Source organism: Zingiber officinale, chromosome 11A, assembly GCF_018446385.1.
Source record: "Zingiber officinale cultivar Zhangliang chromosome 11A, Zo_v1.1, whole genome shotgun sequence".
Lineage (NCBI taxonomy): Eukaryota > Viridiplantae > Streptophyta > Magnoliopsida > Zingiberales > Zingiberaceae > Zingiber > Zingiber officinale.
The window spans coordinates 6986461-7058549 of record NC_056006.1 but is presented as its reverse complement, the minus strand read 5'-3'; the positions used below and the strand labels follow the sequence as shown (position 1 = coordinate 7058549).

General features: G+C 40.4%; 2 protein-coding genes across 6 annotated transcripts; both read right to left on the bottom strand.

Moving 5' to 3' along the window:
- Window positions 1-37107: 37107 nt before the first annotated feature.
- LOC122031197 lies at window positions 37108-48187 on the bottom strand. The gene is made up of 4 exons (XM_042590343.1): window positions 48055-48187; window positions 47904-47972; window positions 37450-37586; window positions 37108-37347 (listed from the first exon to the last, which is right to left on the bottom strand). The coding sequence occupies exons 1-4, from the start codon at window positions 48185-48187 to the stop codon at window positions 37108-37110; spliced, it is 579 nt and encodes a 192-aa protein (XP_042446277.1).
- Window positions 47653-52064, bottom strand: LOC122032033 (DNA polymerase I A, chloroplastic/mitochondrial-like). Of its 5 annotated transcripts, none has more exons than XM_042591278.1 (6): window positions 51119-52064; window positions 49580-50568; window positions 48615-48996; window positions 48290-48516; window positions 48055-48217; window positions 47653-47972 (listed from the first exon to the last, which is right to left on the bottom strand). In XM_042591278.1, the coding sequence occupies exons 2-4, from the start codon at window positions 50176-50178 to the stop codon at window positions 48499-48501; spliced, it is 999 nt and encodes a 332-aa protein (XP_042447212.1). In that variant the 5' UTR covers window positions 50179-50568; window positions 51119-52064; the 3' UTR covers window positions 47653-47972; window positions 48055-48217; window positions 48290-48498. The 5 variants fall into 5 exon arrangements, with proteins under 5 accessions (XP_042447212.1, XP_042447213.1, XP_042447214.1 ...); XM_042591279.1 differs by having other exon boundaries at window positions 48290-48796; window positions 48860-48996; XM_042591280.1 differs by having other exon boundaries at window positions 48290-48786; window positions 48860-48996.
- Between the last annotated feature and the right edge of the window lie 20025 nt (window positions 52065-72089).

Here is a 72089-nt window from a genome sequence, read left to right as displayed (position 1 = left end):
CTTCTCGCGGAGGGGAGCATCCTAGTATCGGAGACGTCGCCGGAAGGTGCTCCTACGACCCTAGAGATAGAACTCCAGGATTCCTTGGTCTTGTGCGCCGAGAGCGTGAAGGAGAGAAAGGGGTTCAACGGTGAGGGTTTGAGGGTGAGGAGGAGTTGTCATTCAAGAATAATAATTCCCCACTTAAATTCTCTATTTATATTAAGTGATTAATACACCCCAACTAAACCTTAAATATAATTGCTCTCCTCTTCTTTCAGCACACCCCTGCTGGGGCCCCCTGGTTACTAAGTCACCCTATATGTCATAGAGTACATAGGTCGCGGGTTCAATTCCCGCTTAAGCTGTTTTACGTTTTTATTTTATTTTTGCTACTTCGGCTATCTAAAAATTCAATAAAAATATCCTAAAATTCTAGAAAAATAATAGAATATTTCTAAAATTAATTTGAGAACTTTCGGGCATTACATTAAAACTCTCTAAACACTCAAAACATACAATTAACTGGCAGCGAAAGACTAAATGACTCATCTATACATACTACTCAGACTTATGTTCACAACTAAAACTATTGTAACGACCCGCCTTCTACTACTAGGCTGTCAGGCGAATCGCTACGGTTTTGCTGAGCTATACTGTGCAGAAAACTGATCTAATTTAAATTTTTGCTAACTAGGAGTTGTACACCTGCTAGGGGAGGTATTTACCGCTGATATCACACTCCGGATCAATCCACAGACCGATCTACTGGTACTGGTACGGTTACAAGGCCCTGGATCGGTCGGCTGTCCGACCCCGAAGCTACTTCGCTTCTGTTCCCAGCTGGATCGGTCTAGCGACCGATCCAGGTGTGGCTGGATCGGTCGGCAGACCGATCCAGATAGGTCTGGATCGGTCGGTAGACCGATCCAGGAACCTAAAACTTCCTGGAACGCTACTGTATTGAGCTGGATCGGTCGGCTGACCGATCCAGGAGGATACAGTAGCATACTGTACCTGTCTGGATCGGTCGGCAGACCGATCCAGCGGCACTGTCCAGGCTCTGATCGGTCTGGAGACCGATCAGAGTTCTGATTTCACCCGGGAACTCTGATTTCAGCACTCTGGCGTGCCAAAATCCCTCATACAACTATCTAATATCTGATAAACTATTTTAATAACATGTAGCAACATTCTAATGACATAAACCAGTACCTAACTTAACATAGAGCATAGTTTAGGAATTCATGGCAACACACAACTACAAGTGCATAGAACATGAAAATCAAAACCAATAAATAAATGCTAAAGTAAATGCTAAAGAGTCTGAGGTTCAATTTGCTAAGTCCCCTAAGACCTTTTATTCCAGTTCCACACACACACACCATCTTCGCATTGTCCTCCAGCCTCCACTGCTAGTCCATTTTCCTTTTACCTGAATCTGCAGTATAAGGAAAATAGTATCTGTAAGCTAAAAAGCTTAGTAAGAAACCATCTACCTCACAAAATCATGCAACGATGCGGATATGATTTTAAAACATGTTATTTGAAAATATGAACAGGTTAAGCTAAACATGGCATACTACACAGCAATCAAAACTAATCATGGCATGCTACATAGCAATCGAAAACTAGTCATGGCATACGGTGATCTGAGCATGAAGACATAAACTGAACATAGAGCTAACATGGAAAACTGAACTGAAGCATAATGCTGAGCTAAGCTAGCTAAACTGAAGCTGCAATCAAACTCAACTAGTATAACAGATTTTGAGTTTTGAAAACTAATACATAATAAGTGAAAATACTAAACATGCTGTTGGGCCCGGCAACTGTACTTACTGTGCGCGCATCCCTACTAGACCCAGGGTTGCAAGTCCCGAATTTAGCAGGGTTGTCTAGGCTATCTGAACCTAGGGACGACTGTGGGAGTCCAACCCAATGGATATCTAATCCAGTACAGTGCCACTGAAAATAAAATACTAATATCTATAGCTAACTGATATAACATGTTGTTTCTAGGTTATCTGAACCTAGAGCTAGGTTGTCTGAACCTAGAGGCGACTGTGGGGGCCCACCCATTGGACCGTAGTCCCATACAGCTAAAATAAACTGATTTACTGTTTTAAACGCTTCTAATGCATTTAACTGCAGTATTAAAATGCCTAAGTTGCATTTTTACGGATCTAGTTATTTTATCGAACACTTAGTGTGCCCCAACTCTCCTCTTTATTAGGGAGACCACCTTTAGGCACCCGACAACGTCCACAACCCCAACTAAAGAGGGTAGGCGTGTCCGGCCCATCTAAAGGTGCTCAACTAGATCCCTAAATCTGAGAGGAGGGTTAAAACACCCTACATGTCAACAAAACCTGCATATTACTAATCTAATGCATAGAAAATCCAAACGGAGCTATTATACTGCAGGTGAGGGGTTTCGTACCTCTTGATCGTAATTTCTTACGATTCTATTTGCTAGAGTTCCGGTGGAGATGATCCTCTCGACGATCCGATCACGTCTTCGCGTTCCTCTCGCGGAGAAGAACCTCTTTCGTGTTGGAGTCGTCGCCGGAAGATGAACCTATGGACCCTTGCCTTGGTGTGCTGTGCGTGAGGAAGAGAAGAAGGAGGGAGAGGCGGCGGTGAGGTTTTGGAAGGGAAAAGTGGCGTGAGGTGAGGAGGTGCCGAACCAATCCTAAAATAAACCAACCCAACTTAAGTTCTTCTATTTATATTGAGTGGGTAACTAGGCCCAATTCTAATATAAATATAACTGATTCCTCTTTCTTTCAGCACGGCCCTGCTGGGTTCACCGGTTACTAAACTTATCCGTAAACCATAGGTCTCGGGTTCGATTCCCGCCTAAGTTATTTTACGGTTCTAATTATTTTTGCTACTTCCGCTACTCGGAAAATTCCGGAATAATATCTAAAAATCCCAGAAAAATCATACTATATTTCTAAAACAGTTTTGAGAATTTTCGGACTTTACAATCCCCCATACCTTATAAAAAGTTCGTCCCCGAACTTAAAACAATTCTGGGTACTTCTGTCTCATACTGGCCTTTGTCTCCCAAGTCGCCTCTGCTGCTGTGTGATTTTGCCAGCTGACTTTGACTAATGGTACTTCCTTGTTCCGTAATTTTTTCACTGCTCGGTCTATTATCTGAATAGGCCGACTGTCATAGCTGAGATCATCACGGACCTGTACCAACTGGGGCTCAATCACCTGGGTGGCGTCTGGAATATGCTTCTTCAGCATGGAGACATGAAATACGTTGTGGACGGCTGACATCTCCTGAGGTAGCTCTAGCTCATATGCTACCTTGCCCACTCTCTTCGTGATAAGGTATGGTCCCACATATCTGGGAGCTAGCTTGCCCTTCTTCCCAAAACGCATGACTCCCTTCATGGGAGCTACTCTGAGGAAAACTGTATCCCCAACTGAAAACTCTAGGGGTCTGCGTCGTGTATCAGCATAGCTTTTCTGGCGGCTCTGTGCTGTCTCTATCCTCTGGCGAATCTGCTGTATGGCTGCTGTGGTATCTGCCACTAGATCTGTCTGAAGCTCTAGCTCCTTCTGTTCACCACTCTCATACCAACAGATTGGTGATCTGCACCTCCGCCCATAGAGTGCCTCATAAGGTGTCATGCCGACAGATTGGTCGGAGGCCTTGGCTTCGATCCCTCAGCCGCGCAATTTTTTCCAATCTATTTTAAATGTTCCAACTATAGCTTAAATAAATTCGCTTCCCTTCTTAATTACAAAACAACCACAGACCAATTGGTTGGCTGGGTTCGGCTGAGGTTAGGCTCGGGTCGAGGTTGTGGGTTCGAACCTTAGCTTGGACAATTGTTGAGCTAAACTTCTTTCGTTTTGTAAAAATACCAAACGACCTTCAAAAATTACGTAAAAATACTCCAAAAATTTCAAAAAATCTATAGAACATTTTTAAAAGCATTTCCAGATATTTTTGAGGACATTTAAACTCAAAATAGGGAAAATTTAGTTGTTATAATCCCCCATACCTTATAAAAAGTTCATCCTCGAACTTAGAATAGTTCTGGATACTTCTGTCTCATACTGTCCTCACGCTCCCAAGTGACTTCCTCGTGCTTCCGGCTCTGCCAGATGACCTTCACTAGTCATACTTCTTTATTTCTTAGTCTCTTGACTACTCTGTCCACTATCTGTGTAGGTCTGCTCTCATAGGTAAGATCCTCCTGAGTCTGCACTGACTGATTCTCGATCACTTGGCTAGGGTCGTGGAGACCCTTCTTTAGCATGGAGACATGAAATACATTATGTATTGCTGACATGTCTTGTGGTAAGTCCAGCTTGTAAGCTACTTTTCCAACCCTCTCTATGATCAGGTAAGGTTCTACATAGCGGGGACTTAGTTTGCCCTTCTTGCCAAATATCATCATTCTCTTCATAGGAGCGACCTTGAGAAAGACTGAATCCCCTATTTGGAATTCAAGTGGCCTACGGCGTGTGTCGGCATAACTCTTCTGTCTACTCTGGGCAGTCCCAATCCTCTACATGATTTTCTGGTTAGCCTGAGTAGTCTCATCTATCAGCTCTGCCTGAATGCCCAGCTCTACTTCCATTTCTTTTCTCTCACCTGCTTCTTGCCAGCAAATGGGTGATCTGCACTTCCTGCCATACAGTGCCTCATATGGTGCCATCTTGATGGTCGCCTGATAACTATTGTTGTAGGCAAACTCAGCTAAGCATAGATACTTGCACCAACTTCCCTTGAAATCTAGTGTACAAGCCCTGAGCATATCTTCTAAGATCTGATTTACTCGCTCTGTCTGTCCATCAGTCTAAGGATGGAAGGCTGTGATGAACTTGAGTTTGGTGCCTAGTGCAGTCTGAACACACTCCCAAAAGTGTGAGGTGAAGCGCCCATCTCTATCAGAAACGATAGATTTAGGAACTCCATGAAGTCTGATCACCTCCTTAACGTATAGTTGTGCTAACTACTCTATGGAATGGGACACCTTGATGGCTAGGAAATGGGCAGACTTAGTCTATCTGTCCACTACTACCCATATTGCGTCATATCCATTTGTAGTTCTTGGAAGACCTGTTATGAAGTCCATGGATATGTCTTCCCACTTCCGCTCTGGTATTGGGAGAGGTTGTAACATTCCTCCTGGTCTCTGGTGTTCTGCTTTGACTTTCTGGCACGTCAGGCTGGTACTGACATATTTGGCGACGTCTCTTTTGAGTCCGGACCACCAGAACCTTTGTTTCACGTCTTGGTACATCTTGGTGGAACCAGGATGCATGGAGTAAGGGGTACTATGAGCTTCCTCTAGGATTTTCTTTCTCAGTTCTTCATCCTTGGGGACACAAAGGCGGTTCCCCTGGTAAAGGATTCCACTATCTGATACTCGAAACTCTGAATTTCCTTCTTCTCGTATCCCTTGCTTGATCTTTCGGATATCTGGGTCTTCCCTTTGCTTTCTCTTTATATCCTCAAGCAGGTTGACTCTGAGGTCAATGCAGAAAGTTGTCCATAGTTAATTTCAAGTCTGAAATCTGACTCCTTCTGCAGTGGTAGGGCTAATGATGATAGAGACATCAGGGATACACTGGACTTTCTGCTTAGTGCATCTGCCACTTTGTTAGCTTTGCCTGGGTGGTAGAGGATTTCACAGTCATAATCTTTGTCCAACTCTAGCCACCTACGCTGTCTCATGTTTAAGTCCTTCTGAGTGAAGAAGTACTTAAGACTCTGATGGTCTATGAAGATTCTGCACTGGACGCCATACAAGTAATGTCGCCAGAGTTTTAGTGCAAAGACCATAGATGCCAGCTCAAGATCATGAGTGGGGTAGTTCTTTTCATAATCTTTGAGTTGTCTGGAAGCATAAGCTATCACTTTTCCTTCATGCATGAGTACAGCTCCTAAGCCCATCTTGGAAGCATCACTGTAGATGTCAAAACTCCTGTCACTTTCTGGAACTGTCAGGATAGGAGCACTGGTCAGTCTCTTCTTGAGCTCTTGGAAACTTTGCTCACATTTATCTGACCATTCAAACTTCTTATTCTTCCTGGTGAGGGTTGTTAGTGGAGAGGCTATCCTGGAAAAGTCCTCCACGAATTTCCTGTAGTACCCAGCTAAACCAAGGAAGCTTCTGATCTCCCTGGCGTTCTTGGGTCTCCTCCAGTTGCTGACCGCTTCTATTTTGGCTGGATCAACTTGGATACCTTCTTTAGAAATTATGTGACCTAGAACCACCACCTGATCTAACCAGAACTCGCACTTGGAGAATTTAGCATACAACTGCTTCTGCTGTAGGGTCTGCAATACTATCCTCAAGTGCGTGTCATGCTCCTCTGGATTCCTTGAATAGACCAGAATGTCGTCGATAAATACGATGACAAATTTGCCAAGGTATTCTCTGAACACTCTGTTCATTAAGTCCATGAAGACCGCTGGTGCATTAGTCACACCAAAAGGCATGACTACAAACTCGTAGTGTCCGTATCTGGTTCTGAAAGCTGTTCTGGGTATGTCTCTTTCTTTCACCTTCAGCTGATGGTACCCAGAGCGCAGGTCTATCTTCGAGAATACTGTTGCCCCTCTCAGCTGATCAAATAAGTCATCGATCCTGGGGAGGGGTGTAAAGCCCGAAAAATTCCCAAATTTATTTTAGAATTATTCTATGATTTTTCTGGAATTATTAGATATTTTTCCGGAATTTTTCCGAGTAGCGGGAGTAGCAAAAACAAATAGGTCGCAAAATAGCTTAGGCGGGAATCGAACCCGAGACCTATGGTGTAAGGGATAATGTTAGTAACCAGTTGAACCCAGCAGGGCCGTGCTGAAAGGAAGGAGAACCAAATATATTTATATTAGAGTTGGGTTCATTAAACCACTTAATATAAATAATAAACTTAAGTGGGGTTTGGTTTATTTTGGTTCGGCACCTCTTCACCTCACGACACTTTCTCTTCCAAAACCTCACCGCCGCCTCTCCCTTCTTCTCCTCTTCCTCACGCACGGCACACCAAGGCAAGGGTCCATAGGATCATCTTCCGGCGACGACTCCAACACGAAAGGGGCTCTTCTCCGCGAGAGGAACGCGAAGACGTAAGCGGTTCGTCGAGCGGACAGTTTTCCGGAAACCCCTAGCGAATAGAATCGTAAGAAAACCTTACGATTGAGGTAAGAAACCCTCACCTGCAGTATAATTGCTCTCGCTTGTTAGTTTTGGCGTTAGTTCAGTAATTTTATAGTTTTCAGTTTTAGGGCATGCTTTTAGTGCACGCCAAGCATTCGGTAGAATGCCCAGTTCAGAAGGATGTACCAATAGGCGTCCTAACAGCATATAAAATGTAATAGAAACATTTTATTCAGTTTATTATTAGTTATTACAGCTATATGGATCAGATATCCATTGGGTGGGCTCCCACAGTAGCCTCTAGGTTCAGATAACCTAGCTCTAGGTTCAGATAACCTAGAACAGCAAAGTAAAATTAAACAGTATTCAGTATTTTACTTTTATTCAGTTGGCATCGTGCTTGGATCAGATATCCATGGGCTGGACTCCCACAGTCGTCCCTAGGTTCAGATAACCTAGTAACCCTGCTGGATTCGGAACTTGCAATCCCGGGTCTCGTAGGGATGCGCGCACAGTAAGCACAGTTGCCAGGGCCCCAGCAGCATGTTTAGTATTTTCATCTATTATATGTATAGTTTTCAAATTTGAAACCAGTGATGAAAACACTAATTTAGCTTCCAGTTCAGTTTAGGTTCAGTTTACATGATTTGAGTTCATGTACAGATTTAGACATATGCATGACTAGTTCAGTTTCATGCTCAGTTATATGTTATGCCATGTTGCAGTTCCAGTTTATGCTTTGTTTGATATGCCATGCCATGCTTGCATGTTCAGTATGTTTTTCAAACAACATGATTTAAAATCATATTTGCATCGTATGCATGATTTAGTGAGGTAGATGGTTTCTTACTAAGCTTTAAGCTTACAGGTACTACTTTTCTTATACTGCAGATACAGGTAAAAGAAAAGTGGACTAGCGGAGGCTGGAGGGCGATGCTACAATGATGTGTGTGTGCAAGGGGTCTGGAATAAAGATCCTTGGGATCTACACGCTTTTAATTCAGTTTTAGTACTTAACATGTCTAGTTTCATATTTAGTCTTGTTACTAATTGTTCTAGCTTAGTAACTATGTTTGGTATAGCTTATCACGTTTAGAACATTGGTACTTATGTGCTTATATGTGTTTCCATTGTTTTAGAACTATTGTGTGATGTTTTGGCACGCCAAAGTGCTGAAATCAGAACTCTCGAGTGAAATCAGCTACTGATCGGTCCCCAGACCGATCAGGGTCTGAGCTGTGCCACTGGATCGGTCAGCCGACCGATCCAGAGAGATACAGTATGCTACTGTATCCTCCTGGATCGGTCAGCCGACCGATCCAGCTCGATACAGTAGCCTCGGAGGAGATTTCCAGGTTCCTGGATCGGTCTGCAGACCGATCCAGACACACCTGGATCGGTCTACCGACCGATCCAGCCTTTGTTGGTTCGGTCCGCAGACCGATCCAGCAAGGCACAGAATTGTAGTAAGTTTGATCGATCCGTGGATCGATCAGCAGCTAGCTGGGAAGTAAATTCTGAGTTCCTAGCTCAGATGGGAGATCAAGTATTCTCCTTAGCACGTGTACACCAACAGGAAAGGGTCTTGAATCCTTCCTTATAACAGCATGGGTGTATCAGTTGTCAGACTAACCGAGTCAGTTAGTGAAATTTTATTTTACCCAGTTTTCCGTACAGTATTTTCAGTAGTTAATGTAGCGATCCGGCTCACAGCCTAGTACCCAGGAGTTGGGTCGTTACAAGGGGGTACTTGTTCTTGATGGTCACTTGATTCAGAGATCTGTAATCTATGCACATTCGCATAGATCTATCCTTCTTCTTCACAAACAACACGGGAGCTCCCCAAGGTGAGTGACTAGGGCGGATGAAGTCTTTGTCAAGCAGCTCCTGAAGTTGCTCTTGTAACTCTTTCAGCTCTGCTAGAGACATGCAATACGGAGCTTTTGAAATTGGACCGGTACCAGGTACCAACTCAATTTCAAACTCCACTTCTCTGTCGGGAGGCAGTCCAGGTAGCTCTTCTGAAAATACTTCTGGATACTCGCATACTACCCGGATGTCCTCCTACTTGAGTCCTTTCTATTCTTCTGCATTCACTATGTATGCAAGAAAACCAGCACACCCTTTAGCTAACATTTGGTGAGCTGCTAGGGAGGAGAGAAGTTTCTGGGTCTTCTTCCTTAGCACACCCGTGAATTCAAAAGGTGGTTCACCCTCTAGACTAAAGATTACTCTCCTTCTGCGGCAGTCTACCGAAGAACTGTACTTGCTGAGGAAATCCATACCCAAAATGATATCGAAATCCTGCATGGCGAGGACTACCAGGTTGACATATAGCTCTCGGTCTGCAACTCAAACTGGTGTGGCCCGAAGCCACAGATTGAATTCCATGACTTCCCCAGAAGGTAGGGTCGTCAGGAACTTGGAGTTCATACTTTCTGTAGGCACCTGCAATCTGCTGGCAAAGGGTACTGATACGAAAGAATGGGTCGCCCCAGTATCAAATAGTACAGTAGCTAAATGTTGAAAAATAACTACTTGACCTGTTACAACCGTGGAGGCACTAGCAGCTTCTTCTTTGGTGAGGGAGAACACTCTGGCGCTATCAAAGGCTGGAACTGGTAGAGCTTCCAACCTTCCCTGACAGATATGGGGTCCCTCTAATGCTGCTCCCATGTAGTGCAACTGTGCAGGCTGGCCTCCATATTGCACTGGCTGTGGCTGAGGTGCTTTGAGCTTGTTAGGACATTCTTTAGCCATGTGTCCTTCCTGACCGCAGGAATAACACCCAGTCTTTCCCAAAAGACAGGCTCCTGGATGCATTCTCCCACATTTGGTACAGGGAGGAAACTTGGTTTGCTTGTTTGCTGGTCCTCCCTTCTGATTACCTCCTGAGTTCCACTGCTTTCTTTTATTACCCTTGCCTTTCCAGTTCTGTTTACTTGATTGGGATTTCTGGTTCCCCACTGACTTGTCCTCTATCTTCACTGGCTTGTGCTGCGCTCGTTGTGCTTTGATGTTGTTCAAGTAGTTCTCAACAACTAATGCCCTACTGATCAGCTCTTCACCAGTCTGGGGTCGGTGAGCTCCACTGCTCACATTCAGTGCTATCTGTGGTCTCAGCATTCTGAGCATCAGTCTGACTCGCTCCTTCTCTATACTTACTAGCTCTGGGTAGAGACGAGCTAGTCTGTTGAACTTCTTGGCTGTTTTTTCCATTGACAGGTCACCCTGTTTGAACTCTATAAATTCCTCATAGTGCTTGTTGGTGATCTATAGGTGGAAGAACTCTTCATAAAACTCTGACTGAAAATCATCCCAGCTCATCTGATCGGCTGCTCTCTTGGTCTTTATCCTCTCCCACCACATACGAGCATCTCCTGACAGGCAGAAAGAGGCGCACTTGACCTTCTCGACCTCTGGCCAGTCAAGAAGATCCATTGTGCTCTCCAGTGTCTTGAACCAAGCCTGGGCATCCTAGGGCTTAATCGTGCCTGAGAAGCTCTCTGGTTTCAATTTCAGCCACTATATGAGGTAAGCTTCTTGCCTCTGAGGTGCTGTGGCGACTCCCTGGGCAGCAGGTGGAACCTCAGTTACCGCTGAAGTCTCCGTAGTGACTGCTAGGGGAGGGGGAGGAACTGATTACTGATTTGCCATCAGATTGGCAATTACTTGCTGCTGCTCCGCTACTTGTTTCTGGAGTTGAGCCACAACTTCAGAAAGATTGGGCTCAGTTGCTCTGGGAACTTCGTTCTCTTGAGCTTGGTCCTCAGCACGAACGGTACGGGGATGTCCTCTTCTTGCCATCTAGTTATGCAAGGAAAAAGACTTGATATTTTCTCTATCCTTTCTAACATACACATTTGTACAGGAATAAAGAAAACAGCAAAAACTCTTATCTGACTTAAGCACTTATAAGCAATTACTTTATACTACAAATAGTAATAAAGGAAAGCAATAAAGAAAGAAATTAAATACTTTCTTACTTGAAGACAGCAAGGATGATGCTGATGTGTGTGTGATGCTAAAGAATGGGAACCGCTCTGATACCAACTGTAACGACCACCCTTCTTACTACTACTACACTCTAAGGGTAACCGTTACCTAACTACTACTCAACTCACTAGTGTCACTTATGTTATTATTAGCGACACTTAGATTTATCACAGCCCTAGAGGAATTCCTACCGAAAAATTTCGGCAGAGTCTCCCCTGTACCGGTGACCAAATCAACAATACAAACACTATATACACAGCCACAGGGGGTTCGAACATATTTTTCCACACCCACGCAGTAATAATAACACAGTAAGTAAAAGAAAACTATTCTAGCAATAGTAAACAAATATCTAACTCCAACAATAGGACATATCAAGCTACAAGTACGGAATAAACTCAATTACAATCCCAACTTCATAATAGTATTTAAACTAAAAGAAACATAAACTAAAACTCTAAATAGGTAGGTCCTGAAAATTCGCTAGCAAACTCTGGATCTTTCCATAGTTCAGTCATCACACACCTCCATCATCACCACCTTGTCGCCTTCCTTTCATATTTTAGCTTTTCCTTTATCTACAGTAGGAGGAAAAGTAAATCTATAAGCGAAACGCTTAGTAAGTATTAATCTATCTCACAAAAACTTGAAGTGCATAAAAAAAATGCAAACGATACTAAAACTGGAATGCTAAAAGAAAAGCTACATGTACTCATCTAATAGCAAGGTACTCAAATATACAGCATACTAAGGATATACAAGAAAAACACTGGATATTGAAAATAAAACTATACATGCTCACTAAACTGATAAGAAAAGTAATGAAACTAATGTTGTATGCTCAGAGTTAAAGAAACTAAACTTCTGATGATTCTAAACATAAGTGATACTTGTTTCATTTACTTATAGCTTTATACTTGAAATTAATCTTTTAATTTCACTTTTACTTTCTTCTTTTTTTTTTCCTCTTTCTTTCTTTTTCTTTTTCTTTTTCTTTGGGCCCAGGCTTAGTACCATTTTGTGCGCGCTCTCTAATAGTGACTGGGGTAGCGAGCCTCCAGTTCTATGAGGATAAAGACCTTTGTCTTACCAGGGCCAAGACCTCGGAATTGATCACTTGGATTTGTTTAACGACAACCTCGGAAGTCGGGTACTAGCCTCTTACTTTAAATTACTAGTTATCTTTTCTAACTAGACCTTGGTCTTTTCCTTACTTTGAACTTCTAATAAATTCCTAAAAGGATTTAAAAGAATACATAAAATTCTGCACTAAAATTCTGCTCATGATAATCTCAAAGTAAAGAGGACTAGTCATGCTCAACTAATAAATAAAAGTTGTACATGCTCATTTAATAAAAATGAATGCTACAAGTGCTCAACTAATCGCAACAAGAGCTATCCAAATCCCCAACTAAATTCCTACTGTAATGAGCTACAAATTTCAATAATAGAAATGAATGATAAGGCTAGCATGACATAGCAGATGGTGATATAAGGTATTTCCTACAACAGAGAATTAAATTTCAATTGTGGAAGCTAGCTGAACGTTTTGGTTGGCAACAAAGAAATAAAAGAGTAACATGTAACGACCCACCTTCTACACTACTACTACTACTCTAAAGGTGGACGTTACCTAACTACTAACTCTACTTAACCGGTACGCTACTTGACTACGAGGAATCCCTACCGAAAAATTTCGACAGAGTCTCCCCTGTACCGGTGACCAAATCAACAATACAAATAATACATACTCAGCCACAGGCGGCTGGAACACATTTTTTTTCACAACCACGCAGTAATATTAACACAATAACTCAAAAGAAACTATTCTATCAATGGTAAACAAGTATATAACTCCAACAATAAGACATATCAGCCTACAAGTACAGAATAAACCCAATTACAGTCCCAACCTCATAATAACGTTTTAAGGAAAACCAAAAAGAACTCTAAACAGAAAGGTCTTGACAATTCCTTAGCAAACTCTTCATCTCCCCATAGTCCAGCCATCACACACCTTCTTCACCACCACCTTGTCACCTTCCTTTCATACTTTAGCTTTTCCTTTATCTGCAGTAGGAGGAAATGCAAACTATAAGCATACAGCTTAGTGAGCGCTATCTAACTCACAAAAAACTCGATATGCATGTATATAAATAAAAACATGCTAAAACTGAATACTAACATGTAAAGCTACTCATACTCATACATAGCAAAGGAATCATACTAACTGAAATACTAAACATGTATAGCTAATCATGCTCATAAATAGTGAATAACAGTAAGATAACACATGCTCTTCTATTAGTAAAGAAACACTGAAAGACTAAACATGTAAGGCAAGTCTATACTATCATGCTAGCGTAATGAACTTACTGAATTATAAACACCTTCTGTATCTTATTTCACTTGCTTAATACGTATACTTTAATACTTTTATACTTCAAAATAATAATAAACTTCTCTTGGGCCCAGCATTATACCAATTTGCGCGCATCCTTAATAAGAGTCGAGGTAGCTAATCTCGAAACTACTAAGGTACTTCTAGGCGATCTTGTGCGTAGGGGCGATCTAGGAGCCCACCCAATGGACCTTGTGTCCGGTACATGCCATTTAAAAGTAAAATACTTATTTTCTTTTTAACTATAACTTCCTTATATTTGTTATTCTTTTAGCTCTTCTAATATAAAATGCCTTGGCATTTCTTCAAGCACCTTGCGTGCTGCTAATCCTCAAATGCTGGAATTTAGGAGCAGGTTTAAGACCTTGGTCTTTTCTTACTTATTACTTCTCATAATCTTCTAGAAGAGTTTAACATGCTTGTGTAGTAGCAAGAAAAATTTAATTCTGCCTGCTTAAAACTAAATGGCTAAAAATAAGATCTTAAAACTGAATACTAGCATGGTAACAAAAGATTTAACTTGCTGGAACTTAAAGAAGCCTAAACTGCTTACTTTCATACAAATTGTCTAGTTCATGCTTAGTAAACCAGCAAGAAAACCAAACTTGTAATGTACAATATTGTTGTTCGTGCTAGTTAATTGCAAAGGAACATCTAACTAAATTGCTATTCATACTAACATAATAAGAATCTATTCATGCTTGTTAATACTAACAAACTTCTTAAACTATCTACTAAAAATAAGGGGTTGTTCATGTATGGTAATTAGCAAGGAGGAATCAAAACTAAGATGCTGCACATTCTCAACTGATAGCAATGAAAACTTTTGTACACGTACACATGATAAAAAACATAGGCTATTGTTAAGGAACTAAATGAAACATGGAAAACTACACAAGGAGGAGGGATGTTCTATGCTCCAAATGAAGCTGCCCGTATCTGCAGAAATACACCAAGGAAGGCTATTCTATACTCCAATTGGAGTTGTCCATATCTACTGCAAATACCACAGAAAATAAGACTGTTCGAGCCCCTTTCACAGCACAAACCGAAACCTCACAGCAAGCTCCAACTCAAGCTAAAACCTACTGGGATCTTCAAACTTATGTAAAACTTGTTCCATTTGTTCATAGCTTATACCTTAATTGACAATTTGAATGCTATAGGCTTACAAAACCCAAGTCGAAGGTAAACATGAACTTAAAATTCATTTAAGTTAATCACAACCTATTTTGAAGTATGTCCGCATCTCAATCTGAGAATGAAGCTACAAGATGGCATTTAAACATTTGCAAATTCATTTCCATAAGATACAGAACTATATATAACTACATATATATGTAACTATTTCTTGTTATTTAATTCAATCTAGATGCTCAATGAAACTAAACCATTTCTTGATCCTTCTTTGAAACCCACGACAGCAACACCAAAATCGCAAGAACCAAAAGGAAACCAGCCGAACAATAGGAAGGCGCAGAAATACCAAATCAGAGCTCATTCGCAAATCAAGACTCGCGGAACTACTCCTACTGCAGGTGAGTAGCAACTCACCTTGCTTCTTTAACTTACAACCGAAGAAGATGAAGGATTCTAGGGTTCGGATAACTTGAGTTTTCGGCTTCTTCTTGCGCCCACAGATCCTCCTCGACGATGGTGGTCGCACACGGTTGAGGACCCGCCGGAAAAGCCCTTCGCCAACGCCGGAGAGAGAGCCCTAAGAGGTGCTGCGTTTTCGCCCGAGCAGGAGTCAGCGCCATCGCGTGAGAAGAGAAGAGAAGAAAGTTAGGTCACGGGAGAAAATAAAACTCCCTTTATAACTAGGATATTCGACTACTAACTATACCTTAAATATAATCCGTTCTTTCCTTAATTAACAACAGCCGCTGGCACATTTGGTTGGCTACGTTTTGCTTAAGGCGCAGCTCACGGGTTTGAGTCTCGGCTGCAACCATTTTTCGTCCTATTTATTTCCTAATCATTAACTACTGCTTAACTATAATACTTCTCCTTCTTTAATAAGAAACGCCCGCTAGCACAGTTGGTTGGCTGGGTTTTAACCGAGTCCAGGGACTCGGCTTCAATCCCTCAGCCACGCCCTTTTTATTTCGATTTATTTTAAATGTTCCAACTACTGCATATATATACATTTCATTCCATATATATTCACAAAAGACCCGTGGCTCACTTGGTTGCCTCGCTTTGCTTAAGGCTTATGATTTGTCTGAGGTCTACGGGTTGAATCTCGGCTTACACAATTTTTGTCTAAACTTCTTCGTTTTGTAAAAATACCAAACGACCTCCAAAAATTGTGTAAAAATACTCTAAAAATTTATAAAAATATCTAGAACATTTTAAAAGCATTTCCAGATATTTTTGAGAACATTTAGAACTCGAAATAGGAAAAATTGGGTTGTTACAATTCCTCATACCTTATAAAAAGTTCATCCTCGAACTTAGAATAGTTCCGGGTATTTCTGTCTCATACTGTCCTGACGCTCCCAAGTGACTTCCTCGTGGTTCTGGTTCTGCCAGATGACCTTCACTAGTGGCACTTCTTTGTTTCTTAGTCTCTTGACTGCTTTGTCCACTATCTGTGTAGGTCTGCTCACGTAGCTAAGATCCTCTTGGATCTGCACTGTCTGAGGCTGAATCACTTGGCTAGGATCGTGAATGCACTTCTTTAGCATAGAGACATGAAATACATTGTGTATGGCTGACATGTCTTGTGGTAAGTCCAGCTCGTAAGCTACTTTCCCAATCCTTTCTGTGATTAGGTAAGGTCCTACATAACGAGGATTTAATTTACCCTTCTTGCCAAATCTCATCACTCCCTTCATAGGAGCGACTTTGAGAAAAACTGAATCCCCTACTTGGAACTCAAGTGGACTACAGCGTATGTCAGCATAACTCTTCTGTCTACTCTAGGCAGTCTCAATTCTCTATCTGATCTTCTGGATAGCCTGAGTGGTCTCATCTATCAGCTCTGTCTGAATGTCCAACTCTACTTCCATTTCTTTCCTTTCACCTACTTCTTGCCAGCAAATGGGTGATCTGCACTTCCTGCCATACAATGCCTCATAAGGAGCCATCTTAATGGTGGCCTGATAACCATTGTTGTAGGCAAACTCAGCTAAGCATAGATACTTGCACCAACTTCCTTTGAAATCTAGTACACAAGCTCTGAGCATATCTTCTAGAATCTGATTTACTCGCTCTGTCTGTCCATCTGTCTGAGGATGGAAGGTTGTACTGAACTTGAGTTTGGTGCCTAGTGCAGTCTGAACACATTCCCAGAAGTGAGAGGTGAAGCGCCCATCTCTATCAGAAACAATAGATTTAGGAACTCCGTGAAGTCTGATCACCTCTTTAACATACAGCTATGCCAACTGCTCTATAGAGTGGGACACCTTGATGTCTAGAAAATGAGCAGACTTGGTCAATCTGTCCACTATTACCCATATCGCATCATATCCATTTGTGGTTCTTAGAAGACCTGTTATGAAGTCCATGGATATGTCTTCCCACTTCCACTCTGGTATAGGGATAGGCTGTAGAACTCCTCCTGGTCTCTGATGTTCTGCTTTGACCCTCTGACATGTCAGGTAGGTACTGACATATTTAGCTACATCTCTTTTGAGTCCAGACCACCAGAATCTCTGTTTCACATCTTGATACATCTTGGTAGAATCAGGATGCATGGAATAAGGTGTACTATGAGCTTCTTCTAAAATTTTCTTTCTCAGCTCTTCATCATTGGGGACACAAAGGAGGCTCCCCTGATAAAGAATTCCACTGTCTGATACTCGAAACTCTGAATTTCTTCTTCTTGTATCCCTTGCTTGATCTTTTGGATATCTAGATCTTCACTTTACTTTCTCTATATATCCTCAAGCAGGGTTGACTCTAAGGTCAATGCAGAGAGTTTCCCATAAATAATTTCCATTCCAAATTCTGACAACTCCTTCTGCAGTGGTAAGGCTAATGATGACAAAGACATCAGGGATACATTGGATTTTCTGCTTAGTGCATCTGCCACTTTATTAGCTTTGCCTGGGTGATAGAGGATTTCACAGTCATAATCTTTGACCAACTCTAGCCACCTACACTGTCTCATGTTTAAGTCCTTCTGAGTGAAAAAGTACTTAAGACTCTGATGGTCTGTGAAAATTCTGCACTGAACGCCATACAAATAATGTCGCCAGAGTTTTAGTGCAAAGACCACAGCTGCCAGCTCAAGATCATGAGTGGGGTAGTTCTTTTCATAATCTTTGAGTTGTCTGGAAGCATAAGCTATCACTTTTCCTTCCTGCATGAGCACAACTCCTAAGCCCATCTTGGAAGCGTCACTGTAGACGTCAAAACTCCTGTCACTTTCTGGAACTATCAGGATAGGAGCACTGGTCAGTCTCTTCTTGAGCTCTTGGAAACTCTGCTCACATTTATCTGACCATTCAAACTTCTTGTTCTTCCTGGTGAGGGCTGTTAGTGGAGAGGCTATTCTGGAAAAGTCCTCCACAAATTTCCTATAGTACCCAGCTAAACCAAGGAAGCTTCTGATCTCCCTGGCGTTCTTGGGTCTACTCCAGTTGTTGACCGCTTCTATTTTGGCTGGATCCATTTGGATGCCTTCTTTAGAAATTATGTGACCTAAAAATGCCACCTGATCTAACCAGAACTCGCACTTTGAGAATTTAGCATACAGCTGCTTCTGTCGTAGGGTCTGTAGTACTATTTTCAAGTGTGTGTCATGCTCCTCTGGGTCCTTGAATAGACTAGAATGTCGTCGATCAACACAATGATAAATTTGTCAAGGTATTCTCTGAACACACTGTTCATCAAGTCTATGAAGACCGCTGGTGCATTAGTCACACCAAAATGCATGACTACAAACTCGTAGTGTCCGTATCTGGTCTTAAACGTCGTTCTGGGTATATCCCTTTCTTTCACCTTCAGCCGATGGTACCCAGAGCGTAAGTCTATCTTTGAGAACATTATTGCCCCTCTTAACTGATTAAATAAGTCGTCGATCCTGAGAAGGGGGTACTTGTTCTTGATCGTCACTTGATTCAGAGCTCTGTAATCTATGCACATTTGCATAGATCCATCTTTCTTCTTGACAAACAACACAGGAGCTCCCCAAGGTGAGTGACTAGGGCGAATAAAGCCTTTGTCAAGTAACTCCTGTAGTTGTGCTTGTAACTCTTTCAACTCTGCTGGAGACATGCGGTACGGAGCTTTTGAAATTGGACTGGTACCAGGAACCAATTCAATCTCAACTCCACTTCTCTATTGGGAGGCAATCCAGGTAGCCCTTCTGGAAATACCTTTGGATACTCACAGACTACCCGAACACCTTCCTGCTTGGGTCTTTCTTGTTATCTTTGTCCTTCCAGTTCTGATTACTTGAATGTGGTCTCTGTTCCCCCACTGTCTTGACTTCTATCTTGACTGGCTTGTGTTGCGTTTGTTGTGCCTTGATGTCGTTCAGATAGTGCTTACTAATGCCCTGTTGACCAGCTCTTCACCATTCTATGGTCGATGAGTTTCACTACTCACATTAGGTGTTATTTCTGGTCTCAGCATTAGGAGCATCAGTCTGACTCGTTCTTTCACTATACTTACTAACTCTAGGCAAAGGTGAGCTAGCCTGTTAAATCTTTTAACCGCTTCTTCTACTGGTAGGTCACCTTGTCTGAATTCCCTAAGCTCCTCATACTGTTTATTGGTGATCTGTTGACGGAAGAATTCTTCGTAAAACTCTATCTCGAAGTCAACCCAGCACATCTGGTGGACTGCTCTCTTACTCTTAACTCGCTCCCATTACATACGAGCACCTCCAGATAGGCAGAAAGAGGCACACTTACCCTTCTCAACTTCTGGTCAGTCAAGAAATTCCATTGTGCTCTCAAGTGTCTTGAACCAAGCTTGGGCATCCCAGGGCTCGACTTTCTGGTTTCAGTTTCAACCACTGGATGAGGTATGCTTCTTGTCTTCTAGGTGTTGTGGCGAATTCCAAGGCAACTGATGGGACTTCAGTCACCACTGGGGTCTCCACATTAATGGTTGGGGGAGTGGGAGGAGCTAGCTTCTGATTGGCCATTAGATTGGCAATCACTTGCTGCTGCTCGCTACTTGTCTCAGAAGTTGAGCATCAACTTCAGAGAGAATAGGCCCAAAGGTTCTGGGCTCTTCGTTCTCCTGAACTCGATCCTCAATATGAACGGTACGGGGATATCCTCTTCTTGACATCTAATTATGCAGATGAAAAGGCATGATAGCTTCTCTAACCCTCCTAATCATACTTATATATGAATATAGAAAAGGGAAACAAAATCTTCTATCTTACTTAAGCATTCAAAAACAAATACTCTATACTGCAGTTAATAATAAGGAAAGCAGAATAAAGAAAGGATTTAAATACTTTCTTACTTGGAGACGGCAAGGATGATGCTGATGTGTGTGTGATGCTGGAGAATGGGAACTGCTCTGATACCAACTGTAACGACCCACCTTCTACACTACTACTACTACTCTAAAGGTGGATGTTACCTAACTACTAACTCTACTTAACCGGTACGCTACTTGACTACGAGGAATCCCTACCGAAAATTTTCGACAGAGTCTCCCCTGAACCGGTGACCAAATCAACAATACAAATAATACATACTCAGCCACAGGCGGCTGGAATACATTTTTTTTCACAACCACGCAGTAATATTAACACAATAACTCAAAAGAAACTATTCTAGCAATGGTAAACAAGTATATAATTCCAACAATAGGACATATCAGCCTACAAGTACAGAATAAACCCAATTACAGTCCCAACCTCATAATAGCGTTTAAGGAAAACCAAAAAGAACTCTAAACAGAAAGGTCTTGACAATTCCTTAGCACACTCTTGATCTCCCCATAGTCCAGCCATCACACACCTTCTTCACCAACACCTTGTCGCCTTCCTTTCATACTTTAACTTTTCCTTTATCTGCAGTAGGAGGAAATGAAAACTATAAACATAAAGCTTAGTGAGCGCTATCTAACTCACAAAAAATTCGATATGCATGCATATAAATAAAAACATGCTAAAACTGAAAGCTAACATGTAAAGCTACTAATACTCGTACATAGCAAAGGAATCATACTAACTGAAATACTAAACATGTATAGCTAATCATGCTCATAAACCAATAAAAGAATTATACTAACTGAAATACTAAACATGTATTGCTAATCATGCTCATAAATAGTGAATAACAGTAAGCTAACTCATGCTCTTCTAATAGTAAAGAAACATACTGAAAGACTAAACATGTAAGGCAAGTCTATACTATCATGCTAGCATAAAGAACTTAACTTACTGAATTCTAAACACCTTCTGTATCTTATTTCACTTGCTTAATACTTATACTTTAATACTTTATACTTCAAAATAATAATAAACTTCTCTTGGGCCCGGTATTGTACCAATTTGCGCGCATCCTTAATAAGAGTCGAGGTAGCTAATCCCGAAACTACTAAGGTACTTCTAGGCGATCTTGTGCCTAGGGGCGATCTAGGAGCCCACCCAATGGACCTTGTGTCCGGTACATGCCATTTAAAAGTAAAATACTTATTTTCTTTTTAACTATAACTTCCTTATACTTGTTATTCTTTTAGCTTTTCTAATATAAAATGCCTTGGCATTTCTTCAAGCACCTTGCGTGCTACAAATACTCAAATGCTGGAATTTAGGATCAGGTTTAAGACCTTGGTCTTTTCTTACTTATTACTTCTCATAATCTTCTAGAAGAGTTTAACATGCTTGTGTAGTAGCAAGAAAAATCTAATTCTGCCTGCTTAAAATTAAATGGCTAAAAATAAGATCTTAAAATTGAATACTAGCATGGTAACAAAAGATTTAACTTGCTGGAACATAAAGAAGACTAAACTGCTTACTTTCATACAAATTGTCTAGTTCATGCTTAGTAAACCAGCAAGAAAACCAAACTTGTAATGTACAATATTGCTGTTCGTGCTAGTTAATTGCAAAGGAACATCTAACTAAAATGCTATTCATACTAGCATAATAAGAATCTATTCTTGCTTGTTAATACTAACAAACTTCTTAAACTATCTACTCAAAATAAGGGGTTGTTTATGTATGGTAATTAGCAAGGAGGAATCAAAACTAAGATGCTGCACATTCTCAACTGATAGCAATGAAAACTTCTGTACACGTACACATGATAACAAACATAGGCTATTGTTAAGGAACTAAATGAAACATGGAAAACTTCACAAGGAGGAGAGCTGTTCTATCCTCCAAATGAAGCTGCCCGTATCTGCAGAAATACACCAAGGAAGGCTATTCTATACTCCAATTGGAGTTGTCCATATCTACTGCAAATACCACAGAAAATAAGACTGTTCGTGCCCCTTTCACAGCGCAAACCGAAACCTCACAGCAAGCTCCAACTCAAGCTAAAACCTACTGGGATCTTCAAACTTATGTAAAACTTGTTCCATTTGTTCATAGCTTATACCTTAATTGACAATTTGAATGCTATAGGCTTACAAAACCCAAGTCGAAGGTAAACATGAACTTAAAATTCATTTAAGTTAATCACAACCTATTTTGAAGTATGTCCACATCTCAATCTGAGAATGAAGCTACAAGATGGCATTTAAACATTTGCAGATTCATTTCCATAAGATAGAGAACTATATATAACTACATATATATGTAACTATTTCTTGTTATTTAATTCAATCTAGATGCTCAATTAAACTAAACCATTTCTTGATCCTTCTTTGAAACCCACGCCAGCAACACCAAAATCGCAAGAACCAAAAGGAAACCAGCCGAACAACAGGAAGGCGCAGAAATACCAAATCAGAGCTCATTTGCAAATCAAGACTCGCGGAACTACTCCTACTGCAGGTGAGTAGCAACTCACCTTGCATCTTTAACTTACAACCGAAGAAGATGAAGGATTCTAGGGTTCGGATAACTTGAGTTTTCAGCTTCTTCTTGCGCCCACAGATCCTCCTCGACGATGGTGGTCGCACACGGTTGAGGACCCTCCGGAAAAGCCCTTCGCCGGCGCCGGAGAGAGAGCCCTAGGAGGTGCTGCGTTTTCGCCCGAGCAGGAGTCGGCGCCGTCGTGTGAGAAGAGAAGAGAAGAAAGTTAGGTCACGGGAGAAAATAAAACTCCCTTCATAACTAGGATATTCGACTACTAACTATACCGTAAATATAATCCGTTCTTTCCTTAATTAACAACAGTCACTGGCACAGTTGGTTGGTTGCATTTTGCTTAAGGCGTAGCTCACGGGTTCGAGTCTCGGCTGCAACCATTTTTATTCCTATTTATTCCCTAATCATTAACTACTGCTTTACTAGAATATTTCTCCTTCTTTAATAAGAAATGCCTGCTAGCACAATTGGTTGGCTGGGTTTTAACTGTGTCCAGTGTCTCGGCTTCAATCCCTCAGTTACGCCCTATTTATTTTGATTTATTTTAAATGTTCCAACTACTACATATATATACATTTCGTTCCATATATATTCACAAAAGACTCGCGGCTCACTTGGTTGCCTTGCTTTGCTTAAGGCTTATGACTTGTTCGAGGTCTACGGGTCGAATCTCGGCTTACACAATTTTTGTCTAAACTTCTTCGTTTTGTAAAAATACCAAACGACCTCCAAAAATTATGTAAAAATATTCTAAAAATTTCTAAAAATCTCTAGAACATTTTATAAGCATTTCCAGATATTTTTGAGTACATTTAGAACTTGAAATAGGGAAATTGGGTTGTTACATAACAAATATTTCTAACTGTACTAGATATCATGCATCAATAATAAGGATTAACCTCCACTAGTTTTCAATGGTATTATAGAAGAAACATTTACTTCCTTCAATATCAGAAGCTACTTAACCAATATAAGGAACCACTCATCAAGAATGGAATTTTTTCTTTTTTTTATATCATTCCAACAGAAATAGAAACCAATTAATCTAATGTAGAATCTACCCAAGAAACTTACATGGATCACATTTAATGCCGAAACATGCAAACATGAAAGTAACCTATACTTTCATTTACCATATGGTTCACGAATCAACTTTTCGAATAGACAACTAAGAGATTGTACACATTAAACAAACTAGATTAAAATCTATGTATAATACTATTAAGCTCTTCCAAACTAAACCCCTTCTATCTCCCTTATGTGATCCACGGCAGCAAACACAACCAACCAGCTGTACAATATGATCCGAAAATAGAGAATGCAAGGAACTCATGCAAACTTCGGGAACAAGAAGGGGAACGAGGAATAAGCCTTGGAGCTATCCTACTACAGGTGAGTAGTACTTACTCCTTGTTCTTGCACTTACAACCGGGAAGGAGGAAGGAGGCTTCTAGGGTTCGGAGAAAACCCGAGCTCGCGGTGCTTCTTCTGTGCCCGCGTGCTCCCTGTTAGGATCCTTCGTACTCGGCTAGAGAGGGGGGTGTGAATAGCCGCCCCAAATCGCTCGTTTCTTCCTACAATTCGTTAGCGCAGCGGAAAAATAAACTAGAAACGAAAGGAAGAATATCAAACCTTAACACAGCGATGTACGAGGTTCGGAGATGATGCTCCTACTCCTCGGCGTGTCCGTAAGGTGGACGAACCCAATCAATCCGTCGGTGGATGAGTCCCCGGAAAACCGGCTAATAAAAACTCCTTCTGGGTGGAGAAACCTCGCCACACTTGTTTGCAACAGCAAACAGGAGTACAAGTATAAAGAATAAGCAAGAAATACAATAAGAATACACAAGCACTCTACCAAACTTGCTTTCTCGTCGACTGGAGTCCGGATGAAGCTGCAGCTTCAAAAACCCTAACAGCAGCAGCTGTTCCAGTCGGGGAAGCTCACGCGAAGCTTTCGGAAGGAACTCAACAGAGCTCTTATCGCAGCCCACAAATCTTCAGCAGAAGAGAAGGAAAAAGGAAGGAAGAAGAAGCACCAAAGCCTTGATCTCCTTTTATAACCTGCGAACCTGCACAGTGAAGACAGAAGCCAGCGGAGAAGACGGAGCCACCCGTTGTGACTCAACGGTCGAATCGTGGACCGATCAGGCTCCACCCTGATCGGTCCAGGCCCCTTCTGATCGGTCTGGGGACCGATCAGGCCCTGGGCTGATCGGTCCCTAGACCGATCAGATTGCTCCACAGAAAGTTTCCCAACTTTCTGTTCGTTTCCTGATCGGTCTGTGGACCGATCAGGCCACAGCTGGATCGGTCTACAGACCGATCCCACCTCTCTCGGCTGCGTCTCTGATCGGTCGTGGAGATCGATCAGGCTTCATGCTGATCGGTCCCCAGACCGATCAGTAAGCTCACAGAACTGCGCTTTGCCTTCTGTTTGTTATCTGATCGGTCACCAGATCGATCAGATACACAAACGTATCGCTGGATCGGTCTGCAGACCGATCCAGAGCTTGGTTTTTGCCCAAACCAAGTCCCAAACCTTCCAAACCAATATCCGGTCAACCTTGACCTATTGGTACATCATGCTTAGCATCCGGTCACTCCCTTGACCTGCTAAGACTCCTCACCAAGTGTCCGGTCAATCCCTTTGACCCACTTGGACTTTTCTCTTCGTGTCAAGTATCCGGTCACTCCCTTGACCTACTTGACCTTCTCAACACCAGATGTCCGATCATCCTTGATCCATCTGGATTTTCCCTTGCCCGGCTTCACTCACCAGGACTTTCACCTAGCTTCACTCACTAGGGTTTTCACACTGCCTAACATCCCAGTTAGGACTTTCTCACTGCCTGGCTTTACTCACCAGGACTTTCCAACTGCCTAACATCCCAGTTAGGACTTTCCCACTGCCTGGCTTCACTCACCAGGACTTTCCACACTGCCTAACATCCCAGTTAGGACTTTCTCACTGCCTGGCTTCACTCACCAGGACTTTCCAACTGCCTAACATCCCAGTTAGGACTTTCCCACTGCCTGGCTTCACTCACCAGGACTTTCCTAACTGCCTAACATCCCAGTTAGGACTTTCCCCGTGCCAAGTCTCCATACTTGGACTTTCCGCGTGCCAAGCTACCTGCTTGGACTTTTCCCCGTGCCAAGTCTCCGTACTTGGACTTTTCCAGTGCCAAGTCTCCATACTTGGACTTTTCACGAATCAGGTCAACCAGGTCAACCTTGACCTAAGGTTGCACCTACAATCTCCCAAACACCTATTCTTCTCAAACATCAAGAATACAACTCTCTTCTCGTCAAACATCGACATGCAACTCAACTAGGTCAACCTTGACCTAAGGTTGCACCGACAATCTTCCCAAGTCAAACATCAAAATACAACTCGAGTCAAGTCACCTCGAGTCGGGTCAACCAGGTCAACCTTGACCTAAGGTTGCACCAACAATCTCCCCCTTTTTGATGTTTGACAAAACCCATAATCAAGTTAGGTTAAACCGATAACCTAACTTAGGTTTTCCAACCATCTTCCAATGTCCAATGTTCTTTCCTTGAACATTCTCTGGACATTCTCCCCTTAGGTTAACCTGATAACCTAACTTAGGTTTTCCAACCATCTTCCAATGTCCAATGTTCTTTCCTTGAACATTCTCTGGACATTCTCCCCTTAGGTTAACCCTGTAACCTAATTTGGGTTCTCCAATAATTCTCCCCCTTTTTGACACACATCAAAAAGAATTCCAATGTTCTTCCTCGAACATTCCTTGACATTCTTCCCCTAGCTTAGGTTAACCCGATAACCTAACTTGGGTTCTCCAATAATTCTCCAATGAACACTCTCCCCTTTTTGACACACATCAAAAAGAAAAAGGAGAGTATCAAGGTCAAGAGTTTCTTCCTAATGAAAGTCCCATACCTTTCATTGAAACTCTTAATTTCCCCCTTGATACTAAACTCAACAATCAACTTAGTGATAATCCCATATCACTAATCCTCAAAAGTCTTAAGGAGTAAAAACTCCCCCTAAGAGTCAACTCCCCTTGACAATTAGGTAAAACTCCCCCTAAAGGTCAACTCCCCCTTGACCATTGCACCAACAATGTCTTGGAGAGTTTCAAACCTTTAGAAACCCGAAACTCAACTCCCACAGCTGAAATTTCAGACCACAGTCGAAATTCAGCAAATTCAGCATTTGGCACGCCCTGATCGGTTACCGGACCGATCAGGCCTTCCCTGGATCGGTTACAGTGACCGATCCACACAGACCTGGACCGATCAGACTCCCTTCTGATCGGTCCACAACTCTGATATCAGAAGTTTCTGATTTTTCTCCCTCCGAAATTCAGAAACCTCTAGAAAATCACAGAAAATTCAAAAAATTATGAAAATTTGAGGATACATTCCTCATACCACATACTATCATGGAAAAATGGTATTATCTGAAAATAACTTCCATTTTCAAATCTTGATACAAAGTTCAAAAACTTTGAAATAGTTCAAGTTTACCTCAACTTTGTATCAATTCGCTCAATGATGAATGTTATCACTAGAAAAGCTTCATCAAGGTTTTTCAAATCAATTTTGAAATGATTTTAAACCCTTTAATTTGGGACCACAATCTTTGGGCTATATGTACATGACTTGTACATAAGCTTTCCCTATGATCCCCAATTTCTTGAATTAGGCTCATCTAGGTACAAGAGCTATGCACCTTGATCCTAACTCATGATCCTAATATCTCACACACATCTAAAGTGTATCAAACACATCCAAGTCAATTTTGATGTGAGATATGGGTTTAGGTCATCTTAGGCTAAGTTCTCATGCATTTTCTAAACACCAATTTGATCTCAATATCAAATTGTGTTTGTCCTCAAATCAATTTCATTGATTATAATGCAAGAGATGATGACATGGCATAAAATGATATCATAAGTAAGAACATGTGTCAATGTCATGATGTCATGGCATAAAGTTTGAAAACTTAAATAAAGCATGACATATAAATAACCTAATCATTATCATGACATTTCAAATGATCATAAATTAAATATGATGTCATGACATGGCATATGGCAAACAATCATGGTAAGTTAGCACAAATGAAATACCTAGATTACCTATCTAAGTATCCTTAATCACTTAGCTAATTTAGCATCTAATCCTAGATTGCCCTTATATCCCTAAGAGAAACCAAAATCCAAATTATGGTATTTCTCTAGGTTTTCCTCAAAATGTGCCACTTAAGTTTAAAAATGATATTTCCACCATTAGGCACATTTAGCTCTTCAAGGAGTAACTAGTAATTCTATTTCATTTTCAAAGGTTAACAAAACCTTGAAAATGCTCCTTGAGTGTCAATTTCCTCAAAGTTGGGCTAACTACCCTTCTAAGCGGAGTTGACACTCTCTAACCCATCTATGAGGTAGAGAGGATGCTCCTAGGAACCCAATATCTATGTGAGCTCATTGGGTTCACTAAATATTCACTAGGGATGACTTCCCTAGCAACCCTCCTAATGACCCTCTTAGGCTTTGAAGCCTTGGTCATTTGGGACTCATCAAGATCAACTCTAGGGGTGACTCCCCTTGTGACCTTGGTGGTGGTCTTCCTAGCCCTAGGCTTTGTTCCATAATCGAATGGAACACTATGATAAGTGGGCTTGACCACTTGGGACTTAGGTTTGTGACCCAAACCTTTCTTGTCCTTGGACTTGGGTTTTTGACTCTTAAACCCTAGAGATGACTTCTCCATGTTTTTAAGAGCCTTTTCTAAATTATCAAGTCTTGACCTCAAGACTTGATTTTCCCTCTCTAATACCTCAAGTGTTAATTTGTCATTTTCTCTTGAGATATTCCTAGGCATGTGTCTAGTCTTCTTGGGATTTCTACCTAGGTTTTCCTTAGCCTTAGATGAGTTAATCCTAGAGTTGGCCTTCCTAGTATTATCCTTATCTAAGTTAACATGTTTAGCACCTAAACACATGTATTGATTCCTAAGGTTAACATGCTTATCATTCTTGACAATTGCAATAAGACTACTAGCATGTATCTTATTAAAAGTGCAAGAATGAACCTTAGAGGATACCTTAGGGTTTGCCTTCGCTCCCCCTTTACACGTGCTTGGTCTTTTGTCCTTGTGAGATTGCCTCCCCCTTGGACATTGACTCCTATAGTGTCCTCGTTGCTTGCATTGGAAGCACACCACGTGCTCCTTGCCCTTGCGTTTTGGGACTCCGACTTCCTTGATCTTTGGCGCCGGTGGAGTCTTCTTAGTCTTCTTTGGACATTTACTCTTGTAATGTCCAAATTCCCTACACTCAAAACACATTATATGCATTTTACTTGAACTTAAAGTGTTTGAGTTACCTAGGGTCGAGGATGGATGGATGCTCTCTTCTTCATCCCTCCCGAAGGTAAAAGCTTCTTCTTCGTGCTCCGATCTTGAAGAAGAACTCACCTCCTCTTCTTCTTTAGATGTTGGGTAGCCCTCAACTTCTAATTCCTCACCTCCACATGTGAGCTACTTGGCTCACTAGGCTCCTCTTCATGGCTTGAAGTGGGGCTCTCCTCATGGAGTTTGGCCAAGTTGTTCCACAACTCCTTGGCATTATTGTATTCACCTATCCTACACAACACATCATTAGGTAAAGAGAATTCAATGATTTTCGTTACCTCATCATTGATGGTTGATTGGTGGATTTGCTCCTTCGTCCACTTCTTCTTCTCCAAAAGTTCTCCTTCTTTATCCAATGGAGGAGTAAAACCTAATTGCACACACCTCCAATTCTCAAGATTAGTCATAAGAAAATATTTCATTCTTACCTTCCAAAACGCGAAGTCGTCGCGATCGTAGAAGGGTGGAATCGTGATGTCCTCTCCGAGTTGATCCATCTCTAGCTTGTGCTCCCTCGGGTGTTAATCCGGCGAAGAGCGACCTCGCTCTGATACCACTTGTTGGGATCCTTCGTACTCGGCTAGAGAGGGGGGTGTGAATAGCCGCCCCCAAATCGCTCGTTTCTTCCTACAATTCGTTAGTGCAGCGGAAAAATAAACTAGAAACGAAAGGAAGAATATCAAACCTTAACACAGCGATGTACGAGGTTCGGAGATGATGCTCCTACTCCTCGGCGTGTCCGTAAGGTGGACGAACCCAATCAATCCGTCGGTGGATGAGTCCCCGGAAAACCGGCTAATAAAAACTCCTTCTGGGTGGAGAAACCTCGCCACACTTGTTTGCAACAGCAAACAGGAGTACAAGTACAAAGAATAAGCAAGAAATACAATAAGAATACACAAGCACTCTACCAAACTTGCTTTCTCGTCGACTGGAGTCCGGATGAAGCAGCAGCTTCAAAAACCCTAACAGCAGCAGCTGTTCCAGTCGGGGAAGCTCACGCGAAGCTTTCGGAAGGAACTCAACAGAGCTCTTATCGCAGCCCACAAATCTTCAGCAGAAGAGAAGGAAAAAGGAAGGAAGAAGAAGCACCAAAGCCTTGATCTCCTTTTATAACCTGCGAACCTGCACAGTGAAGACAGAAGCCAGCGGAGAAGACGGAGCGACCCGTCAGACTCAACGGTCGATCGTGGACCGATCGCTCCACCGATCGGTCCAGTCCTTCCGATCGGTCCGGGACCGATCAGTTCGCTGATCGGTCCCTAAACCGATCAGATTGCTCCACGTAAAGTTTCCCAACTTTTGCTTTCTGATCGGCGTGGACCGATCAGCCACAATGATCGGTCCACGCACCGATCCCACCTCTCGGCAGATCTCTGATCGGTCGTGAGACCGATCGATTATGCCGATCGGTCCCCGGATCGATCGAAGCTCCTGAATCGCGCTTTGCCTTACATTTGTTATCCGATCGGTCACCGATCGATCATACACTACGTATCCGGATCGGTCTGTAGACCGATCCAGAGCTTGGTTTTTGCCCAAACCAAGTCCCAAACCTTCCAAACCAATATCCGGTCAACCTTGACCTATTGGTACATCATGCTTAGCATCCGGTCACTCCCTTGACCTGCTAAGACTCCTCACCAAGTGTCCGGTCAATCCCTTTGACCCACTTGGACTTTTCTCTTCGTGTCAAGTATCCGGTCACTCCCTTGACCTACTTGACCTTCTCAACACCAGATGTCCGATCATCCTTGATCCATCTGGATTTTCCCTTGCCCGGCTTCACTCACCAGGACTTTCACCTAGCTTCACTCACTAGGGTTTTCACACTGCCTAACATCCCAGTTAGGACTTTCTCACTGCCTGGCTTTACTCACCAGGACTTTCCAACTGCCTAACATCCCAGTTAGGACTTTCCCACTGCCTGGCTTCACTCACCAGGACTTTCCACACTGCCTAACATCCCAGTTAGGACTTTCTCACTGCCTGGCTTCACTCACCAGGACTTTCCAACTGCCTAACATCCCAGTTAGGACTTTCTCACTGCCTGGCTTCACTCACCAGGACTTTCCACACTGCCTAACATCCCAGTTAGGACTTTCCCCGTGCCAAGTCTCCATACTTGGACTTTCCGCGTGCCAAGCTACCTGCTTGGACTTTTCCCCGTGCCAAGTCTCCGTACTTGGACTTTTCCAGTGCCAAGTCTCCATACTTGGACTTTTCACGAATCAGGTCAACCAGGTCAACCTTGACCTAAGGTTGCACCTACAATCTCCCAAACACCTATTCTTCTCAAACATCAAGAATACAACTCTCTTCTCGTCAAACATCGACATGCAACTCAACTAGGTCAACCTTGACCTAAGGTTGCACCGACAATCTTCCCAAGTCAAACAACAAAATACAACTCGAGTCAAGTCACCTCGAGTCGGGTCAACCAGGTCAACCTTGACCTAAGGTTGCACCAACACTCCCCTCGACAAGGCAACCTCAAGGAGGTGAAGAGAACCCCTCGGAAAGCTTTGGCCGGCCGCCGGAAAACAATCCCTAGCTCCCTTTTTGCCTTCCGCCCGAGCCCGCCGTCGCACACGCAGAAGAGGAAGAAGGAAACGGGATTTTAGGTTACGGGATCAAACTTAGGTTCTCTTCTTATAACTAGGGTTTTTTTATTAATTACTATAGCTTATATATTTTTCTCTCCTTCTTAGGTTAGCATCGCCCGCTGGCACAGCTGGTCAGTCGGGTTTTGCTCGAGTCGGAGGCCTCGGCTTCGATCCCTCAACCGCGCAATTTTTTCCAATCTATTTTAAATGTTCCAACTATAGCTTAAATAAATTCGCTTCCCTTCTTAATTACAAAACAATCGCAGACCAGTTGGTTAGCTGGGTTCGGCTGAGGTTCGGCTCGGGTCGAGGTTGTGGGTTTGAACCTTGGCTTGGACAATTTTTGTGCTAAACTTCTTTCGTTTTGTAAAAATACCAAACGACCTCCAAAAATTACGTAAAAATACTCCAAAAATTTCTAAAAATCTCTAGAATATTTTTAAAAGCATTTCCAGATATTTTTGAGGACATTTAGAACTCAAAATAGGGAAAATTGGGTTGTTACAACTACAAACTTAACAAATATTCTAAAATCAAGCTTAACATAAATCTGTATTTAAACTTAACCAAAAGAAATCTACAGAAGATTAAACTACACACTTTAAGAACTAAACTAAAACCAAAGTAACCCAAGACATATTCACCAACAATGTGGCATTATACACACCTTGCAACTAATCAAGGATTTGCTACTGAAAACCTAAAAACATAGTTGTTCATCATGTTCTGTAACAAAGAAAGCCATTCTGCAGTAAGCTACATAACAAACCTACATGTTTTAGAAGAAAGCCAAACTTTTTTTCGACTTTATGCAACAATAAGCTACACAAAATCCCCAAATCTTTACATCATGTTTCAAAACTAAAGGATACCACGAATCCAAAATCGAAAGGCCACATATATACCAAGACTAAAAAAAATGTCTAATCTGATATACTAATTGTAGAGGTGGAAGGATTCGATTTACATGCCCAAACCAAACAATTCACCCCCTTTCTTCCTTTGAGATTCATGATAGAAATTCTAAAAGAATCCTCCTTATAAACATGCTTCGAGAATCAAGAAGAAGAAGCTAACACGAATCCGAAACTAATCTACTGCAGGTGAGGAAGCGCTTACCTTGGTGTTCTTGGACTTACAACCGAAGAAAGCAGCTAGGGCATCGGATAGCTCAAGATTTCGGCTCTCCCTCGTGCCCACGAGCTCTCCTCAACGAAGAGGTCGTGATGGTGGAGAGAACCCCTCGAAGAACACCTTATGTAAAATACCAAAAATAAGTGAATATTAATAAGGGAATTTTTCAGAATTTTTGGGAATTTTTCGGGACTCGTACGAACGAGTTAACGGGGATAAAAGCGGGGGTTGGGAATGCCTGTTTTGGCTACCTCATTTAAGTGAGGAATTGTTTTATATTTTCTTATTTTCCTAATCTATTTCTTATTCTTGCTGCTTCCTCCTTCTTCACTCCTGCAAGCCTGACTTCTCCTCGTGCCCTAACCGCTGTGTGGTTCTTTCCTTCTTCTCTTCCCATCGCGCCGCACCATTTCTTCACTTTTCCTTCATTTTCTTCCTTCCCGAGCCACACCACCGATTCCTCTACTCCCTAACTCTCTGCGTGCCGGCACCAACCCAGCACCACCTTTGCTCCACCATCTCGCCGAGTGACGGTGCCACCACGGCCGCTCGCCGAGCCCTAGCTAGCCATCGGCGCCCCTCGCTGTGGAGTTTCCAGCGCCGGCCACCAGATCTAGGCCCTAGCGCCACTGTCACCACCACTGACCGAGCCGTCGCTGGTGCCCTAGATCATCGGCCAACTTCCTCCTCTGCCTTAGGTTCTGCCGAGCCTCCTCTTTGTTTCTGGCTTCATCGCACAGACGCACAGAATCTCTTTACGGTGCCCTAGCACTGCCACCGACCTTCTCTTCCTCTGATTTCCGATGATCAAGAAGGTAAGGATTACTTAGTTGAAGTTTGGAATCTAACTATGTACTATGGTCGTATTCCTGATCTTCTCCCGTTCTGTTCAGTAGGGTTCAGGGAGTGAGGAGGGTTGCCAGCATTTACTTCTTCCGGCCAGCAGCATAAACTAGTAACAACAGCATAGATAAGCAACAACAGCATAAGTAAATAACCAGCAGATATAATAACAACAGCGTATGTACGGATGGTCACCCCATCACCTCTCTGCACCACGACCCCTGTATGGTCGAGAGGCCGGATCGATGACAACTGTACCACCCAAAGGCCGCCACTACTCTCGAGTGACCAGATGGACAGGAGCATAGTAGCTGAATAGCTACATCTGCGACGAGGGTACCTACTGCCCGCAACTCCAGCTATCACTACCCATGAGTGTGCGAGTGGGGGCACGACAGAACAAGCAGCACGCTCCAGCTACCACTACCCATGAGTAGCCGAGCGTGCGGCCCTGGCCAACAACCGCCTCAACCACAAGGGAGACAGGATCGTCGGCAATGCATGCAATGACATGATGCGAACAATGCAACAGTCATCATATATATATAAACAAAAACAGGTATGCTACATGAAGCCAGCATGCTATGTAAGGAGTGTAAATAAACAACAACCAAAACATGTAAACATGGTATCAGGTGTCTATATATCCAATACCTAATATCTAATGTCTGGCATCTGGTATCTGATACCTAGTAGTATAGTATCTGCTAAATATCATCGATAACAATAAGAGACTGTATAGAAACAGACATGAGTAGCTCAAAGATTGAGTGGAAGTATCAAGCGTAGGAAAAATAAGAGTGGAGTCAAGATAAACATAGTAGTCATCTAAACATATAGCTCATGCACTGAGATCAATGTGCTAAAGAGATAAAGCAAGAAGTACCCACCTGTAAATGTAGGATGAATTCGACGTCAATCTCGTCACGACAACCGCCTTGATCAAAGTCCTGCGTCAGCGTATCGATTTTAACCATATACGTATAGAACCAAATAGTTAAGCCAATACTCAAAATAGGCATGCTAATCTGGGTTCCTTCCTTATCTAAATAAACCCTACACTGATCTACCCCAAAACAATTCCAACCTCTAACTCAAACCATCTCAATTAGGATTACCCATCATGATTTAACCCCCAATTACTAACAACCGAATACAATTTAAGCTATAATTAATATCTAAATTCCAAAATCTTACCTTAGCACCAAAATTATTTCTGTTTGCTCTCTGCCATCAAATGAAACCCCTGGCACTAGCACAGTGAAGCTGCCCGATGACACGAATCCACAACCGCAACCTCTACAGAGCTAGAACATTAGAAACTCCTCTAATCAATACATCAACCAACTGAAGCAATGCCCAGATTCACAACCTGAGCTACCACGGAGCTGCAACTATACCTAATTACTTCATTCAATACAAACTCAGTATCACATTCAATCTGAAACCAATCTTTAGTTCTGCAAACCTAACAATTGAAGTGATAGAAACCTTACCTATTAATCCCCGAATGAAGCACAACAGTTGGGAATTGTGGCCAGAACCCCTACCGTGAATCACTGCCAGAACAATACCTAAATCAACATATGCTTGCATACTGGCTTCAAATCACAACCTCCATAGCTAAAAGTAAACCCTAATCGAAACCGTACCTGACCTACCTCACTGCCAGGAGCCACCACAAGAGATGGGGAGAAACCCGATGGGATCGGCTTGGCTCCAAGGCTCAGGAAAATGAGGCAGCTGCCGGGAGTACAAGTCCTCGCCACTATCAAGCTCTGGAATAGGCGTTACCACCCTCGCAGACACCGGAGCTCAGATTTGCTCCTCTCGACTGAAGATTCCCCGTGTGCAGCTGAAATCCGAGGAGAGGAAGAAGCTCTGGTGACGCTGTCGTCGAGGGTTAGAGGCCTAGGAGGTTTCGGCGACCGACGGATTCATCGTCGCCATGAGCTCGGGTGTGGAGGCGCCGTCGCGAGGTGGGGTTGGCGGAGATCGGGTGAATGGGGGAAAAAGGAGAAGAGACGGCGATAACTTAGGGCTACTGTAGCTTCCGTATAAATATAATAGGGTTTAATTTCTCCACTTAGCATAAATTCCCTTTTAAGCCTCTTTCAAATGATAACTTCCATTACCTTATTAGACTTAAACATTTTATCCCCTTAAACTCCTCCATACCACCTCCAAATAATTCTAGAAAAATACCTAAAAATTCCCATAAATCATTATAGGTTATTTTATATTCTCATATCTCACATTCTCCCCCTCTAATAAAAATTTGGTCCCAAAATTTACAACCTAAATGTGTTAAACAGGAATGACACGCTTCCCGGCCATCCATTCAAGGCCAAAGGAAAGGTCAAGTCCCATCACTTCCAACACTTATAGATCCACCAGCAGTGTCTAACCATCGAAATGCACATAACATCCTCTGGCTTCTTGACGTACAACAAGTACCTCTCTAGACGGTAAAGATACCGCTATGTCACGTGTCTAGCGTGTAGGTAACACCCCCCGAAAAGATACTTGAGAGATGGACAAATAAAAATCACCAATATCTATCAATAGATCTATAATAAACGTATAAAGTAACATAATACCTTGGAAGACCAATCCCCCGACTCCCTGTGCCTCCTCTTGTGTGACAACATAAACGCGACCCTCCTCTGAGCTCAGCTGTGGCATGCCTGGGGTGGTCTGTGCTGGAATCGGAGGTGCCGTAACCCGCTGCTGATACTGAGACTGAGGCTGCTGCTGGTATGCTGAGTAGGGCTGAGATGGATGAAAATCCTGCTGTACTGGAAATGCCTGATGAGGAGGTGCGGCAGCAGAATACTGTGTAGTCGCTGGTTCTTGACCCTTCACAAGATATATCTGTCCCTGAGAAGGCTGGAGTCTCTGCTGACGAGGAGCACTCTAATTCGTTTGAGATCCTCTCTGCTGCCATGGCTGGGTGGGTCGATCTCCCTGACAGGTAACTTTAGTAGTCTATAACTGAGCCTTCAGGGTACATTCCCGACTCTCATGGCCCGAAAGCTTACAATAGAAGCATATCGAGTGATCCAACGGACAATCAGGCTTGAGGTGACTTTTCGAGCCGCACTAGAAACACCTGGTTTCACTATTATCATTCTTCCGATTTCTCTTAGGGAAACTAGTAGACCCGTCCGTGGTCCACCCTGGTTTCTATGGCCGAGAAGATCCTTCGGAAGTAACTTGCAAGTCTTGACCCTTATTCCCTCTCTTCTGTGATAGCTGCTTGTCCTTACTTTTCTCCTGATTTACCTGCTACTGAGTCATCTCGATATACGGCGCACGATCCAAAACTTCTCGATAGGAGCTACCCGGAAAACCTGACATCCGGATCCGAATGTATGCAGCAAGGCCCTGAGTAAACTGATGCATCCGGTCGTAATCCTGTGCCACTAGCTGAGGACAAAATTTCGCCAACCTACTGAACTCTGCATTGTACTCCAATACTGAACGATCGTCCTGCTTGAGATTTAGAAACTCCTGACGACGAGCCAGACAAAAAGTAGCAGCGAAGTACTGTCTCTCGAAGGCATCACGAAACATCATCCATGTGAAGTGTTGCTCCCCGAAGATCGTCTTCTGCATATCCCACCATGTGACCGCCTGATCTCAGAGGTGATACGCAACCAATTCCACCTTCTCTTCATCTGTACAGCTCATGTACCCGAAAGTGCTTTCTAAATTCCTCAACCAACTACGTGCAGCCCAAGGGTCCGCTCCGCCCGAATATAAAGTCACTCTATCCTTGACGGACCTTGCCAGCAATGGTATACAAGCTCTATCCCGCATCCAATCTGTAGTAGCAAGTGCAGGTACCCCTGATGGTATCACAGAAGGAATCCCCTGTGTCTGAAATCCATGATCTCTCACAGGTGGTACTACCGAAGGGATCTCCTGAGGCTAACGTCCCTGATCTCTATGCAGAGTCTGATGAGCCTGTCCTCGACTAACCATCTCAACATCAATTGGATCCCTAGAAGAATCCGCCTCCTGAGTCACTGGTTCTGGTTCCTCAGCCTCAATGGGTTGTTTCCGTGGTCGTCCCGGACCACGATGAGAACCGACTGCTGACCTACCTCGTCTCATACCTGATGGCAACCACTAATAAGTACTACAAACAATATAAGTTCATACTTATAAAACTTACAGCCTATAACTTGGAGGTGTTCCGCCGCCGCCTGGTCCCAAATCCCAAAAAGTCACCTCGAGGAACAAAACCACGGAAAATCCAAAACATACGAATCTGGCATCGTAAACCTATAGCTCTGATACCAATAAATTGTCACGCCCCGAGAGTAAGGTTGTCCGACGAAAATCGGACAGCACCTCCCCTGTAGCAGTGACAAATGGAACCTGTATACAACACCAACAGATAATACATATGCAAATAAAATCACAACCACGCAGATAATATGCAGCCCACACGGCTGTAAAATCAAACATAGCGGAAAGCAAGAATAACAAGTATAAAGTAACGAAAACTCACCGCGGGCCGGCCCGGCTTGACTCCTCGACAAAACAACCAAATACAAAATAACTAGTCCATAGCCAAATTATTACAATGCTAAATTCGAAAGTTTAACTCACAATAAAATGAAAACCAAATTCATAAAACTGTCCTCTTAAGCGACGTGGGACCGGCAGTCGGGATCCTCCTCCAAGTGTACTAGCATCGCTATCAGCTACCTGGTGAAATTACCAATGTGGGTGGTGAGTATAAAGACACAGCGGGTAATAGAATAGACAGTGGCTGAGTAACATAAATAGCAGAAATACAACAGGATACAGTCTCAGAAAGGTAAATAGCAGATACTACTGTGTAATCAAAGAACATATCCATACCTGATTCCATAACCTAGGCTAGTAGTAAAAGGTAAAGTGTAGCAAAGTCCTGCTACTGTATTGCTCATAACTACATGGTATCGTGTGAGGCATATACATGTCAACAGTAAGTCAATGTCTATACACATATCACAGGTATAAATCTCAACCTATGGAAGCATAACAGCATAAACAAACAACAACAGCATAAACTAGGAACAGCAGCATAGATAAGCAATAACAGCATAAGTAAACAACCAGCAGATATAATAACAACAGCGTATGTACGAATGGTCACCCCGCCACCTCTCTGCACCACGACCCTTGTATGGTCGAGAGGCCGGATCGATGACAACTGTACCACCCAAAGGCCGCCACTACTCTCGAGTGACCGGATGGACAGGTGCATAGTAGCTGAATAGCTACGTCTACGACGGGGGTCCCTGCTGCCCGCAACTCCAGCTATCACTACCCATGAGTGTGCGAGTGGGGGCACGACAGGACAAGCGGCACGCTCCAGTTACCACTACCCATGAGTGGCCGAGCGTGTGGCCCTGGCCAACAACCGCCTCAACCACAAGGGAGACAGGATCGTCGGCAATGTATGCAATGACATGATGCGAACAATGCAACAATCATCATATATATATAAACAGAAACAGGTATGCTACATGAAGCCAACATGCTATGTAAGGTGTGTAAATAAAGAGCAACCAAAACATGTAAACATGGTATCAGGTGTCTATATATCCAATACCTAATATCTAATGTCTAGCATCTGGTATCTGGTATCTGATACCTAGTAATATAGTATCTGCTAAATATCATCGATAACAATAAGAGATTGTATAGAAACAGACATGAGTAGCTCAAAGATTGAGTGGAAGTATCAAGCGCAGGAAAAATAAGAGTGGAGTCAAGATAAACATAGTAGTCATCTAAACATATAGCTCATGCACTGAGATCAATGTGCTAAAGATATAAAGCAAGAAGTACCCGCCTATACATGTAGGTTGAATCCGACGTCAATCTCGTCACGACAACTGCCTTGATCAAAGTCCTGCGTCAACGTATCGATTTTAACCATATACGTATAGAACCAAATAGTTAAGCCAATACTCAAAACAGGCATGCTAATCTGGGTTCCTTCCTTATCTAAATAAACCCTACACTGATCTACCCCAAAATAATTCCAACCTCTAACTTATACCATCTCAATTAGGATTACCCATCATGATTTAACCCCCAATTACTAACAACCGAATACAATTTAAGCTATAATTAATATCAAAATTCCAAAATCTTACCTTAGCACCAAAATTGTTTCTGTTTGCTCTCTGCCAGCAAATGAAACCCCTGGCACTAGCACAGTGAAGCTGCCCGCTGACACGAATCCACAACCGCAACCACTACAGAGCTAGAACATTAGAAACTCCTCTAATCAGTGCATCAACCAACTGAAGCAATGCCCAGATTCACAACCTGAGCTACCACGGAGCTGCAACTATACCTAATCACTTCATTCAATACAAACTCAGTATCACATTCAATCTGAAACCAATCTTTAGTTCTGCAAACCTAACAATTGAAGTGATAGAAACCTTACCTATTAATCCCCGAATGAAGCACAACAGTTGGGAATTGTGGTCGGAACCCCTACCATGAATCACTGCCAGAACAATACCTAAATCAACATATGCTTGCATACTGGCTTCAAATCACAACCTCCATAGCTAAGAGTAAACCCTAATCGAAATCGTACCTGACCTACCTCACTGCCAGGAGCCACCACAAGCGACGGAGAGAAACCCGACGGGATCGGCTTTGGTCCAAGGCTCGGGAAAATGAGGCAGCTTCCGGGAGTACAAGTCCTCGCCACTATCAAGCTCTGGAACAGGCGTTACCACCCTCGGAGTCACCGGAGGTCAGATTTGCTCCTCTCAACTGAAGATTCCCCGTGTGCAGCTGAAATCCGAGGAGAGGAAGAAGCTCTGGTGACGCTGTCGTCGAGGGTTAGAGGCCTAGGAGGTTTCGCCGACCGACGGATTCATCGTCGCCGTGAGCTCGGGTGTGGAGGCATCGTCGCGAAGTGGGGTTGGCGGAGATCGGGCGAATGGGGGAAAAAGGAGAAGAGACGGCGATAACTTAGGGCTACTGTAGCTTCCGTATAAATATAATAGGGTTTAATTTCTCCACTTAGCATAAATTCCCTTTTAAGCCTCTTTCAAATGATAACTTCCATTACCTTATTAGACTTAAACATTTTATCCTCCATACCACCTCCAAATAATTCTAGAAAAATACCTAAAAATTCCCATAAATCATTATAGGTTATTTTATTTTGCCGTATCTCACAGCCCTGCTGGGTTCCTGGTCAGCCGAGACAATTTAAGGCTTTGCTTAACCGGAGGTCTCCGGTTCGAATCTCGGCTTAATCTTTTTATTTTTGCAACTTGTTTCTTTTGGTAAAAATACCAAACGAACTCCAAAAATTACATAAAAATACTCTAAAAATTTCTAAAAATCTCTAGAATATTTCTAAAGTGTTTCTAAATATTTTTAATTACTATTAGGACTCGAAATGAGGAAATTTGGGTTCTTACAGTTAAAATGCCAAGGTAATTAAAGAAAAAGTAATTAAGATATTTTACATAGAAAGGTCAGTACCTGATTTCCAAGGTTGTCGTAAATAAATATAGGTGTCCAATTCCAAGGTCTTGGCCCTGGTAGACCAAGGTCTGCTCTTTTAGGATTGGTGGCTCGCTACCCCAACCTATTAGGGAACGCGCATGAGATGGTACTTACTCCTTAGGGATCCCAAGTGAAGCTATTTATTTTCAAGTATATGCTTTAGCAAAATTTTTCAAGTTTGAAGAATTTCCAAGTTACAAGTTAAGTTAAGAAAGAGCGAGTTTAAGTTAAATGCTTGTATAAGTTTGAGGAAGATAAATGCGTGTATACATTTTTGAAAGTTAAATGCTTGCATATGTATATTTTCTTTGGTTAAACATGTTTTAGCTCTTTTATTAGTATGAAAGTATTCATGCATGTTTACAGGTACCATAAGTGTAAGAATTAGTAAAGATTCTTGCATGAAAAGTATTTTAAAAAAAAAACATGCTTGCACATTTTGAGATTTTTGTGAGTTAGAAAGTACTTCCTAAGCCTAGTTGCTTACTAGTTGCATTTCCTCTTACTGCAAACAAAGGAAAAGGAAAAGGAAAACAAATATGAAGGAAGGCGACAAGGGGATGCATGATGGTGTGTGTGATGCCTGGACTATGGAAAGCCTTGGGAATCTGCTAAGAACATATTAAGATTTTTCTTTAAATTCATAAGAAAATTTAGAGATTTACTTTCTAATCATTATTAAGAAGATTTCATGAAATGTTAACTTTGCATATGTTGGGTATCAATTAGTATTTCTGTAGCTAATGATTAAATGGATTGGTCTTGGTTAATGTTTGTTAGATATTATGATTCCATGTCTTTTCAATGAATATGCATGAAATTCTAAAGTAATAATATGAGGAAATGTTAAATCAGTTTTGGAGATTGATACTTTCAGCACGTTAGGTAAGCTATCTGATACATTGTATGTGGATTCTTTATAGAGAGTGCAAGAATTATATTTAATTATTGCTAAATAGAGTAGCACTTCATTTAAAGAAGAAGTAACAGAGAAAAGGTAACCCAACTCTTAGAAAGCAGGGAGGACGGGTGTTACATTGGTAACTATAGTCACCACGAAGTTCCCATTTGGCTAAATGGGGGCAGACTAGGTACGGGGCACAGGACCAATTCTTTGAGGGTGCATATCCTTTTGAGAAAAAAAAACCCCTTCCACCCCCTAACCACTTGGCGACAGGCTATAAATTAAACTCATGATTTAGCTCCCTTTATATAACTTAGGGACCGGTTGTAAGGGGCTCATAGGGTGAGCGTTATCACCTTTTATAATAAAAATATTTGTTACAAATAATTTAGTGTAAAAATAGCATCACTTTTTTTCCCTAAAATTATTAATTTTAATATAAAATATACTTTAAATTGTAATTATTCAACTTTTTGACTATAAAAATCCTAAAATTTAGTTGATTATTTAAATAATTAGATATAATGAAAAAAATAAATTGATGATAATAAATAAAAAAACTATCAATACTATGAAATATTTAAATGAAAACATAAGTTTTTTTACAAAATTACAATTGATCAAAAAAATGTTTTTATTATTATCCATATATATTTAAATGAAAACATAAGTTTAACCCTATGTTGCTTGAAAAAATATACAAATCACTAAAAATTTAAAGTTTAAAAAAATGGTTTTCTTGAAAAATCACAAAGTTACATGAACATTATCAAAATTTTCAAAAATGATACAAAGTTGAAAGATGACTATAAGTTTCATTAAATTCAACATTAAATGCCTTAGTTTTGAATCAATACAAGAAAAAACTTTACTTTTAAATACAAACTAAATGAAAATTTTAAATTTTGATATTTGATATAAATATAACCTATCAATACATTGAACTTCTCCTGAGCTAATCAATGATTACTATTTTGATACTTTTGATTCAATAAAAAAATTATAACTTCTAGTTTATTAGCTTACCATCTCACTTGAAATTTAAGAGTCTCAATACAAATATTAAGTTCAACCCTGTGTTTTGAGTGAGATATAAATAATGTATCAAAACTTTTTAATATGATGATGCAAATCTAACTTGCAAAGCAAAGAAACAACCATAATATAAAGATATTGGTTGAAATTCAACATGGTCTACTTTTCTAAAATACTATAAGGAAGAGTTAATTATTTGGGAAAAAAAATTAAATTTGACCTAAATAGATTCACCAATTACTCCATACGAACCTATATCCTAAAAATAAACTTTTATTTCATAGCTTCTATTAAATACTCCAAGATAGGACTTTTGTTTCTTAGATTCCTTGTAAACAATCCATTTTTTATAGGAATTAACCCTTTATCTCTCAAGATCATGTTCCACATGGATTTCTAGTCCTTGATCTCAATTTTTGATTGCTTGATACTGGTTTTAGAGCCACAGGTTTACGAGGCTATTATACATGTTTATGATTTTATGGTTTGTTTTTTTCGATGTGAATTTTGAGTTCTAGGACTAGGCAATTGTAGGACATCTCCAAGATATAGGAAATGAAGTTATATTTCTGGTGATTATCTTATCTTTTGTGCTGACTACCTTTTATACGTCATGTATAGACACTCTCCAATTTAGTTGGATTGTGTATCTATTTCTATACCTGTCTAGTAGGTATTCATTAACTTGGTGTAGCATGTTGATACTTAGTCAATCAGCTCTATTTTTAATTATGGTCAGGTTTGACTATGGAAGTGACTAGTTGACACGTTGAAGACTCGACCTTGATGAAGAGAATGTTGATTCTCTAGTAGCACCGACTGATATCGAGTTGGAAAGTGAGGGTCGAATCAATCAACAACCTAGTGGAGATTAGAGATTATAGTCTCAAAGAATTAATCCTACCCTACCACCAGTGGTACCAACTCTTACTACTACCATCTAGGTGAAAGATAGAGTTGTATACAATTATTGCCTTGGTTAGTAAAGGATCAATTGATTCATGTTGTCTCTATCAATAGAGGACCAATTTAGCCTATTTCATGGAGTTTCTGACCTTTGAGTAGCATGTGACTAGATAGGTAACCTAGAAGGAACACTTGAGTACATAACTTGTACAGACGTAGAAAGGTTTGTATAAATTAGTAGATATATTCAAGTAGATGACCCCCAATGATATGGAAAAGTGTAGAGGTAGTTGCTTAATACTTATGTGATACAACTGTCACGCCTCGAGAATAAGGTAGTCCGACGAAAATCGGACAGCACATCCCCTGTAACAATGACAATCTGAAGTATATATACATACATCCACAAGGATACTCATCAGATATATACTTAGCCCACACGGCAGGATATAAACTCACCAGCAGTTTATAAGTAGCCCACACGGTTTGAAATAATCACAACCAATGCAGTTAATAATCAACCCACATGGATGAAACATAACACAGCGGAAATCACAAAATAATGAACATGAAATGAACAAAACCACTAACTATGAGTCGGCTCGACAGGACACATAATCACCAAACCAAATACTAGATTCCACAAAACAAAACTCCATATAAAAGAATACACAAATACAAGAACAAGTGGAAAACCAATAATGCGAATTGAAGCACTAACGGTAGGAGAAGCTCAATGTGACATGGGATTGGCGGACAGGATCTTCAGGCGACTCCATAAATCCTTTATCTGCTACCTGGAGGAATAAACCAGTTTATGGGGTAGTGAGTGCTGGGACTCAGCGGGTAAAAGACAGATAGTGCATGAACATAATAAAGAATTAGAGATACAAGGTATACAGTCTCGTAGAGAAAATAGCAGATACTACAGTGATATCATAATATGTGTCCATAATTGAAATCATATCCTAGGCTAGTAATTAAAAGTCAGGAGTAGCAGATATCTGCTACAGCACTGCTCATAACTACATGGGTAACATGCGAGGTATATACATATTAACAATAAGTAAGTCAGTGCCTAAACACATACCATAGGTATATATCTAAACCAATGTAAGCATATCAGCATAAGTAAGCAACAACATTAGCAGGTATAATAATAACAGTGTATGCACGGATGGTCACTCCCGCCCACCCCTCTGCACCATGACCTTTGTATGGTCGAGAGGTCAGGCCAGTGACAGACGATGCACCTCTCCAGCTACCACTACTCTTGATTGGCTGAGGGGACAGTTGCATAGTAGCTAACTAGTTACATCTGCGACGGGGGTCCCTTCTGCTCACAACTCCAGCTATCACTACCCATGAGTAAGCGAGTGGGAGCACGACAGGACAAGCGACACGATCCAGCTACCACTACCCATGAGTGGTCGAGCATGTGGCCCTGACCAACGACCCTCTCAACCACAAGGGAGAAATGGTTGCCGCCATGCGTGTAATGGCATGATGCGTAAAATGTAGCAGTTATCATATATATATAAACAGAAATCAGGTATGCTACATTAAGCCAACATGCTTAGTAAGGTGTGTAAATAAACAACATTCAAGCAAGTAAGCATGGTATCTAGTATCTGCCAAATATCATAGATGACAAGAGAGACTGTATAGATTTAAAAATGAGTAGCTCAAAGATCGGGTGGATAAGCATCAAGCACAAGAAAAATATGAGTGGAGTCAGGATAAACATAGTAACTATCTGAATATTTAGCTCATGCACTAATATCAAAGAACTAAAGAAATACAGCATGAAATACCTGCCTTTATATGTCGATCATGGTAAAAAATCTCACGTCGATACACTTATCTCGAATCAACGTCCTACAAATAATATGATAAATGGTGTAGCTAATTACATATACATCAACTAGCTAAACCCCAAAACTTAATCCCAATTCGATTAGTTAACTATGTTTCCATTCCATTTGGTAATCCAATACTTCATCGTAGATAAAATCTTGGTGAATTAATGCAACTAGAGAAACCAAATTATAAATGAAGCTCTAATTTCATAACTAAATAGATTAAGCAACCCTAACCATTTAATCTCCAATTAGAGTATACTTGAAGCATAATCAATCTAAAACAAAGTTACTTCACTATCAATGGATCAACCCATCCACAAAGAATCACAACTACACAGGATTAAGCTAACTTGAATCAACTATTTCGCATCATAAACCCAACCAACATAGTCCATCCACATGATTAGTTTAGGTTCAATCATATCATCCAACAAATCGAATAATCCTCAATCAACACAATCATTTTCTCCTCCAATTCACATTCATATTTAGTAATCCATATACAACCAAACTTAACAACATCATCAATTAACAAATCAAATCAAAGCAGAATTGAAATTCAACTCTAAAACTCACCCAAATTGGATTTCTCCTCTGTCAACTCATGGCTGGAGGAGTTTCGTGTTAGTAATTATCCTTAAGAGCCAATCATGAGATGATTAGGTCTTTTGGTTACTAATTGAGTTAGACTTAGATGAACCCACTCATTGGATTGAGTCCAATCTGAATTAGACACATTGGATTAATGGGTTAGACTCAATGGGTTAGACATATTGGGTTATTGGATTAATGGTTAATCCAATATAATAAATCCAACCCATTAAGAGGAATACAAAGAGACCAAAAAACCCCTTGGTATTCATTAGATGAATATAAATAGGTTTTTGTATTTTATTTTTCATTAGATGAAAAAAAGGTGACTCTTGAGATTCCATCTTCTTCCTCCTTCCATGGCCGATTCTTGATGTTTGGCTGGACCATGCTTCTTGCTATCACAAGAAGATGGTTCTTCTTCGAAGGCTTTGTTCGTGCGACGAACGAAGGATATGTTCGTGTGGATACCGTAGAGGCACGGACGCTTGAACGCGCTTAGATCTGGATCCAAAGAAAAGGTTGCTGTCAGAGTTGTGAAGGGCACCCAACAAAGGTATAATCCTATCATGTTGCTTAGCATAGATTATTGCCATGAAAATTGTTTCTTCCCTTCGCATGGATCCACTGGATAAGAGGAAATAGTATTTTTCCGCTCCTGATAGAAATGGATCACTAATATGGTTATGATAATTTTTAAAAAAATTAAATGATAATTTGAAATTTTCTTACATGTTTTTTTGTTGGCATAATAATTTTTATGACCATTTTGATAACTTAAAAATATTATAATTATCAATTTATTTTTATACAAAATATGCATTTCTTTACATACTTTAAATAACTTCCTACGTTGAAAGTATAAAATCTTAAGTTATCCTTGTCACATAAAAGTAACATATGTTTCTAACCATATAAATAGTAGATCCAAATGGCACTACAACAAAAATCCTCATAGACATCGGTTTTCCACCGATGTCTATTACATTTTCGACCGATGTCTATGAAGGCGATGTAAAAGGTCTGCCATTTTAGACATCGGGTTAAAACTGGTGTAGTATCACTTAACGACATCGGGTGTAAAACCGATGTAATATTATATGTTAATAACACCAGTTTTGACAGCGGTATACAACCGATGTAATATTAGTTAAGGACACCGGTTTTGCAGCGGTGGAAAACCGATGTAATATCAATATTGTTTAACAACATAAATTTTATTTCCGAAACAGTGAAAAACCGATAATATCCAAGAAAATACACAAATATTCACAAATTACACAAATATTCTTCTTCCAACAATATCCATAAAATACACAAATATTCACAAATACATAAATATTCTTCTTACTTCAAAAGCTAATAGATCCATAAAATACACAAATATTCACTGTTCACAAATATTCCAACAGTATCCATAAAATAAATAATATTTTTTTTACATCAAAAGCTAATAGCTAATAGATATTGAAGAGCAGAAGAATGAAAACAGAGGTAGAATTCTCACTAAAAATAAGTTAGAGAAGAATTCTACTTGTTGCCTAACATGCTGTGCAGCTGGATGATGGTCTCTTCCTCTTCAAACGAGAACCTACCTCGCTTGATGTCCGGCCGGAGGTAGTTCGTCCACCGGAGCCGACAACTCTTGCCACACCTCGCGAGCCCTGTAAATCAATCAACAACCCATAAATCAATATTTTATCAATCGCTATATGATTCTCATGCTTCGAGCAGTAACTAATATACCAGCATTCTTAGGAAGAGTCCTCCAGTTTCCTTGGCCGTGCTTCTGTACGCAGACAACGAGCTTTTGGTCCTCTTCCGGAGTCCACGGGCCTTTCTTCAGGTCATCTCTGTCGCAGCAAGGTGTTCTCCCCATCTCAAAATCTCAACTCGATATCAATTAAACCTGGCTTCAGAGTGCAAATTAAAGAGATATAGTAGCAGTATATGATAGGAAACAATCACCGAGTGTTCTTACGGTTTATATAGAGTGAAAACAGAGGCAAATCGAGGAGAGGGAGAGTAAAAAAAGTCAACTGGATTCGCTGTCGTCCTTTGTTTATCAAACTCGCGACGTGTCTCCTCTACCTCTCTCATTGGCGGAGCAGCACATGAAAAGGCTTACGACTTGAAGTTTAACTCGGGAAGGCGACAGGGAAGCCCCAAAGCAGGAGGGGCTCCTTGTCTCTATCGTCCCCATGGGAGCTGTCACGAACCAAGAGCAGCTATTAGTGAATAATGAAATTTGTTATCAGTGAATCAATGGCAGAAGTTTCACAAAGAGCAGCAATAGCTTCACAGGCCTCCCTTCCTTTATTGCCTCCTCCAAATGCCTCAAATGCAGTACCATAAGAGCAGTCTTCATAATCTGTCCCTATATCTGACAGCTTGTGGTCGTCCATTATCCCTTCTTCAGTGACATACCCATCACTACATGCATTATCGATCCAATAAATCTGATTGCTGGGGATGTTTCTAGCAAATACTTTTAGAGCATCAGCACTTAAAGACGGAAACCTACTAGCTGTATACATATCGGTTTGCAAACCTTCACAAATCTTATGTAAATGAATTGTACGATACTTGAGAGGAGCCTTCTTCCCTTCTTCAAATATTTTCTCAGTATTAAGGACCTTAAATAACTTCGACAATGGCTTTAACTCAAAATTCATCTCAATTCGACCTCTGCAAAACATAATGACAAAAAGGGAAAAATTACAAAACTGTTGATTCAATAATAGGGTTGAACTCATCTGATAAACAGGTAAAGCAGTTCATAAACAGTGTGATTAACTTGATGTGTAACAATCATAACATCAAGCAACCTTGATTGGTGCACACATAGACCACCTGCATAAACATAGAAAAGCTTTATCAAGCAAATCAGAACAAAACATACTCAAGATTTTTTTCACAATACTTCTACCATCTTCCGTCACTGCAACATGCAACTTGATAACCAACAAGGTAAATTTGGTCTTCCAAGTACTATTGAGCAGGCAATATATAAAGCAATTATAAATGAAATATTCAAACAAGACATGCTTACTCTAGGAAAATGTTCAAATCTGGGGCTTCTACCAATCTTAATAAAAATTGACAGTCAACAAACTGGTAGCTAAAAAAAAATCTGTCAAAATGCTATAAACTTCATGGGAAAATTTTGAAAAGTCTAGTAATCAACTATAGTGTTTGGCATTTTGGTGTGGCCATACGACATTGTAAAAATGTTAGAAACAACTATAGCTAAAAAAAAAATATTAAGTACCTCCTCGATGTGTCATCAAATAGCAGCTGCCTTATTTGAGTATTACTTCCCACATTCATATACTTGGCATCCTCACAGTACTTGGATGCCCACCGTCTGAATTTATCTGCAACTATTTGCTTATCACCAACAGCGAGCTTTTCAATCTTTGATAGATGGACTTTATCGACCAGAATTCCTTCAGATTCCATCTTTACTAATAGAACACCAAAAGGGCGCCAGCACTTTTCATAGAAGTTATACATTGTTCCTTGTATACTGTCTTTCAAAAACCATGGTACATGCATAAGTTTTTCTTTTAAGCGATTAAAAAGTTTTAATGTATTCACTGCATCTAAAGCAGAATATCTGATCCACGATCTTCGTTCTTCTCTTTGTAGAACATCAACAGGAGGAAGTGTGATAATTTTTTCTTCAGTTCCATCTTTCTTTAATTTTTTCTTACCAAAGATGGATTTCATTGACATCTTTCCACTGATTAATTCAACATCATCATCTGAGTTTCCTTGAGACATGATCTTTGGGTCACTTGTAAGTGCTTCAAGTGAATAACCCCCATCAGTTGTCCTAGAAGAATCAAAAAGTCGTGCAAGATGCATGGTATCCACAAGGAACCCAGCAAGCTTGATCCCATTGTTTCCTATTATATGACTATCAAAGCTATAATTATGCCAAACCTACACGTTATTAAAGAGAAATACATTTAGTATCACACAACTTTGAATACAAGCATGCCTTATTCCAACTAAGAGGAAGAAGCACTAGTATAGATAAGATTATCATAAAACAAAAAGCATAATTTGAATGGAAAATAGGAAGAAACTCACGAGTGAGAGCAGCTACTCAGCTCGTTAGCGTTTGTTGACCCCACAGATCTATTTCTTCCTCCATTTGTCAGAATTTCCCAGACATCATCTATGCTGCCAACTTGAGGTTCTAAAAGACCAGGCACATCTTGCGTCCCATCTGATGCTTGCTTTATATCCAACCTTCAGAAAAACAACAAAACCCAACAAATTGAACCTTTACTTGGCAAGAGGTAACAAAACAGTTTTCAATCACTGCAGGTTGCTGCAAAGTATTGATGAAGAGATCACCAATCACTGCAGATGGTTTCCTGATAGATCAAATTCGTTGTGCAGTAACCCTCTGCTAAACCCCTCAGTCTACCATCTAATTAGCTGTGCTTTACTCTACATTTTGTATCAGATGGTTAGGCCTCTATCTAATTTATAATTCTTGAGACTTTGCTTCTTCTCTATATGCTAGGGAAAAAACTCTAAATCTCCTATTCGATCGCTGCATGAGTCAAATTCAGTAAAGAATTTACAATATATAGACTTTATCAATAAGTTGCTGTGTGAAGCATGCATGAACATGGCCTGATCTCACCTTCCATTTCTCTCTTTTTTTTAAGATAATAATAGTAATTTAAGTAGCAGGTTTTGATCGAATTGGTTGGTTTGTCAGCTTCATACAATTTCCAATGCATGGATTGTCGTTTAATACTACTTTGCATTGCTAATGCTAAATGCTAACCTCGTTGACTCATTTTCACAAACAGGAAGGGCGCATGGATGCATCCTCCTCCCAGCGAAAGCAAAGCGGCGGCGGCGACGACCGTCTCCCCTCAAAGCCTCGACCCGCTTGTTCGTCGCTGCCGCGTGGAGAAAAGGGTCCCGCGGCGTCGGAGGAGGATGTGGAGGAGTTCTTCGCCATCCTGCGCCGAATACGCGACGCGTCGCAGTCCGTGTCCGTTGGGGGAGGCACCGCGGCGTCGGCCAGGTGGAGCCCGTCGTTCGAGTGGGAGGACTTCTTCGGGGGCAGCGCCGAGAAGGTCGCCTGCGAGGGGGGCGATGGAGCTCGAGCGGTGACGCCGGCGGTAGATGAAGAGGCGAAGCAGCCACAGGGCATCGACCTCAACGCCGATCCGGGGCCCAAGGCAGAGGGTGTGGCAGTGCCGAGCCCCCTCGGTGAGTATGCCACCCTCTCAGTGCTTCCTCCGGCTGTTTCCTAAAATCAAATGTCGCTGCTGCTCTCTAATTGGTGATCTCCTCCAGGTACCAGCGCATGCTGACCACGACCTTCCGCATGGGGCTGGCCAGCGGCTGGGTGTCCTCAGCGTGCACGACATCGCCGTCCGCGGGGTGGCCGACCGCGGGGTCGCTGAAGGCAGCAGGGGCGATCGCATGAGCGACGGAGAGTGCAGCTGAGATGGAGGAGCGGAGATCGGCGGGCGAGAGTGAGCTGCCATCACCGCTACCAATTCTGGAGGCGGCGTCGGGGTATGGAATGCAACTCCGTCACCTCGTCCTCCATGGGTTAGGCCGCCTATGCCTGTTACCCTCTGCGTCCTTAGTCAAACAAAAGGCAAGCTATGCTGTGCATCGATCTAGGAAGAGGAAGAGGGAGATGAGATTGAGAGAGATGGTCGGACGAGTAGCGGCTAGGAGGAAAGTGGTGGTGGTGTTGTGAGACAGCGCAATATAAGTTTAGGTTTGGAGGGAACAGTGAACAAGATAGGACTTTTATTTCATAGCTTCTATTAAATACTCCAAGATAGGACTTTTGTTTCTTAGATTCCTTGTAAACAATCCATTTTTATAGGAATTAACCCTTTATCTCTCAAGATCATGTTCCACATGGATTTCTAGTCCTTGATCTCAATTTTTGATTGCTTGATACTGGTTTTAGAGCCACAGGTTTTCGAGGTCTATTATACATGTTTTTGATTTTATGATTTGTTTTTTTCGATGTGACTTTTGAGTTCTAGGACAAGGCAACTGTAGGACATCTCCAAGATATAGGAAATGAAGTTATATTTCTGGTGATTATATTATCTTTTGTGTTGACTACCTTTTATACGTCATGGATAGACACTCTCCAATTTAGTTGGATTGTGTATCTATTTCTATACCTGTCTAGTAGGTATTCATTAACTTGGTGTAACATGATGATACTTAGTCAATCAACTCTATTTTTAATTATGGTCAGGTATGACCATGGAAGTGACTAGTTGACATGTTGAAGACTCGACCTTGATGAAGAGAATGTTGATTCTCTAGTAGCACCGACTGATATCGAGTTGGAAAGTGAGGGTCGAATCTATCAACAACCTAGTGGACATTAGAGATTATAGTCTCAGGGAATTAATCCTACCCTACCACCAGTGATACCAACTCTTGCTACTACCATCTAGGTGAAAGATAGAGTTGTATACAGCTATTGGCTTGGTTAGTAAAGGATCAATAGATTCATGTTGTCTCGATCAATAGAGGACCAATTTAGCCTATTTCAAGGAGTTTCTAACCTTTGAGTAGCTTGTGACTAGTTAGATAACCTTGAAGGAACACTTGAGTACTTAACTTGTACAGATGTAGAAAGGACTGAATTATATATATACCATTGTTAGCTTGACTAGTCAATAGAGGATTGAGGTATCTTATTCCATGAGGCATTTTATGATGGACTGTATATACATGGTTTGGATAACTTAGTAGGTATATTCAAGTATATGACCCCCAATGATATGGAAAAGTGTAGAGGTAGTTGCTTAATACTTATGTGATACAACTGTCACGTCTCGAGAGTAAGGTAGTCCGACGAAAATCGGGCAGCACATCCCCTGTAACAATGACAAATTGATGTATATATACATACATCGACAAGCATACTCATCAGCTATATACTTTAGCCCACACGGCTGGATATAAATACACCAAGAGTTTATAAGTAGCCCACATGCTTGAAATAATCACATCCAATGCAGTTAATAGTCACCCCACATGGATGAAAAATAGCACAGCGGATATCACAAAATAAAGGACATGAAATGAAGAAAACAACTAACTGCGAGTCGGCTCGGCTGGACAAATCATCACCAAACCAAATACAAGATTCCACAAAAAAAACTCCATATAAAAGAATACACAAATACAAGAACAAGTGCAAAACCAATAATGTGAATCGAAGCACTAATGGCAGGAGAAGCTCGGTGTGACATGGGACTGGCGGACAGGATCTCCAGGCGACTCCATAAATCCTTTATCTGCCATCTGGCGAAATAAACTAGTTTATGGGATAGTGAGTGCTGGGACTCAGCGGGTAATAGACAAATAGTGCATGAACATAATAAAGAATTAGAGATACAAGGTATACAGTCTCATAGGTATAATAGTAGATACTACAGTGATATCATAATATGTGTCCATAATTGAAACCATATCCTAGGCTAGTAATAGAAAGTCAGGAGTAGGAAAGACCTTCTACAGTACTGCTCATAACTACATGGGTAACATGTGAGGTATATACATATTAACAATAAGTAAGCCAATGCCTAAACACATACCATAGGTATATATCTAAACCTATGTAAGCATATCAGCATAAGTAAGCAACAACATTAGCAGTTATAATAATAACAACGTATGCACGGATGGTCACTCCTGCCCATCCCTCTGCACCATAACCCCTGTATGGTCGAGAGGTCAGGCCAGTGATAGACTATACACCACTACTCTCGATTGGCCGAGGGGACAATTGCATAGTAGCTAACTAGCTACGTCTGCGACGGGGGTCCCTGCTGCTCGCAACTCCAACTATCACTACCCATGAGTAAGCGAGTGGGAGCACGACAGGACAAGCGACACGCTCCAGCTACCACTAACTATGAGTGGCCGAGCGTGTGGCCCTGGCCAACGACCCTCTCAACCACAAGGGAGAAATGGTCACCGCCAAGCGTGCAATGGCATGATGCGTAAAATGCACCAGTCATCATATATATATAAACAGAAATCAGGTATGCTACATGAAGCCAGCATGCTTAGTAAGGTGTGTAAATAAACAACATTCAAGCAAGTAAGCACGGTATCTAGTATCTGCCAAATATCATAGATGACGAGAGAGACCGTATATATAAAGAAACGAGTAGCTCAAAAATCGGGTGGATAAGCATCAAGCACAAGAAAAATACGAGTGGAGTTAGGATAAACACATTAACTATCTAAATATTTAGCTCATGCACTAAGATCAATGAACTAAAGAAATAAAGCAAGAAGTACCTGCCTTTATATGTCGATCATGGTAAAAAATCTCACATCGATACACGTATCTCGAATCAACGTCCTACAAATAATATGATATATAGTTTAGCTAATCACATATTCAACAACTTGCTAAACCCCAAAACTTAATCCTAATTTGATTAGTTAACTATGTTTCCATTCCATTTAGTAATCCAATATCATCGTAGATAAAATCTTGGTGAATTAATTCAACTAGAGAAATCAACTTATAATGAAGCTCTAATTTCATAACTAAATAGATAAAGCAACCCTAACCATTTAACCTCCAATTAGAGTACATCAGAAGCATAAACAATCTAAAACTTAGTTACTTCATTATCAATCGATCAACCCATCCACAAAGAATCACAACTACATTGGATTAAGCTAACTTGAATCAACTATTTCACATCATAAACCCAACCTACATAGCCCATCCACATGATTAGTTTAGGTTTAATCGTATCATCCAACAAATTAAATAATCCTCAATCAACACAATCATTTTCTCCTCCAATTCACATTCATATTTAGTAATCCGTATACAACCAAACTTAACAACATCATCAATTAACAAATCAAATCAAAGCAAAATTGAAATTCAACTCTAAAACTCACCCAAATTGGATTTCTCCTCTGTCAACTCATGGCTAGAGGAGTTTCGTGTTAGTAATTAACCCTAAGAGCCAATCATGAGATGATTAGGTCTTTTGGTTACTAATTGAGTTATACTTAGATGAACCCACTCATTGGATTGAGTCCAATCCAAATTAGACACATTGGATTAATGGGTTAGACTCAATGGGTTAGACTTATTGGGTTATTGGATTAATGGTTAATCCAATATAATAAATCCAACCCATTAAGAGGAATACAAAGAGACAAAAAAAAGCCTTGGTATTCATTAGATGAATATAAATCGGTTTTTGGATTTTACTTTTCTTTAGATGAAAAAATGGTGACTCTTGAGATTCCATCTTCTTCCTACTCCTTCCATGGTTGATTCTTGATGTTTGGCCGGACCATGCTTCTTGCTATCACAAGAAGATGGTTCTTCTCCGAAGGCTTTGTTCGTGCGACGAACGATGGATATGTTCATGTGGATACCGTAGAAGCACGGACGCTTGAACGCGCTGAGATCTGGATCCAAAGAAAAGGTTGCTGTCAGGATTACGAAGGGCACCCAACAAAGGTATAATACTATCATGTAGCTTAGCATAGATTATTGCCATGAAAATTGTTTCTTCCCTTCGCATGGATCCGCTGGATAAGAGGATCTAGTATTTTTCCGCTCATGATAGAAATGGATCACTAATATTGTTATGATAATTTTTTTTAAAAAATAAATGATAATGTGAAATTTTCTTACATGTTTTTTTGTTGGCATAATAATTTTCATGACCATTTAGGTAACTTAAAAATATTATAATTATCAATTTATTTTTATACAAAATAAGTATTTCTTTACATACTTTAAATAACTTCCTACGTTGAAAGTATAAAATCTTAAGTTACCCTTATCACATAAAAGTAACATATGTTCCTAACCATATAAATAGTAGATCCAAATGGACATATTATTCAATTAAATTTAAAAGCTAATCAAGTTTGTGTTTCACATCCATCTTAATATTAGAGACATGATAATGGATACAAGGAAAATTAGCTTAGCTATCCTCTTTATGTTATCCATTTTTATTATTCCGACAACATCTAGAGAGCTTGCTCCTACTCCATCTTCGACAGGAATTGATTTTTTTGAATTACTATGTAAGTTTTTAATATTATATTCGTACATTGTTTGAAAGCATAAATCTCAAAGCATTGGAGTGAAAGATGCTATGAAATAAGTGACATTACATATTTAGATAATCACCTTATCTTTATTGTTCCTAAATTTAAATCTCAAAGTTTTTATACAAAATATTTATTTTTGTGTGTATGATTATCAAATTACAAATACTAAGAGTACTCATTTCTATTTACTAATATGCAGTTAACCAACTTGCTGAAATTGCGGAAAAAGGACAAGGCATATTTTTCCCAAGGAATCAATTAATTGGAAATCGTAACATGCCATGTTGGCTTTGCTTCGATCCCCCTAGACTGCATGAATAGTCATATCTATAAGAAATAAATATATCTTAAATAAACTACTTTTAAAAATATCTAATTGAGGTATGCGAATGAATCATATTTAAGTGATCTGAGATAATATACTTCAAATTATTTTTTAAAAAATTAATAGAAATATTGAGCCTATCAAAAATGAATATACATTCTATAAAAGCATTTAAATTAAAAATAAAATTTTCATTTGAAAAATTATTGAAATTTTACTAGTAAACTTAAGAATATACTAAACTATAGTTTATATTAATATTAACTAAAATAAAGCTATAATAAAAGATGCAATGAACAAGTAAATATGAAACTATTCAATTAACAAATTAGAACAATGCTTATAAGTGTCAAGATTTGGTAACTATAGTCCCCACGAGGTTTCCATTTGGCTAAAGGGGGGCAGACTAGGTACGGGGAAAAGGACCAATTCTCCGAGGGTGCATATCCTTTTGAGAAAAAAAACCCCCTTCCACCCCCTAACCACTTGGCGGCAGGCTATAAATTAAACCTGTGATTTAGCTCCCTTTATATAACTTCGGGACCGATTGTAAGGGGCTCATAGGGTGAGCATAATCACCTTTTATAATAAAATATTTGTTACATATAATTTAGTGTAAAAATAGCATCAATTTTTTTTACTAAAATTATTAATTTTAATATAAAATATCCTTTAAATTGTAATTATTCAACTTTTTGACTGTAAAAATCCTAAAATTTAGTTGATAATTTAAATAATTTTGATATAATGAAAAAAATATATTGATGATAATAAATAAAAAAATTATCATTACTATGAAATATTTAAATGAATACATAAGTTTTTTTACAAAATTACAATTGATCAAAAAAATGTTTTTATTATTATCTATATATATTTAAATGAAAACATAAGTTTAACCCTATGTTGCTTGAAAAAAATATACCAATCACTAAAAATTTTAAAGTTTCAAAGAATGGTTTTAATGAAAAATCACAAAGTTACATAAACATCATCAAAATTTTCAAAAATGATACAAAGTTGAAAGATGACTATAAGTTTCATTAAATTCAACATTAAATGCCTTAGTTTTGAATCAATACAAGAAAAAACTTTACTTCTAAATACAAACTAAATGAAAATTTTAAATTTTGATATTTGATATAAATATAACCTATCAATACATTGAACTTCTCCTGAGCTAATCAATGATTACTATTTTGATACTTTTGATTCAATAAAAAAATTATAAATTCTAGTTTATTAGCTTACCATCTCACTTGAAATTTAAAAGTCTTAAAACAAATATTAAGTTCAACCCTGTGTTTTGAGTGAGATATAAATAATGTATCAAAACTTTTTAATGTGATGATGCAAATCTAACTTGCAAAGCAAAGAAACAACCATAATATAAAGATATTGGTCGAAATTCAACATGGTCTACTTTTCTAAAATACTATAAGGAAGAGTTAATTATTTGGGAAAAAAAATTAAATTTGACCTAAATAGATTCACCAATTACTCCATTCGAACCCATATCCTAAAAATAAACTATTATTTCATAGCTTCTTTTAAATACTCCAAGATAGGACTTTTGTTTCTTAGATTCGTTGTAAACAATCCATTTTTTATAGGAATTAACCCTTTATCTCTCAAGATCATGTTCCACATGGATTTCTAGTCCTTCATCTCAATTTTTGATTGCTTGATACTGGTTTTAGAGCCACAGGTTTACGAGGTCTATTATACATGTTTATGATTTTATGGTTTGTTTTTTTCAATGTGAATTTTGAGTTCTAGGACTAGGCAATTGTAGGACATCTCCAAGATATAGGAAATGAAGTTATATTTCTGGTGATTATCTTATCTTTTGTGCTGACTACCTTTTATACGTCATGTATAGACACTCTCCAATTTAGTTGGATTATGTATCTATTTCTATACCTGTCTAGTAGGTATTCATTAACTTGGTGTAGCATGTTGATACTTAGTCAATCAGCTCTATTTTCAATTATGGTCAGGGTTGACTTTGGAAGTGACTAGTTGACACATTGAAGACTCGACCTTGATGAAGAGAATGTTGATTCTCTAGTAGCACCAACTGATATCAAGTTGGAATGTGAGGGTCGAATCTATCAACAACCTAGTGGAGATTGGAGATTATAGTCTCGGGGAATTAATCCTACCCTACAACCAGAGGTACCAACTCTTACTACTACCTTCTTGGTGAAAGATAGAGTTGAACACAATTATTGGCTTGGTTAGTAAAGGATCAATAGATTCATGTTGTCTCGATCAATAGAGGACCAATTTAGCATATTTCATGGAGTTTCTGACCTTTGAGTAGCTTGTGACTAGTTAGATAACTTAGTAGATATATTCAGGTAGATGACCCCCAATGATATGGAAAAGTGTAGAGGTAGTTGCTTAATACTTATGTGATACAACTGTCACGCCTCGAGAGTAAGGTAGTCCGACGAAAATCGGGGCAGCACATCCACTGTAACAATGACAATTCGAAGTATATTTACATACATCCACAAGCATACTCATCAGCCATATACTTTAGCCCACACGGCTGGATATAAACACACCAGGAGTTTATAAGTAACCCACACGGCTTGAAATAATCACATCCAATGTAGTTAATAGTCAGCCCACATGGATGAAACATAGCACAGCGGAAATCACAAAATAACGGACATGAAACGAAGAAAACAACTAACTGTGAGTCGGCTCGGCTGGACACATCATCACCAAACCAAATACAAGATTCCACAAAACAAAACTCTATATAAAAGAATACACAAATACAAGAACATGTGCAAAACCAATAATGTGAATGGAAGCACTAACAGTAGGAGAAGCTCGATGTGACATGGGACTGGCGGACAAGATCTCCAGGCGACTCCATAAATTCTTTATCTGCCATCTGGCGAAATAAACTAGTTTATGGGGTAGTGAGTGCTGGAACTCAGCGGGTAATAGACAAATAGTGCATGAACATAATAAAGAATTAGAGATACAAGGTATACAGTCTCGTAGGGATAATAGTAGATACTACAGTGATATCATAATATATGTCCATAATTGAAACCATATCCTAGGCTAGTAATAGAAAGTTAGGAGTAGGAAAGACCTGCTACAGTACTGCTCATAACTACATGGGTAACATGTGAGGTATATACATATTAACAATAAGTAAGCCAGTGCCTAAACACATATCATAGGTATATATCTAAACATATGTAAGCATATCAGCATAAGTAAGCAACAGCATTAGCAGGTATAATAATAACATCGTACGCACGGATGGTCACTCCCGCCCATCCCTCTACACCATGACCACTGTATGGTCGAGAGGTTAGGCCAGTGTTAGACTATACACCACTCCAGCTACCACTACTCTCGATTGGCCAAGGGGATAGTTGCATAGTAGCTAACCAGCTACGTCTGCGACGGGGGTCCGTGCTACTCGCAACTCCAACTATCACTACCTATGAGTAAGCGAGTGGGAGCACGACAGGACAAGCGACACGCTCCAGCTCCCACTACCCATGAGTGGCTGAGCGTGTGGCCCTGGCCAACGACCCTCTCAACCACAAGGGAGAAATGGTCACCGCCATGCGTGCAATGGCATGATGCGTAAAATGTACCAGTCATCATATATATATAAACAGAAATCAGGTATGCTACATGAAGCCAGCATGCTTAGTAAGGTGTGTAAATAAACAACATTCAAGTAAGTAAGTATGGTATCTAGTATCAGCTAAATATCATAGATGATAAGAGAGACTGTATAGATATAGAAACGAGTAGCTCAAAGATCGGGTGGATAAGCATTAAACACAAGAAAAATACGAGTGGAGTCAGGATAAACACAATAACTATCTGAATATTTAGCTCATGCACTAATATCAATGTACTAAAGAGATAAAGCAAGAAGTACCTACCTTTATATGTCGATCATGGTAAAAAATCTCATGTTGATACACTTATCTCGAATTAACGTCCTGCAAATAATATGATATATGTTTTAGCTAATCACATATACAACAACTAGCTAACCCCCAAAACTCAATCCTAATTCGATTAGGTAATTATGTTTCCATTCCATTTGGTTATCCAATACTTCTTCGTAGATAAAATTTTGGTGAATTAATTCAACTAGAGAAATCAACTTATAATGAAGCTCTAATTTCATAACTAAATAGATTAAGCAACCCTAACCATTTAACCTCCAATTAGAGTATACTAGAAGCATAATCAATCTAAAACCCAGTTACTTCATTATCAATTGATCAACCCATCCACAAAGAATCACAACTACACTACATTAAGCTAACTTGAATTAACTATTAAGCATCATAAACCCAACCTACATAGTCCATCCACATGATTAGTTTAGGTTTAATCATATCATCCAACAAATCCAATAATCCTCAATCAACACAATCATTTTCTCCTCCAATTCACATTCATATTTAGTAATCCATATACAACCAAACTTAACAACATCATCAATTAACAAATCAAATCAAAGCATAATTGAAATCCAACTCTAAAACTCACCCAAATTGGATTTCTCCTCTATCAACTCATGGCTAGAGGAGTTTCGTGTTAGTTATTATTTTAAATACTGAAATAGAGTAGATAACCATAAGGGTATTTTTCGGATTTTTTAGAAATGTTTTGAGAATTTTTCGGAGCTCGTATGACTTAGGTTACGAGGATAAAACAGGGTCCCGGGAAAGCCTGTTTAGGCTACCTATTTAAATGAAGAAAACTTTATTTATTTTATTCTTTTCATTTTTCTTTTCCTTCTCCCCTAAATGTCGCTGATTCTTTTCTTCCCCGAAGCCGCTCCGGTCGTTTCTCTTCTCTTCCCCCACGGCCGTGCTGACGCCGCCTTCGTGACTGTTCCCCTCTTCCCCTCCAGTACAAAAGCGAGCCTTTACCTGCATCGATTCAATTCCTCTTCGCCTGTGCTCCTTCCCATCGCAGCACCGAGCGTCGCCGAGCCACCTCTTGCTGAGGTTGTGCCCTAGGCTCTACGTAGTTCGCCATCGTCGAACGGAGAGCACTGACCGCCCTTCCTCTGCCCTAGATTCTCTCATCGTCGCCTTCCCTCGTGCCCTAGTGTCGATCCACCGCCTCCTCTGCCTGAGCCATTCCGCACGGGTCAGATTATGATTAGAGCCCTAAATTGGTGGAGATGATTGTCATCAGATTCCAGGCGATAACAGTGATCTTGGAGGTAGAGGAGCTGCTAGATTCCATCCGACCCCCATCACTGTTAGATGGAAGTTTCCATCGGCGGATATGTGATTATTGTTAGCTAGAGCCCTAGAGCCAATCATTTGATGATTATATTTTGGACTTGTTGTATCATATTCTATATAAATAAAGGCATTTGGTTTTTGGTTATTATACTTACTTGTATTGGTGCCAAATAAACTAAGTATAATAACGTTCTTGAGTAGAAGGTTCTCACCTATATCAATCAGTTAGTTGAACCGATAGTGAGATGATATAGGGAACACTACTCTTAATCATTCCTAGTCGAGTATTAACATTCAGGGACAATGTTAATGTAATAAGACTAGCATGTAGGTCAACTCGATTACTTGATCTCACAAGTCATAGATATAGAGATATCAAGTTGACACATGGGTATGCATTGGAGAATGTATACTGAATGACCCGCCATGAGAAAGTATCATGGATCGTTATATGAGTGTCATATACTTTCTCATGTGACTATTAGTATGACTACTAGTCCTTAGACCTGAAGTCACCATGGTTCCCTACATAAGGAATTATGTACTTTGGTTTCGTCAAACGTCACCCGTAACTGGGTGGACTATAAAGGCGATTACTAGGTATGTAACAAATTATGCGGAGGGATGTGAGTGATGTAGATGAGATCTATCCCTCCTATATGACGGGAGAGACATTGGTATTCTTGATAGAGTGAGACCACGAAGTGCATGGCCATACCCAAATGAGTCAATATGAGATATTGAGCTCATTTGATTGAGTGAGTCTACTTGGAGTTCAAGATTTAGATTGATTAGAGGATGACACGGTCTATGTCTCACATTGATCAATCTAGATATCTAGCATAGAAGGACACTTGTCATATATTGTGAGGAGTCACAATTAGTAGTCACAAGGTGATGTTGGATCTCAACATTCTTGTAACTTGGGTAGTAATGATGTATTGCTAGATACCGCTCATTACTTATGTTTCTAAATGAGTTTAGGGGCATTGCCAACGTTACAAGAACCTATTGGGTCACACACAAAGAACAAGTGGATGGAGATTAGGTTCATATGATGAACCAAAAGGATTAGATTCATTTGATGAATCAAATTGGATTAAGAGTAATCCTAATTGGGCTAATTGAGTTGGACTCAAGTTGATTCATGTGTTCAATGAGTCTAATTTAGATTATGACTCATTGAATCAATTTAATTAAATGAATTAGATTCATTATATTAAATGGTTGGATTAGATCAACCATGAGAGAGATTAAGTCAAGTTTGACTTGACTTGAGAGGAAGATGAAGAGTCAAGTTTGACTTGACTTTATGTCACCTCATTGGTGAGTTGGCTTTAAGTGGACCAATGATGATGCTCCACATCATCATGGTTACTTAAGTGAAGTGCCACCTCATGGGAGTTACCAAGAGTTGTGACTCTTGGTATCCCATGGAGGTTACAAACCACTTAATTAGATGAAAAGAGTTTCATTTTGCAAGTGTAACTCTCATTCAAGTGATCTTCCTCCTCCTAAGCTCTCTTCTTGCTCCTTCTCTTCTCTTGGTCGTGGGTTTCAAGCAAGGGAGAAGAAAGGAGAGTGAATCTAATCCAAGAAGAAAGGTTAGTGAAAGTCACATAGAGATTTTAGAGGAGTGTGTTCTCTTCTTTTCCTTTCTTCTTCTTCCAATCCTACCCGAGAGCCCTAGAGAGTGCTAGCACACTTGTGGTGCTCTCTTCTCCATCCTTGTGTGTTAGAGAACACATCTTGTTCGTGTGGATACTTCTAGAGGATTGTCTACGTTGACAATCACGAGATCCGGCGTACCGTTGGACGAGCGGGATTTGCGAGGGCACGCATCGAAGGTATAAAATGTTTTTCCTTTGTAGATCTACTGTAGATCAAAGTTTGAAACTCGTACTCATATTTTCGAAAGTTTTCTTCGCACGGATCCAATGGCTAGGGGGTTTCGGGGTTTCCGCGACGCAAAAAAATGATTTTCGTGGCCCGAAAAATCTAACAGTGGTATCAGAGCCACGTGCGAAGCTTGTACGAGTTTAGTTTTTGTTTTTATGAAAAAAACTCAGTTCTGTGATATTATGTAATTTTATGGTTTTTAGAGTTTTTATGGGTATTTTTCTCGTAGAAGCGAAGCACAAGTGTTTCGGCACTTGTAGGCTTCGACTACCGAGAAGAATTTACCAAAACGGCAAAGTTTCGCCCCAAAATTTTTTGGGACAGCGGGCTTAGGCACTGTTAGATCTCAAAGGAACCCTCGCGATGGTTAGATCGCGAGTAGGGGCGCTGCCCCTGACCCCGCAAGGGGATTCATTCAGCGATTGCGCCCGAAAACGCTAAACGGGACCACCGGGAAAAATTTACTCATAAAATCTGTAAAATTATGAAAAATTACAGAAAATTATGAAAATATATAATTTTGAATTATATATATTAATTTTGTGAGTCATGGCCCAAAAGGACCAAATGTGATTGGATTTGTGTTGTAATTCATAATACGGCCTGCGTGCCGTCATGTGATGTATGTGCTGTATTTTGATTCGTGACCTGCACCTCGTGCTTTCTATTTTATTCTTGTTGTAAATTAGATTTAGACTCGAATGTAACTCGAGTTTCTAAAATTGTAATGTACAAAAATTTGAGTGGTGGAAGATCCACTCGAGACAGAGTTACGAGGAAGGCACGAGCAACACAAGGTGGTCAAAAGGAAGGAGCTTGAGAAGCTATTGACCTTAGGTTGACCATCCGATCTTCTCATTGGCTTGAGAAGATCGTAGTAGGGTCATGACTAAATCACAAATTAATTTAATTAATTACTTTTGTGTGTATGTGATGCATGCTAGTTAATTAAGTAATTAATTAGTGCCTAACGATTAGATTAGATCTAAGTCGTGCACATGATGCACCCTTCGATTAGATTAGATCTATCGAGTATATGATACACATCATCGTTTAGATTAGATCTAAATCACGTCAACTCGTAATGCCTACCATGCCGTGATACCTACCACTACCTCGATCGCATGTAGTTGTTGAATATGCCAAAGTAGAGCAACACATACTATCTTGGTAGGGTACGGAGGGACAGTCTTGGTCCCGCCTATCAACGCATGGGTGAGTACAACTCAATTAGATTGAGTATTCCTAGTTAACTCGGTTGGATCGAGTATAACTATAGGCATTCTTCCAATGATTGGAAAGATAGGTCAAAATCACATATATATTAACTCTCGGGCGTATTAGCCAAAGCTAACTCGAGTTTTAATATAAATGTGGATATTGATCCTATAAACAAGAGTTGCATAAAGATGTAATTGGTAATCGTTACCTACCGATCATACTAAGTCTTGGGCGTATTAGCCAAAGCTAACTCAAGGGTTAGTATGATGTGGATCTTGTCCCACATGAATTATAGAATTCAGTGGGAGCATCATTTAGTTAAAGGCCTAATTAAATGATTAAGAATATGATATTTATTTCTACATTTATTTCTGTTGTAGATTACCATGACGTCAAATACGAACACCTTCTCTCTGCGATCTGTCCTTAAGAAGGACAAGCTCAACGGAGCAAATTTCCTGGACTGGTACAGGAACCTAAGAATAGTTCTCACCCAAGAACGTAAACTGTACGTTCTGGAGCAGCCCATTCCGGAGGCCACGCGAGCAGATCGAGATGCTTACAAGAAGCATCAATATGACGCATTAGATGTGTCCTGTCTTATGCTCACGACCATGAACTCTGAGCTTCAGAAGCAACATGAGTTGATGGGCGCTTAAGATATGGTTGAACATCTTTGTCACCTATATCAAGGACAAGCAAGGCACTGGAAGAGGAACTCCAAAGAATACCTGGAAGATCTTAAGAAGAAGAGAAATAAGATTTCTACTTCAGGTATACATGTTATAGAAGTCAACCTCTCTATTTCTTCATCGTGCGTATTAGATACCGGATGTGCTTCGCACATTTGCACTAATGTACAAGCGCTGAGAAATAGCAGGGCATTGACGAAGGGTGAGATAGACCTACGAGTAGGCAATGGAGCACGGGTTGCTGCTATTGCTGTAGGAACTTACCATCTATCTTTGCCCTCTGGGCTTGTACTAGAATTAGATGATTGTTGTTATGTGCCTGCTTTAATAAAGAACATTATATCTGTTTCTTGTTTGGACAAGAAAGGTTTTTCGTTATAATAAAGAACAAATGTTGTTTCGTCTATTTAAACGATATGTTCTATTGTAGTGCACCTCCGATAAACGGACTCTATATTCTAGACCTTGAGAGCCCTATCTATAACATAAATACCAAGAGGTTCAAGTCAAATGACATGAACCAAACCTACCTCTGGCACTGTCGCTTAGGTCATATAAATGACAAGTGCTTATCCCAACTCCATAAGGATGGTTTGTTGGACTCATTTGATTTTGAATCATATGAGATATGCGAGTCATGCCTACGAGGCAAGATGACCAAGACTCCCTTTAGTGGGCATAGCGAGAGAGCAACTGATTTGTTAGGACTCATACATAGTGATGTATGTGGCCCTTTCAATGTTGCTGCTAAAGGCGGTTATAGATACTTCATCACATTTACTGATGACTTCAGTAGATATGGTTATGTGTACTTGATGACACATAAGTCAGAATCCTTTGAAAAGTTTAAAGAATTCAAGAATGAAGTACAGAACTAGCTTGGCAAGAGTATTAAGATACTTCGATCCGATCGAGGTGGAGAATACCTTAGCCATGAGTTCCGTGACTATCTAGCTGAGTGTGGGATTCTATCCCAACTCACTCCTCCTGGAACACCATAGTGGAATGGTGTATCCGAAAGGAGGAATCATACCCTATTAGATATGGTACGATCTATGATGAGTCACACAGATCTTCCAACATACCTTTTGGGTTATGCTCTAGACACGACAACTTTTATACTCAACCGAGTTCCATCCAAGGCCGTGATAAAGATGTCATATAGGATATGGACTGGGAGAGATGCCCAGGTGTCTTTCATGAGGATTTGGGGTTGTGAGGCTTACGTTAGACGTCAAGTCTTAGACAAATTAGGACCCAAATCTGACAAGTGCTATTTCATTGGATATCCCAAGGAAACTAAGGGATATTACTTCTACATTCCCAGTCAGCACAAGGTAGTTGTGGCAAAGACTGGGGTTTTTCTAGAAAGGGACTTTGTTTCTAGAAAGACTAGTTGGAGCGCGTTCGATCTTGAAGAAGTTCAAGATGAGAACAATAGCACTGATGCCTCGATGGAAATTGAACAGGAACCACAAAGTGTTGTGGATGATGATGTTCCACAAAGAGTTGAGGAACAACAACCAGTTCAAGTAGACATACCTCTTCGCAGGTCTGATAGGGTACGTCGTCAGCCTGAGAGATACTCATTTCTCTTGTCTGACCATGATGATGTTATGCTCATAGAGGATGAGCCTACCACCTATCAGGAAGCTGTGATGAGACCAGATTCTGAGAAATGGCTAGAAGCCATGAGATCCGAGATGGAATCCATGTACACCAACCAAGTATGGACTTTGGTTAATCCACCTGAAGGGGTGAAACCCATTGGGTGCAAGTGGGTCTTTAAGAGAAAGACTGACATTGATGGACTTATCTATAAGGGTCGCTTGGTAGGTAAAGGTTTCAAGCAGATTCATGGTATTGACTATGATGAGACCTTTTCTCCAGTAGCGATGTTTAAGTTCATTCGGATCATGCTTGCTATTGCAGCCTACCATGACTATGAGATATGGCAGATGGATGTCAAAATCGTGTTTCTGAATGGAAACCTACTCGATAATGTGTACATGACACAACCTGAGGGTTTTGTAGATCCACAGCATACTAGCAGAGTATGAAAGCTGCATAGGTCCATTTATGGACTAAAGCAAGCTTCTCGGAGCTGGAATCTTCGATTCGATGATGCAATCAAACAGTTTGGTTTCATCAAAAATGAAGATGAGCCTTGTGTCTACAAGAAGATTGTAGGGGATATAGTTGTCTTCCTCATATTGTATGTGGATGACATACTACTCATTGGGAAGGACATCCCTATACTTCAGTCTGTCATGACCTGGCTAGGGAGTTGCTTCTCAATGAAGGACTTAGGTGAGGCATCCTGCATTCTAGGGATACAGATCTATAGAGATAGATCTAAGAGGTTGCTTGGCCTAAGTCAGAGTACATACATTGACAAGGTACTCCTTCAGTTTGCCATGCAGAATTCCAAGAAGGGATTTCTGCCGATGTCACATAGCGTGAGTCTTTCGAAAACTCAAGGTCCCTCTTTTAGAGAGGAGAGAGACCGCATGGATCAGATCCCTTATGCTTCAGCCATAGGATCTATCATGTACGCCATGCTATGTACTCGACCTGATGTCTCGTATGGTTTGAGCATGACGAGTAGATACCAGTCGGATCTAGGTGAAAGTCACTGGATAGCGGTTAAGAATATTCTTAAGTACTTAAGAAGGACTAAAGAATATTTCTTGATATATGGAGGCAATGATGAGCTAGCTGTAAAGGGTTACAGTGATGCCAGCTTCCAAACCGATCAGGATGATTACCGATCGCAATCAAGTTTTGTATTTTGCATTAACGATGGTGCTGTCAGCTGGAAGAGTTCGAAGCAGGACACAGTAGCTAATTCTACAATAGAGGCCGAGTACATTGCTGCATTAGAGGCAGCAAAGGAGGGAGTTTGGATCCGCAAGTTCATCACTAAACTTGGGGTGGTTCCTAGCATTGCGGACCCCATTGAGCTCTATTGTGACAACAATGGAGCTATAGCACAGACGAAGGAACCTCGCTCACACCAGCGGACCAAACACATACTACGGCGCTTCCATCTCATTCGAGAGATCATCGAGAGAGGAGATGTGAAGATTTGCAGAGTACTTACAGAGGCTAACATCGCAGATCCCTTGACCAAGGCTTTGGCACAGAGGAAGCATGATGGTCACACTAGGTCATTGGGGCTTAGAGCCTACACTGATTGGCACTAGTTCTAGTGGGAGATTGTTAGCTAGAGCCCTAGAGCCAATCATTGTATGATTGCATTTTGGACTTGTTGTATCATATTCTATATAAAAAAGGCATTTGGTTTTTGGTTATTATACTTACTTGTATTGGTGCCAAATAAACTAAGTATAATAACGTCCTTGAGTAGAAGGTTCTCACCTATATCAATCGGTTAGTTAAACCGATAGTGAGATGATATAGGGAACACTACTCTTAATCATTCCTAGTCGAGTATTAACATTCAGGGACAATGTTAATGCAATAAGACTAGCATGTAGGTCAACTCGATGACTTGATCTCACAAGTCATGGATATAGAGATATCAAGTTGACACATGGGTATGCATTGGAGAATGTATACTGAATGACCCGCCATGAGAAAGTATCATGGATCGTTATATGAGTGTCATATACTTTCTCATGTGGCTATTAGTATGACTACTAGTCCTTAGACCTGAAGTCACCATGGTTCCCTACATAAGGAGTTATGTACTTTGGTTTCGTCAAACGTCACCCGTAACTGGGTGGACTATAAAGGCGATTACTGGGTATGTAACAAATTATGCGGAGGGATGTGAGTGATGTAGATGGGATCTATCCCTCCTATATGACGGGAGAGACATCGGTATTCTTGATAGAGTGAGACCACGAAGTGCATGGTCATGCCCAAATGAGTCAATATGAGATATTGAGCTCATTTGATTGAGTGAGTCTACTTGGAGTTCAAGATTTAGATTGATTAGAATATGACACGGTCTATGCCTCACATTGATCAATCTAGATGTCTAGGATAGAAGGACACTTGTCATATATTGTGAGGAGTCACAATTAGTAGTCACAAGGTGATGTTGGATCTCAACATTCTTGTAACTTGGGTAGTAATGATGCATTGCTAGATACCGCTCATTACTTATGTTTCTAAATGAGTTTAGGGGCATTGCCAACGTTACAAGAACCTATTGGGTCACACACAAAGAACAAGTGGATGGAGATTAGGTTCATATGATGAACCAAGAGGATTAGATTCATTTGATGAATCAAATTGGATTAAGAGTAATCCTAATTGGGCTAATTGAGTTGGACTCAAGTTGATTCATGTGTTCAATGAGTCTAATTTAGATTATGACTCATTGAATCAATTTAATTAAATGAATTAGATTCATTATATTAAATTAGCTTGAATTAAATGGTTGGATTAGATCAACCATGAGAGAGATTAAGTCAAGTTTGACTTGACTTGAGAGGAAGATGAAGAGTCAAGTTTGACTTGACTTTATGCCACCTCATTGGTGAGTTGGCATTAAGTGGACCATTGATGATGCTCCACATCATCATGGTTACTTAAGTGAAGTGCCACCTCATGGGAGTTACCAAGAGTTGTGACTCCTGGTATCCCATGGAGGTTACAAACCACTTAATTAGATGAAAAAAGTTTCATTTTGCAAGTGTAACTCTCATTCAAGTGATCTTCCTCCTCCTAAGCTCTCTTCTTGCTCCTTCTCTTCTCTTGGTCGTGGGTTTCAAGCAAGGGAGAAGAAAGGAGAGTGAATCTAATCCAAGAAGAAAGGTTAGTGAAAGTCACATAGAGATTTTAGAGGAGTGTGTTCTCTTCTTTTCCTTTCTTCTTCTTCCAATCCTACCCGAGAGCCCTAGAGAGTGCTAGCACACTTGTGGTGCTCTCTTCTCCATCCTTGTGTATTAGAGAACACATCTTGTTCGTGTGGATACTTCTAGAGGATTGTCTACGTTGACAATCACGAGATCCGCGTACCGTTGGACGAGCGGGATTTGCGAGGGCACGCATCGAAGGTATAAAATATTTTTCCTTTGTAGATCTACTGTAGATCAAAGTTTGAAACTCGTACTCGTATTTTTGAAAGTTTTCTTCGCACGGATCCAATGGCTAGGGGGTTTCGGGGTTTCCGCGATGCGAAAAAGCGATTTTCGTGGCCCGAAAAACCCAACAATTATCACCGGCGATTGTCGAGGGTAAGGTACAGGATGGTATCAAGTATTGTTTGATTTGTGATCTTCTTGCCAGATCTTATCTTGTTCTGTTCTGTGAAGGATTCCAATAGTAAGGCTATTCTGTGGACTTTCTGGTGCCAGCAGCAACCTCATTTTCACAGCAACGTTCCTTTTTGTGTGTAAAAAATAGGAGGAAGGGGGGGGGGGGCTAAACTTGAGGTATGATGTAGGGATCTTGCTACATTTTGTAATTGATGGGGTCTATGAATTTAGCATTTGCTTAGTTATAGATCATGTGTATTGGATTTTGTTAGATGATTAGGTTTACATGTTGAATTTGGTAGGGTTAATGTTATATGATTAGGGTTTTACCCTAATTTTATTTAGCTATTCATTGGGTTGTAGCTAAATAAAAATGTATCTATTGGTGACACAGGAATTTGATGCAAGATGAGTATCTTGACGTCAGATTTGGATTGAATTGGACCTTTCTTTGGAGGCGGGTACCTTGACCTATCTATTTTGATACGTCTTGTTGATATGTTTGGTAGATTTTAACAAGTAGTAATAATTATGATTATATCTGCATCGACATGCCACTATTTATTTCCGAGCATGTATTGTTTGTTACTTGTTTATTATTTATGTAATAGAGGTAGTGACATGTCATGCTCTATGATATACTGGACAGGTTAGATACCCAACTTGACATGTGTACCTAGATCATATTATTTGATCCACATATCTTGGTACACATTATATGGAGAGGGATAGAATTAGGATATTTCCTGACTTAGTGACATGCACGAATCTTGCATGATTGCATGCTGAGCGATTGACAGCTCCATTATTGTTGAGTGCATCGCTAGTTACATGGATTTGCCCATACCACCACTCACGGATTAGTGGTATATCAGACAGGGTGTAGTCCTGGCTCTGACAGTGGTCTGCTGGTCCACTCATGGGTAGCGTGACACAACGTGGTAGCACGTTAGGGGTCCCTCCACTGGATTGTCTCAGGGAGATGAGGTCATGAGCTCCCCCACTTATGATTTGGGATAGG

Coding starts and splice junctions, on each gene's coding strand:
- LOC122031197 (XM_042590343.1), bottom strand. CDS start 48,187: ATGGGGAGAACACCTTGCTGCGACAGAGATGACCTGAAGAAAGGCCCG. Junction 37,587..47,903: donor CCGGCCGGACATCAAGCGAG/GTAGGTTCTCGT, acceptor GGTTGCCATCAG/GTATGAGACGAGGTAGGTCA. Junction 37,348..37,449: donor ATCCAATTGATGTTGAGATG/GTTAGTCGAGGA, acceptor CATGGATTTCAG/ACACAGGGGATTCCTTCTGT.
- LOC122032033 (XM_042591277.1), bottom strand. CDS start 50,178: ATGCATCTTGCACGACTTTTTGATTCTTCTAGGACAACTGATGGGGGT. Junction 48,997..49,579: donor TTTGATGACACATCGAGGAG/GTACTTAATATT, acceptor TATGTTTTGCAG/AGGTCGAATTGAGATGAATT.